This window comes from Petromyzon marinus, chromosome 2 (assembly GCF_048934315.1).
Source record: "Petromyzon marinus isolate PM22_M1 ecotype Great Lakes invasive population chromosome 2, UKy_Petmar_22M1.pri1.0, whole genome shotgun sequence".
NCBI classification, from domain to species: domain Eukaryota; kingdom Metazoa; phylum Chordata; class Hyperoartia; order Petromyzontiformes; family Petromyzontidae; genus Petromyzon; species Petromyzon marinus.
Window position 1 is genome coordinate 11804507 of NC_133668.1, and position 61448 is coordinate 11865954.

At 45.3% G+C, this 61448-nt stretch overlaps 1 protein-coding gene across 1 annotated transcript; it reads left to right on the forward strand.

Annotated features, from left to right (window-relative positions):
* Nucleotides 1–3180: 3180 nt before the first annotated feature.
* LOC116947375 (unconventional myosin-X-like) lies at nt 3181–56350 on the forward strand. The gene is made up of 22 exons (XM_032963034.2): nt 3181–3512; nt 25636–25760; nt 26237–26351; nt 30693–30799; nt 32567–34715; nt 34881–35007; nt 36038–36287; nt 37162–37257; nt 39573–39666; nt 39816–39874; nt 45698–45840; nt 47121–47357; nt 49115–49272; nt 49881–50004; nt 50731–51055; nt 51234–51441; nt 51569–51705; nt 53000–53123; nt 53897–54200; nt 54756–55054; nt 55300–55533; nt 55631–56350. The coding sequence occupies exons 1-22, from the start codon at nt 3507–3509 to the stop codon at nt 55724–55726; spliced, it is 5517 nt and encodes a 1838-aa protein (XP_032818925.2). The 5' UTR covers nt 3181–3506; the 3' UTR covers nt 55727–56350.
* The last annotated feature ends 5098 nt before the right edge of the window (nt 56351–61448 follow it).

Consider the following 61448-nt stretch of genomic DNA (forward strand, 5'->3'; position numbering starts at 1 on the left):
TTTTAAAAAAGAATTTCGCAATGTATGTGCAGTCAAACTGTTTTGAATGTGGCCATTACCCAGTGCGCCTAAGTGGCCATTGTGCTTGCTAGATGCGAGGCGTTTCTGTTGCTTTGCTAAATTTAGGATGAAGATGCAGCCATGCCAGAAATAGTATTTTGTAATTATGAAACTTAGTCTAACCGCAGTCATAAAAGTAAATATATGAACAGATACCACAATGGTTTTTTTTAAATAACCCTTTGAGATTACTTACACTCACTGCTTTTGTTAAAATATCACAGGACAGTATGTATGTTTTACTAATCAAGTAATGTTCTCACGTAAAACGGTTTTTTTTACATTTTTTGATTTAAAGCTTTCGTGACTGCAGTTATTCATTTTCTTAGCTCTTTCGGTAAAGTCACGTTGAAGGGAAACAATAAAATAATGAAATATATTTATAAAACAATAAAAATTCTCACGACGTTTCGACCATAACACAAACGGTCATCATCAGGTGTTTATAATGTACATGTATGTTATCCTCAAAGTCTATTTACCCCATAGTGTACTCTAATAGCTGACAGCCTCCATGTATGTTCACAACAGTTGAGGTACTGATTAAAAAAAAAATACATATCGTAGGTTCTACAACTGTAAGCGCTGCTGCTGCCTTACATGGTCAGTGCACTTGCAAAAGTTGGATGGCTTACGATGTCTAGACCGTAACGTTTTTGCAAGAGAAATCTAATAAGTGCCTTGGTCCAGTGTTCTTGGTCCAAATCCAAAATAGTGAATTACTTATACTGTATTGAAATTATGACAGTGTATTCACAATGGTCGCTCTCCCTTGTGTGCCCAATTGAAAACCCCTGTAACTGCACTCGCGAGATTGTCCTATTTCCCCTATAGCCATAAAATAATATTTGGCTCACAGAGTATAAAATTATAATTCAAGATTTTTGCAATATGCGCACATTTTCTTCATCTTTTTTTTGTTTGCCTGTGTGATAATCAATGTGAGTACTGGTTGCTGTCAGCATTGACGCTATATACTTGTAGAAGCAATGCCAACAATGGAGTTAATCACAACATCTTGAGTGGCGGGTTTTGGAACCTGGTGGTAAAATCCTGAACCCACATCACCTTTCACCTCCCCAGTCTTTCTTACCCCAAGACAACGCCCCCAGCACCCTTCCTCCCCCCTCTACCACTCCTTTTGTCAGTCCACCACCCAATCCATATACAGTACTTCAACTTAGAGCTGAAGGGGGTATGCCTTAATGCGATTTTAAATGGGTCTAATTATATAGTGTGACGGTTTTTTGTTTCCGAGAGTGTAAACTGTCCTGAATGGAATAGTATTGAGTCCACTTTACCAACTTGTGCATGTTAAAACCATTGCCAACACATGAATGTGTCACTGCACACCGTCTCAAAGCTTTGCTAGTACTTTATCAAGGCCGTAGCCATGGAGTCAACATTGGGGGGGACCAAATCTTCCAGGTTGGTCTGGGGGTCCCCCCCCAGAAAAAAAATATCTAAATTTGAAAACAAATTTCCTGCCTAAAATATTAAAAAATTCACTAACACATAGGATTGACTTTTTTTACAATAATGACTAATAGTGAATTGTATTACATTGCTGTTTTTCTTTTTTACATTTTCTTATTTAATTGTATGTAATGGCAGAGATTAGGGATTAATAAAGTACAACCATAACCACACAATAATATAAACAGAAATATATTTTATAGCAATATATGGGGGGGGGGGCATTTTGAGCATATTTGAATATTGGGGGGATGTGTAATTATATTTAGTATTATAATTACGGCCTTGTACTGTATTGTTACACGTTTTAAAACATAACAGGAAACACGCATTTTGCATGAAAACTGAGGTTATGTGTGGAACGCTCGGAGACGTTTCAAGGTAACTTCATCAATACTGTTATGCATTGTTTGTTATTTATCGTGCGGTTTCTTTGTCTTCCTGCTGTGAGCAGTTGAGTACTACACAATTACAGTCACTGCACACAGTCCCGACAAAAAAAAAACAACGCCGTACCGACGCACTCAGCCATCTCCAAATATTTAAAAGGCAAAGTTGTGATTGTGTCCAAAATGTTCATTTCCACACTGTACACCATGCTAAAATGATAAAAATACACTTTGTGGGGGGGGGGGGAGCTCAATGCATTTATTTTTTTGCACGGCAAGTGAGCTGTGACGTCAAATCTGTCACGTGACCCGCGCACGTGGAAGTGTAACACATTGTAGTGTAGTGGTTAGCGCGTTGTGTCTGTGTGTCTGTGTATGTCTGTGTCTGAGTGTGTGTCTGTGTGTGTGTCTGTCTGTGTCTGTCTGTGTGTATGTGTCTGTATTTGTGTGTGTGTCTGTCTGTGTCTGTCCGTCTGTGTCTGTCTGTGTGTGTGTGTGGAAGTGTAACGCATTGTAGTGTAGTGGTTAGCGCGCTGTGTCTGTGTGTGTGTCTGTGTGTGTCTGTGTGTCTGTCTGTGTGTGTGTCTGTGTGTGTCTATCTGTGTCTGTGTGTGTGTGTGGAAGTGTAACGCATTGTAGAGTAGTGGTTAGCGCGCTGTGTGTGTCTGTGTATGTGTCTGTGTGTGTCTATCTGTGTCTGTGTGTGTCTGTCTGTGTCTGTATGTGTGTCTGTGTGTGTGGAAGTGTAACGCATTGTAGTGTAGTGGTTAGCGCGCTGTGTCTGTCTGTGTGTATGTGTGTGTCTGTGTATGTGTCTCTGTGTGTGTGTCTATCTGTGTCTGTGTGTGTGTCTGTCTGTGTCTGTCTGTGTGTCTGTGTGTGTGGAAGTGTAACGCATTGTAGTGTAGTGGTTAGCGCGCCGCGCTACAATCCGGCAACCCGAGTTCGATTCCCGCTCACGGCCACCACCGGTGACGATTATTTTTTACCGCTCCTGGGCCTCCCCTAGGTCGACTCAGCATCAAACGACTAACTGCTCTGCTGTGTGAACATCGCCACTCGGGGGGACAAAGGGGGCCAGGCGTGGTGCTGGGCATCCCCCCCCCCCCCTCGTTCATCATAAACTCGGCTCTGCCTTGACCTGGGATGGTCGGGGACTTTTCATGTGAAGCCACACCTCCCTCCCCCCCCACGAGTGTAGGAGTGAAGGATCATATTTCATTGTGGGGGTTGGGGGCAGGCGCTGGCTCCCAGGGGGCTTGGTTGTGGAGGGAGGCGGTGGCGGTGGACGAGGGTGACTGGCTTGCCTGTTGGGGGAGGAGGAGGAGTCTCGTTGAAGCTTCGCGTCTCTCTCTCTCGTGTCTCTCTCTAGTCGAGTCGAGAGAGAGAGACAGGAAGGGGGCTAGAGACGATCCGCCGTCCGCATCTTTTTGTCCATGAGACACGAGAAGTAAACCGCGACTCGTGCAAACAATTCATCAGCCGTGCGTGTGGTGGCTATGTCACGCTGAGTCCGTCCCAAGATGCGTCCCCTACCACCACCACCGTCCGCATTCTCCCGAGTGCCACTTCGCAGTGGCCATGAAGGTACGGAGCCGTAATAATGTTCACGGGGATGGTCAATAAGCTCGTTAGGTGGCGTGGCTTGTTACAGCAGCGGGGTCGTATGGGCCCACAGCGTGTGTTGCCCGATTCACATGGGTCGAAGACTGACCGAATCGTTATGAGTACAAGGCTGTGATGGGTGGGTTGTGTGTGTGTGTTTGTGGGTGTAGTTCGAATCGAGATGTGTTGGGAGAGAGAGAGAGAGAGGGAAAAAAAGAGTAGCTTTTCCAGTTTTGTAACTCGCTCAGACTTTAGGGGACAACTGTATTGTTCTAACATTGGCGTCATCGATCACTAACCCCAGAAACCTTCAAGTGTAAAGTTTCAGCTCGATCTCAGCTTGTTTTATTATACTGTATACGTGTGGTGATGCTAAGAAATGCTGCTGCAAGCCTTAGTGAATTTTTTTTATGTATCGTGCACAAATAATATTACTAAAATGTGGGGAATACTTCAAAGACAAGTTTAAGTTTATAAACTGTTATTCACTTATAGCCTAAAACAGATAACCTAACCCTTATGATATGGCTTGCAGTGCCCTAAATGGTAAACATTTTGTTATGCTTTCGCCAATTTAATATATCAATGGTCTGCTGCTGTCTGGATGAATGTGCATTTCCTGGGTCCTCAAACTCGGATTTTTTTTGTAAAGTTTAGACAATGCTGCTAAGTCCGTCCACTGTATTGGGACTGCATGAGCATGCTTGTGATTTATCCGAACCCTTCAGGCGAGTGATCCCTTCAACTTCGTAACGTTACGCCATCAAGTTTTGGAGCAACATGTGCTCCCAAAGTGGAGTTGAAGGCTGCCCCCATCACCTCCAATATGGGCCATTCCAGCGTGGTCAATGTAAATAATAAGTAGGAAAAGGGGGGAAACGTATCGATGTGCCCGTGGCACAAAAGAAACCGTGCCACCGAAAGGCTGACAAATTGCTTTAGACTCTTTAGTGATTGCTCTTGGTTCGTACTAAAAGTAAATGACAAACAGACTGACGAGGAAAACTAGAACGGCAAATTTAAGTGTATTGTGTAAATGTTTTGTATTTTGTGGTGTGGGTTTTTTTTCTTTACCACGGCTATGCGTTGGAGACATTATTATTTGTAGGCCGCAAGAGCTCTTTGGTGGGCCTCTCCTGCCACGTCTAGACAGGAAGGGCTCTTTCTCACACCATGTAATTTGACCACATTCAATGCCAGATGTGCCATGCTGCTGCTGCACTGTTGTGATTGTGGGCAGAGTTTCTCTGTTTGAGCCATCACTGTGGGCCAGTGCTACACTGTTGTGATTGTGGGCAGCGTTTCTCTGTCTGAGCCATCACTGTGGGCCAGTGCTGAACTGTTGTGATTGTGGGCAGCGTTTCTCTGTCTGAGCCATCACTGTGGGCCAGTGCTGAACTGTTGTGATTGTGGGTAGCGTTTCTCTGTTTGAGCCATCACTGTGGGCCAGTGCTACACTGTTGTGATTGTGGGCAGTGTTTCTCTGTCTGAGCCATCACTGTGGACCAGTGCTGCACTGTTGTGATTGTGGGCAGCGTTTCTCTGTCTGAGCCATCACTGTGGGCCAGTGCTGAACTGTTGTGATTGTGGGTAGCGTTTCTCTGTTTGAGCCATCACTGTGGGCCAGTGCTGAACTGTTGTGATTGTGGGCAGCGTTTCTCTGTCTGAGCCATCACTGTGGGCCAGTGCTGAACTGTTGTGATTGTGGGCAGCGTTTCTCTGTCTGAGCCATCACTGTGGGCCAGTGCTGAACTGTTGTGATTGTGGGCAGCGTTTCTCTGTCTGAGCCATCACTGTGGGCCAGTGCTACACTGTTGTGATTGTGGGCAGCGTTTCTCTGTCTGAGCCATCACTGTGGGCCAGTGCTGAACTGTTGTGATTGTGGGCAGTGTTTCTCTGTCTGAGCAATCACTGTGGGCCAGTGCTACACTGTTGTGATTGTGGGCAGCGTTTCTCTGTCTGAGCCATCACTGTGGGCCAGTGCTGAACTGTTGTGATTGTGGGCAGCGTTTCTCTGTCTGAGCCATCACGGGAGAGTTTTAGAGCAGCTGAAAGTGAAGAAGCCCGTCTTCTAAACAGTACACTGTGCCATACTCCCGAATGTCTTTTTTTTCCTCTCTCCCTGTCTCTCATGCCACTACTGAGACCAATGCTCATCGTGTTTCATAAATCCTGTTACAAAGGACACATTCACATGCGAGTAGTGTACTGTGATTGAAATGGCACCAAGTTGCTGAGGCTTTTTGTTGTGTGTGTCTGGTGGTGGTGGTGCGGCGGGGTGGTTTTCTCTTCGTCAGATTGAAACTTTCGCCCTGTGTCGGTTGGATTTTCACCGAAGCCTTTTCTTGTTCACGCCTAGTTTAATTGCATTGCGTTTGTTGCAAAGCCGATGGAGTTGTGTTTACTTTGGCACCACCACCCGTCGCCCAACCAATTCCCCACCCAGAGTGATGTGCTGCACCACCTGCCACTGTAACCCCCCACCCCCTTCTCTACAGAATTGCTAATGGATGGAGCACAGGTCTTTTTGTTGTTGATGTTGTTGTTGTTGATGTTGTGCCCTTTCTCACTGCCGGTGCCACCGCCTGTCCTCCGGAAGGTGGCTGAGGACGTCTGCCACCTTTGCTGTCTGTCCGGCCGCAGTTAAAAATGGTGACGAGAAAGACGTGGCTCGTCTCTTGTTCTCCCATAACCAAACTTACTGGGGTGTGTGAGCAAGGCACAGGCAGAGAGAGAGAGGGGGGGCCCCCCTTTGGCTGTAACATCAGTCGGGACAGGTTTGAACACGCTGGCTCGCAGCGTGCGTGCCAGCGCATCTCTCCACATGGTGAATGGTTTTTTTTAATTCCCATAACCGAAATAGACGAACGTTGACAACCCGCCTTCACGGGCTGCCTGGCCAAAGACAAAGGTTTTAAAGGCCTCGAGTTTCTGCGTAGCTTGGCAGAATAGTCGTGTAAGTTTGTGGTGGGTGTCCGCACAAACATTTTTAAAAGTCGTCACTTGAAAAGTTTAAAACATGATGCATTAAAAAAAAACTAAATCAGAATTCACAGATTTACCGGCATACACGCCGTGACACAGCAATGCACAATGCATTTTATGAATGTGACTACTGCAATGTAAGTTGTGTCAAATATATTACGGTGTTTAGTGTTACATAAAAGCACTATACACGCCCGTTTTGGGGCACAGACTGCGAACAGTGCACAATAAGATACAAGCATCACAGTTGTAAAAAAATCAACGTGCAGTCCTTCACGCGGTGTTTAACGTATACACACGTTTAGACATAGATTGAAGTTGTGTAACTTTCAAGCCGGCATTTATAGCAGGAGAATAAATAGGACTGTTCCCACTGTAAAATGGGGCAACCATTGCTACATCCGTTTGCCTTGTGGAAGGGATGATAAGTTTCGGCATTGTTAAACTTTGTGCTACAACACGACTGTGGATGGCAATGGATCCATGCTTTTATCTTCAATAATGAATGCTTTCATTCCTGTCAATCCCTTATCAGTGCCCTACCTTATTACAGACCGATTCGGACATTATTGGTCACCCCGTGCCCGTATAAATCTCAACGTTCATCCTACAAAGTCCCATCGCAAAGAAGGACAAACAAAATAGACGAGAAAAATGCCCCTATTGAAACGACTGTATGCCGTATGGGCCTGAATAAAACATTTCCCTGTACAACAATACGGATACACCGTATGGGCTGACAGGTATGTTAAACTTGTGCTACAAAACGACTGTGGATGGCTGGTTCTGTGCTATTATCTTCAATCATCAATACCGCAACCTTCTTTCGCTCGCATTGTTTAATCTGAATAAGTTAATGAAATGAGGCTCAAAGAGCCGTCCAATGGTGGTTCAATGGGAGCAGACGTGACCCTGTGGCCAGACACTCGTGGAGGGCGGACTTAGGGGATACGATTGGAACTAATGAGGGGCCTCTCCCAGTTTCTAATTTTGTCCTACTTCCTGTATACAGATCCACGTTAAATAAACAGCAGGAGACGGCAACATTCAAGCGTTGTGCAATAATGTAAAATGAAACAAGTTCGCGTTTTTTGGCTGACATGCCTTTGGGCAGCATTAAAGGCCATTGTTGAAACTCAAGCAAGCACTGATTAACTTGAACCCTGAGTAATTTGAGCAGAGTGAACAACAGTGAAGTCACCGTGGTTTAGACCATATTCACATCTCTGGACGCTCTCAAGTTATTTGGGATTTTGTAAAAAAAAAAATACTTTTTGAATGAACATACACCTACTGTATGCAGCTCTTTCAATGATTAATCCTTTTTAACTTTGGTGTAGGGTCAGTTTACCCTTCAGATAACACGCGCTCACTGCTGCTCACTGCTGCACATTTCTCCAGTTATGCTGATAAATATTTGTGACTCATGGGGGTGTGATAATGAATCTCTCAAGATTTAGATTGTGATAGCACTCATCAAAGCTGCATGTTAATTGTTTATGCATATACAGTGATCTTAAAAACAAAGGAGAGACCCCTTCCCCCCCCAGTGATGCAGGGTTTTATGTAAAGAGGGAAGGCCGTGCATATGAACGACCTCTAATGAGGCACAAGATCATGAAAATAAAATGTTGCCGATGCGCAGGGAAATAGAAGCCAGCCGGAACATTGTCCTAACTGGTGGATATAATTCCTTACACAATATTCATTCCAGTACAGTCATATGGTAAAACCACTCAAAATTTGAGATTAAGGATTTACGTTTAGAGGGAAATACGCAATGGTGTGCGGAGTATATTATTAAGGAATATTGTATTGTAGAGCATGTTAACTTTAAAGTCAATGCCAATGTCACATGGTTCCCATAACCTTCGATTACACGGTTTTTTGTTCCTTGTGCATAGCCATTATTGTGTAATTTAACTACAGTACTGTATTCATGATGAAACATTCTTGTTTGTCATCATGAGCCATGTTCCATCCTCTGCTGGATAAAGGCCTCCCACGTCATTGCCACTCTCCACGATACAACAGACCATGTCGCTCCCACGTACGAGATAATCTCATCGCTATGTTTCCGCGGTGGTTAACACCTCGGGCAGGATTTCTCCCAGAGCTGCCACCCCCCCCCCCCCCCAGTCTGATCAGCCAGAAACCCTTTCGCCCCAAGAAGTTTCAATGCTTCCTGCTCAAGCACATTTTTCTTAACAGCCACTGTTGCGTATCCGATTTGTGTTCTCTGACCCCATGGCTCAGTGTGATTTGTGGAATGTAAATCCAAATGTTTCTTCGTGTAATTTTTTTTATCTTTTGTTTCATATTTTTTTTGGTCAATGTCCTTGTTTACAAAACTGTGCGTAAGTTGTAGGTAATGCAGTTTGCACTGACTGCAAACTTAACCTATTGACCCATTGCTATGTTGCTATGGTACATACGTTTTGACAACATTTCCTGCATTTTCCTCTTATGAATGTGTACAAAGCATATGAAGTTCTAGTGGTGGTGCAGTGGTTCAAGCACTGTGTTGTGAACCCAGGTCACCGCAGTTTTGGCGAGTAATATCAAAACCAGCCTTGAGCCCCAATTTCACCAAGCTCTTATTGGCCACTACGATGAAGTTACTGTACATTATAGTCAAACAACCCCCATGACTGGCAGGGCATGATGCCTTCATCTCGTAGTAGATTGAAAAAGGGCTCTACATTCTATTCCATCAAAGAGTAGAACCCCTTTTAACGATCACCCCTGTTAATGAATAATCACTTAACGACAGGTCTCTAAAGAGGCAAATGTATAGTAGTGTAATAGTGTAATATATAGTAGGGTAGTGTATAGTACTGTTGTATAGTAGTGTAGTATATAGTGTATAGTAGTGTAGTGCTTCCATAGAGCCCAAAGTGTTGACTTACCAAACCCCCTGTTAACGACGGGCTGTTTGGTACAGTAAATATTAATAAATGCATTTATTAATCATGTTTCTTTTATTCTGTTTTATAATGTTGTTAGTATCTTTATGTATTAATACATCCATTGTTTACGTGTTATAAAGTACGTTTTTTGGGGGTGAAAAAAGGTAACTTTTGATGTTATCAGAAATAATTAAGCCTTTTAATGTGTATTTCCTTTACTCGCTTAGCGACCAAATCACTTAACGATCGGTTTCGTGGAACCAACGACCGTCATTAAGAGGGGTTCAACATTTTACCATAAATATACTCCCATCTCTTTTTTTGTGCTCTCCGAACAATCTGAGCAAACCTTGGAGCAAAAACCCCAGTGCCACCGACCGTGGCACGGCTCTCTTTGGGTGAAAGATGAAGGAGCAGTGTCAGCACGTTCCTAAGAATGCTACTGGGCTGGCAAGAGGGGGGGCTATCCAAGGTGGACCAGTGTTATACAATTACAGTATGCAATCTACTACTTGCAGTGCTATTGGATTTGAACATATGTAGCGTGTGCTTGATGCACATATAGGAGGGGCTCTTTTTAAGAAGAGGAAGACCGTTGAGAATGATGTGTTGTGGCCGAAACGTCGTGAGAATTTTATTGTGTTATTTTATTCTCATTCTATGTGACTTTACCGAAAGAACCAAAGAAGATGAATCCTTGCAGTCACGAAAGCTTTAAATCAAAAAATGATGAGTCTCTTAAAGGTGACATGCGTCAACGTAGAAATACAGTGTACTTAAGGATTTGACATTTTCCAAAAAAATGCCAAAAAGACAACCACCATGTGTGATCACAATATTAAATATTAATGCAGTCCCTTAAATTACTACAAAACGTTAACGGCAGTGCAAGTTTTGCGTGTAAATATAGCATTTCATGTAAGATGCGTTACAGGGTGAGCTATGAATTGTGATTCGGTAACATTTAACGTTCCTGTTTAAGCAACACATCCTAGTGGCCCTCAAAAACTGATTGGGAAGCAATACGCTTTTAAATGTAAGTGAAATCTACTATTTTTTCCCATGTTTGATGAAAAGTGTCAAATCGACCCCCATAAATGTTTTCAGCCGCTTAAGTACTGGACATTCACCGCTTGATGATTAATGTGCATACATTCCCTTTCGCCAATACACTGCTGGGTAAAGGGACTCACACACAGCATGTGGGTTATGGCGGTTATTCGATATGCAGTGATACGATAAATATTTAAATGTTTAAAGAGTAATTTGAGGAAATGTTTTTTTCTCTCCCTTTAATCCCCGCACACTACAGACCACAGACCTAACTGCAAGCCTACTTAAGGAGTTAAACAAAAATATGATACTCTCCTATATTGACAAGTGGGGCCACATCCCCATATAACAAGTCTCAACAGGTTTGTCAATAACACTACCTTAAAAGAGGGAAACCAATATATAATCTGTCATTTTTGGAGCAATGGCCCTTAGTAGCAGAGAGAGATAGGGTCAGAGAGATAGTGGCCAGACTTTAGACTGCATAACAGTTCTCGGAGGTAATTCATGTCTCCAGAAGAATTGTGCGATTGTTGGTGTGCAGTTCACACCATATTTTTTCTGTAAGGTTGTAACCCACCCAACTCCAAATGTCTTTTTTTATTACTTACGCGAACGTTATATTGTAAGGTTTTTAAAAATAACAATATTGTATCAGTACATGTTATATTGTATATATGTATGGCATTGCTTTTTCAAAGAATTTTGACTACACGTATGTTGCTTGTGCATGACGTCACCCTTGTTGGAGTCGGCTAACGAGTAAGGCTCTAATAAAAAAAGAGTTAATTCCCCTTTCAAAGGGAAATTGCCAACACGCGGGCAGCTCGATGGGCAGATGGCAGCAATTGATAAGAGAAATAGGATTGTTCTGTTGACCTTTTACCTTGCCACCCCTGGGAGAGTGCTTTGCAGAGGGAAACGTTCACCCTGTGCTGCTTCTTTTGAGAGGTTCTTGCACATTGGATGTCCACCGATTGAATTTCGAATTTTTATTGGAGAATTAACCCTATGCAGGTCGTAGCAGATTATCCCATATGACACGCTGATGCTTGCCAGGAGAACCCTCTTTGTGCGCTTGAAAACACTCGTCACGGGCCCCTCCAGGTTTTGTGATCAGGTCACCAGAACTGCCGTCCATTTCGATCGGTATTTGATCATTGCCTGGATCCCATTTACAAACCCCGAGATAAAGCCTCTGCTCTTAACCTCTGGAAAAAAATAAAGTGAATGAATATTTGGCACTGTCTGACATGAACGCGCTATTTCTGGAATTACACACTTGTGGCATATATAATGTGGTATACTGTATGTCAAGAAGGCTTAATCTCCTAGCGTCCCATTGGGTTTAAAAAAGGGTTGTTATTGCTAATGACCCAAAAGAATAGGATTAGGAGACAAAGCTTCAAATCAAGATTGAGAAAAAGCTTGTAGAGCACTCATTGCTGTGCAGGGTTTTGTGTCGCCTATGCTTGAGATTTGGGCAGCTGCTGTTTTTGTGCCATCATGAACGAACACACAGCATGTTGGCACTTACCCACACTACCAACAGTTACTACACATTTAGCATTTCCAAACACCCAACATAGAGGCACATTTGTAGTGACTGGGAATGTCACTGTGTGGTGCCGGGCTTGCAAGGCCACGGCGGGATGTATACTGTTGTGTGTACACCCCGGACACGGGGTGTAGTACCAGCCCTAGTGGGGGCTTGGGTGAGCATGGTTAAGCGCAGTAGCACCACGCACAGCGTGCGGTGCGGGCTCCAGTTGAGAGCGAGAGAACGTCAGCCAGCTAGGGTGACGTTGGGAGCATGATATTCTGGCTAACCTGGGGACATGTAACCGGTCCGCTGTGGCCAGTCCCTACTGTGGTAGTGCCCCTAGGCGTCTAAATCTTTTGTAGTAATTTTTGTACTACTTTAGTTTAAATAAATGTAAATTTTGATTAATATGTTGGGTTTTTTTCTGACTTTATGTGAACGAAAAGACACAAATTCGCCTGTTTTTTCATTGAAAATAGGTACATTTCAAAATATCACTGTCCTGGTCACAAAATAAATGTTTGTGGGGAATAATAGCCATTTTCTGTACTTTTGAGGCATAAGCAATTATGAAATAACACTTACTACCCAGGAACAAAAAAAATCAACAGAGGCAGGCTTGCTTTAACGAATGCTGATGAACTGCCAAATGTTATCAGTCAGGACCCTCTTTTTTATACTTAATTGGTGGCACGTTGGCTAGCGCACTCTGCTCGTAAGTTTAACCTCTAGCCATGGATAACATAAGTGGGCGAGATATGTCAAGCGTTACTGGGTCTCCAACCCCCTTTCACCAAACCGCACTGACCAGAATATTGGAAATATGATCAAACTGCTTCCACTAGTTGTTCGGGGGCACCTATGGCCCCCCCTCACAAAAGCATTTCCGGCCTTCGGCTAGGAAAGTCGCAAAATGTGCACACGAACGACGCTTTCTCGCAAGCACCCGATGCTCCGTTTTTAAGTTTTAAAATGAAAGATCTCTGAATGTTATGTTTTGAAGTAGAAAATTATATTTCTTCATTAAAAGCTTATATCATTTTACATCTGGAAGACTTCATTGAAAACGACATTTCGTGATAATTTTCTCTCATCGTTAAGTAGATGTCCTTGCTGGGGGTTCGATTCGATGCGGACTTTTACCTGTTTGGGATTGCGGGATCGAGATAAGGCGACATAGAGCTGGCCGTGCGAGAAGACTGCCGTCTGCAGATCGATTCCAACGTAATCGAAAGTCTGTCCCTGCGACTTATTGATTGTGATAGCGTATGCGGGGATAATGGGAAATTGTCGTCATCGCAAAACAAATGGCAAAGTCGTGTCGGTGGGGGCCAAATCAATTCTGGGAATGAACACCAAATCGCCTGGGTTACACTCGGAGATGATCCGCTCCTTGATGAAAGATCTCGTGAGCTCCTCGACAATCAGTCACGTGCCGTTGCAAAGTCCTTTCTTTGGGTGGAGATTCCGCAGAAGCATGATGATGACGCCCTTCTTAAGCAGCAGGACGTGTGGTGGCATTCCCGATGGCGTCTGGTCGTTGAGAAACTCTACTGGGAAATGTATTGTGTCACTGAGATCTTCGCTCACATAATCGGCGCTGTAGTAGATGGCGGGCTCGCCAGGCGTCTGTCTGATGATCTTACGGTTCATTTCGAGTGTCTGTGCGTTGGTCGGTGCTACAATGACTTGCTTTGAAAGGTCGTCAGTAGACATGTCTGCAATGTTGCCGAAGATGGATTTGATGAGATCCTCCGTTGCCACCATCTGCTCGGGAATTTGAATTGTACCCTCTTCGAAGATTCCCAGCACTGGGGGGCAAGGTGCCTGTTCCAACTTTAAGCAGCCATTCGTTGTGCTCATTTTGTCCCTCACTGCGCATATTTGTCATAAGCATGAGCTGCGTGAAGTTCTTCCACAACCGGCTTGCCTTGATGCAGCGCTCAACGATGTCTGTTCGCGTTCCTCGCTGCACAATGGGAAGAGTCTGTCGGAAGTCGCCGCCAACAACGAAGACTTTGCCGCCGAATGGTTTATCGTTGCCCATCGCCTCGCGCAAGAGCTTGTCGATGCAGTGAAGTCCGTTCTTCAGCAGCGTAGTAATTTTGTCGATGATTTGCGAAGCTTTGCGCAGAACTTCGGCTTGTGTTGATGCAGGCCGCATGGAATAGACTGAAGTGTCGAGCAAGGGAACTGGAAGCTTTAATCTGCTGTGAACAGTACGTCCTCCTTTGAGCATTGTGCCGGCGATGCCTGTCGTTGCAAATGACAGTGCAATTTGTCCTCGACCCCGGATGTACGCCATGAGAGTTGTGTAGAGGAAGGTCTTGCCCGAACCTCCGGGACTGTCGAGATAGAAGCATTGGTTCGTCACATTCTCGTCATCGACAGCCATGATGATCTTGTTGAACGCGTCGAGCTGCTTCTCGTTGAGCATCGCGAGACGTCGTGCACCCTCATTTGCTTCCTCAACTTGGTCATACACATCTTCTTCTGCTGGGTTTCCCTTTGGTTTTGGTAATCCAATTGCTGTGTAAGAGAATCCGTGCTGCAGCAGTACGCTGTTGATCCCGTGAAGTGTTTTGTTGATGGCGGTGTCGTCGGCATCTCTTCGCATATAGTCGAGAGTTAAATCCAATTTGTGGTCCTCCCACAGCTTGAGAGGTGATGCGGGCAGAGAGAAGCAGCAGATGAAAGCAAACATCTCGCACAACTGCTTCGGCATCATGTAGGTGCCGGCATCTGTCAAGCAGCGATCCCACTCATCGTTGGAATCAAGAAGACCTCGCGCTGAAGCTGCTGCCTTGAAGCTCTCGCACACCATTCCGTCGACGGTCCGTAGCGACTCTAACATGCAACAGCAGCATTCGAATATAGAAGCGTTGTTCGTCTTTGATGCTGACCGTGTAATGCGGGACACAATCTTGTCGGCTTCTCTCTGCCTCTTCTGCCAGTTGCCTCGAACGTAGACGTAGTGCTGCGGGATGTCCGTGTAGAGCCACTGACGTGCGTCTTGGTCGATTCCGTTCACCGTGTGCGAGCGATCGTGCATCTTCGACTCGAGGAGCCGCCACATTGCCTCTGGAGCGCTCACGTACCAGCAATCGATGAAATTTTCGATTTCATCGTAGCGCAGTTCCGGCTGTCCATTCGAAGTGAGAGCAATGTTGGCACAAATCGAATCCCTTGATGTATTTATAGATGCACTTGATGGCTTGAAAGGAAGTGCACACTTCCACGTTGATGTGCGCATTGTACTTGAGCGTCAAGTAGGGATTGTACGGCACGACGTATCGATTGTCCATCGAAACGCCTCTGACTTCTGCCTGCTCAGCGTATCGACGACGGTAGAATGGGTAGCCGCTCACATTGGGGATTGTGGTGTTATTGAAAACTTTTGGGAACTCCTTGGTGCGTGTAGGTTTGCAGCGCCGTACGGACCGTGCATCATGTATCTTGTGACAATCTCACGCAGTCGTGGATGGTCCCGCGTCGGAATTTCGGCGCACACCAACTGGTAAATCTGCTCGGCAGTTGTGAACTTGTCCTGAGCTCGCAGAGTCACCAAGTCAGGTCGAGCTGATGGCTGCTCGCCCGGTTGAAGGTTGTCGGTGATATCTGGTCAGCTTGGATTTGCGGTAAATGTTATGAAGAGGTCGGGTGCACCCCATCTCGCAAAGATCGACACTGCATCGCTCGCGCATGTTTCTCGGTGATCCCTGGAAGCTGGAAGGGAGGATGACTGCAACGCCAGCTGCAATGTTTGCGTTTTGGGCTAAGTTTGCGACATGGTCTGCGAGACCCTGTTACTGCTGTGCTCGCAGTCGCTGCTGATTTTGGCGGTTGTAGTTGGAATTGCTTGCCTCGACTTTCAGGTACGAATCCACCAACCATTGTTGAGTCAGCTTTTCCGGCACTCATGACTGGATTGAAGTTGCCTCGAATCGCTGTTTGAGCCGCTTTCCACTGAAGCATGCTGACGTTCCGAACTCTATTCAGTTGTGATCCTTCGTAAGACTCGCACTGCCAGTTCGGTTGCCACCCGGGCTCGCCATATGGATACAGAATCGCGTACATCATGGGATCCATGTTGGGACTCAAAATATTGAGGTTGATGAACTGCTGATTGGGATTCTGTGGATTCCTCGGGTAGATGCGAATGTCACGTTCGAACGGCGGCTTGCCATCCTCATTGATGAAGACCATCGCGACTTCGTTTGATGTTGGTGCATTGTATCGTCGGTGATCTGACTGACGATCACGTCTCAGCACCATGCTGACCAACAGAATTTCTTCTCCCACTTGAAGTGCATGGTCAACTTCTCGGGCTTCGACTTCGCGCATCAACTGGTAGCTGTTGGCGAATCTGTTGTGTCGGCGAAAAAAGCGTTCAATTTTGTCCAGGATAGGTTGACGACACTGAGCATTTGCGGTGGGCTGTTGACGGATCTCCGTTGCTTACATGCTGTAAAGCACGTACAGCTGCGTGTACTTTGGTGCTTGATTGTCAAGCGGCTGCAGGTGAGATGTGCGGTGATATGTCTGAACGTGGACCTTGAAGACATATGGGCCTCGTCCTGGCAAATCGACGCGAAGGAGACCGCGCTGTTGTAGGATCATATGTGATCGTGGAAGTGAGCGTGATTCGGATTAGTTGGGTCAGTCAGCAATGCATAGAGAAACTCAGGATATTCCATCTCTACTCCGTTGATGTCCTTTTGCTTTGGCAACTTTAATTTGCCCTTACGGCAGCACGAAGTGAATTTCCGATCAACGGGGCGTTCTGAGATGAAGTTCCTCGAGCCACAGAACTGGCAGATGATGTTCATTGGACTGCAATTGTGTGCCTCTACTCGAGTGTCGTCGAAATTTATGGCTTCATTGTGGAACGCTTGTCTCTCACGCTCTGTAACGAATGTTGACTCTGAACGACCGCTGCACGCCGCAACTGCGATTGTTCATGAGTTTCAGCCGCGATTCGAAGTCGATGGGCTGCGGCATCTGCTTCATGCCGCGACTGGGATTGCTCAGCAGTTTGTCGATTAATGTAACATTGTTGAGATTCACAATGTGCTGCACGAATTATCCCGAGCGACTCGTGACTTTGCTTGGCCAACCATCTTTGCTTTCGTTTGTTAGCCTTTCGACGCTTTTTTGCGAGGGGATCTTCGTCCTCGTCCATAATTTGTTACTGGAAGTGAAAAAATATTTAAGGAACATTATGAAGGCAAATAGAGAGAGAAGAGTTGGCTGCCTCTCCTTGGCCTCTCCTCACTCCTCTCTCTCTCTCGCAAGCGTTCATATGCATCATACAAAGATAAAGTAATGCGCTTACCAACGTAATAGAACGTCTGTCCCTGCGACTTGTTGATTGTGATAGCATATGCGGGGAGAATGGGAAATTGTCGCCAAGCAAATGGCAAAGTCGTGTTGGTGGGGGCCAAGTCGATTCTGGGAATCAACACAGAATCGCCTGGTTCTGCAGATCGATTCCAACATAATTGAACGTCTGTCCGTGCGCGTATTGGGAAATTGTCACCAAACAAATGGCAAAGTCGTTTCTGGTAGGGGCCAAGTCGATTCTGGGAATCAACACAGAATCGCCTCGTTCTGCAGATCGATTCCAACGTAATCGAGCATCTGTCCGTGCACCTCCGTCGTTCAAACCTACGCGCCCCATGCATGAAAACGACGGGAAGTGCAGCGTTCATCACAGATAAAGAAAGCTAGGCGTTTATATGTATATAAGATAAGATGACTGACACGCAACTGGAAGGCCTAAGTCTAGCAGTGGGTTTACAAAGGGTTGTACATTAATTGTATATCTCGTGTTAGTTATCATTTCTTAAGGCACAACAAATGATCCTTATGGCGGTACCCCGGGGTACCAAATAATACAAAATGGCCGAGGCAATTACATATTTCATTTCTGGGACTTTTTTCCAGGGGTGCACTTAACTCCGCGACTGGGGGCACCAATCAATCCTAAATCAGTGCTACTCCACGATGTCGATACGCAGCGAGGACGGTTTGCGCTGAAACCCTGAACGCTCGTATGCACCATACTGCATCGTGTACAGCTCGTCGAGATGAGTCGATTGCCACATCGCCGACCATCATCAGACTAAAAATGACTGCATCACGGACATTGTGCGAGAGTCGGGGTGCAATGGTACTCCGGAGTACCGCCATAAGGTTCATATAGTTGTGGCCTCAACCAAGTTAGTTACCAAGCTTTTAGCCCTATATGTTTAGGTTTGAGGTGCACTTGTAATGCTTGTCACATGTGAATCCAGGTTTCTCTTGTCTGCATTCTCACCAAATTAAATAATGTAAAATAGCATTATACACATTTATCAGCAGAGGAGTTGTAAAACATTCAATGCCAAAGGTTAACTTAAAAGCCGTATCTTTACGTTACAGTCATATAAGAAGTCAATGTACAAAAGCTAAAACCACTGCTTGACACATTCCACATTCCAGTGGCAGAGGTAATTCTATCCATCGGACATAAATGCATGATTGTCATGGGTGGTTGCTATGCCTTTGGGCTGTCGATATCTGTCCTACTTTACACTAGTTGTCTCTGTGACCCCACCTCCGATGTATTTACAGTGAGGGGAAAAAGTATTTGATCCCCTGCTGATTTTGTACGTTTGCCCACTGACAAAGAAATGATCAGTCTATAATTTTAATGGTAGGTTTATTTGAACAGTGAGAGACAGAATATCAACAACAAAATCCAGAAAAACTCATGTCAAAAATGTTATAAATTAATTTGCATTTTAATGAGAGAAATAAGTATTTGACCCCTCTGCAAAACATGACTCAGTACTTGGTGGCAAAACCCTTGTTGGCAATCACAGAGGTCAGACGTTTCTTGTAGTTGGCCACCAGGTTTGCATAAATCTCAGGAGGGATTTTGTCCCACTCCTCTTTGCAGATCTTCTCCAAGTCATTAAGGTTTCGAGGCTGATGTTTAGCAACTCGAACCTTCAGCTCCTTCCACAGATTTTCTATGGGATTAAGGTCTGGAGACTGGCTAGGCCACTCTAGGACCTCAATGTGCTTTTTCTACTTGAGCCACTCCTTTGTTGCCTTGGCCGTGTGTTTTGGGTCATTGTCGTGCTGGAATACCCATCCACGACCCATTTTCAATGCCCTGGCTGAGGGAAGGAGGTTCTCACCCAAGATTTGATGGTACATGGCCCCGTCCATCGTCCCTTTGATGCGGTGAAGTTGTCCTGTCCCCTTAGCAGAAAAACACCCCCAAAGCATAATGTTTCCACCTCCATGTTTGACGGTGGGGATGGTGTTCTTGGGGTCATAGGCAGCATTCCTCCTCCTCCAAACACGGCGAGTTGAGTTGATACCAAAGAGCTCCATTTTGGTCTCATCTGACCACAACACTTTCACCCAGTTGTCCTCTGAATCATTCAGATGTTCATTGGCAAACTTCAGACGGGCATGTATATGTGCTTTCTTGAGCAGGGGGACCTTGCGGGCACTGCAGGATTTCAGTCCTTCACGGCGTAGTGTGTTACCAATTGTTTTCTTGGTTACTATGGTCCCAGCTGCCTTGAGATCATTGACAAGATCCTCCCTTGTAGTTCTAGGCTGATTCCTCACCGTTCTCATGATCATTGCAACTCCACGAGGTGAGATCTTGTATGGAGCCCCAGGCCGAGGGAGATTGACAGTTCTTTTGTGTTTCTTCCATTTGCGAATAATCGCACCAACTGTTGTCACCTTCTCACCAAGCTGCTTGGCAATGGTCTTGTAGCCCATTCCAGCCTTGTGTAGGTCTACAATCTTGTCCCTGACATCCTTGGAGAGCTCTTTGGTCTTGGCCATGGTGGAGAGTTTGGAATCTGATTGATTGATTGCTTCTGTGGACAGGTGTCTTTTATACAGGTAACAAGCTGAGATTAGGAGCAGTCCCTTTAAGAGTGTGCTCCTAATCTCAGCTCGTTACCTGTATAAAAGACACCTGGGAGCCAGAAAGCGTTCTGATTGAGAGGGGGTCAAATACTTTTTCCCTCATTAAAATGCATATCAATTTATAACATTTTTGACATGCGTTTTTCTGGATTTTGTTGTTGTTATTCTGTCTCTTACTGTTCAAATAAACCTACCATTAAAAATATAGACTGATAATTTCTTTGTCAGTGGGCAAACGTACAAAATCAGCAGGGGATCAAATACTTTTTTCCCTCACTGTATACATACATGTCAGTACCTACCATCTGACGTGGCATGACTTTAGTGGTTTAAGTTTATTAATGTGGCAAATAACACCTAATTTTGGTAACCATTTGAAGTGAGTGGAATATCAAGTAATTCAGTCTTATTGGCTATATAAATAAATCGGTTCGACTGCCAATTGCTGCCCTGGCCCATGGATTAAAGTGGTTTGGGCTGAACAGGTGTTGGGCAGTAAAGTTTGAGGTGGCTAATGAGGGACAATATGAGAGATGACTTTTACAAATTAAACTGGGTCAAGGACTTTTTTGCACTTCTGCTTTGAACATATTGAATATTTTGCCGTTTTTTTCACAGTATAGTAGCATGATAAATATCAGTGAAATGTTATTGGATTAAGTACCGTAATTATTTGTGTATGTTGAAGTTTTGTGTTTCCATGCTACTTTACAGACCACGTGCAAGTTTAAGAGCATAGGAGTCGATAGAGACGGAATGATCGCTTTGTATATTACAGTCGAGTAACCTGTCGGAGGAAAAGCTAAAAGCTCTACATACATGGATAGACCTGTCTTGTGGGTGTTAATGTGATGCATGTTTTGATATCTGCAGAAGCAAGCATTTCAAATTAACTTCCTCACCATCGCTTCAAACAGCCACAATTTTAGCGGAGTCTCAATTAAACACTTAAATATCACAATTGGGTGCTAAACTGTCAATACCTATAACTCCATACTCTTTGGTTCTATTCGGTAAAGTCACGTAGGTAAAAAAATAAAACCTACGTGACTTTACCGGATAGAACCAAAGAGTATGGATCCTTGCAGTCACGAAAGCTTCAAATCTAGAACCTATAACTCCACTTACAATTTAATTTGACAGACATCTTTGCCTTATTGCATTCTTGTACAATAATCGCCGTAAATACATTTGAATGTTTCTATAACTTTATTTTTCAACACGTGGTTTTAATGGTAATTTCCCATGCCCTCTTGGGTTGCACAATGTATTTCGTTTAAAATTTATTTATATATAAAATATATCATATCCTTGCAAATGTGTGACACTGGGTTCGTGCAGCTTTTGCTCAGATTGTTTTGGAGAGTACAATAGATACCTTTTGCTTTTGTCGATTTTGGTGACCTCTGTCATTCTTGAAAATAATGAGACTTATCCTGGTCTCTGAGTTCTCAGCTGACTTGAAATACTGTATAACCATTCACTAATTCGAACACATGTTTGCTTTCTCTTGACTGAATCGGTGTCGATTATGGTGAGTGGGAGGTTGCATTCTCATGTGACAATTGCTAAAGATCTCTCAAGTCGCAGATTATTGGATGTGTCAAATGTTGTGCTGATAGTTGTATGAGGTACTGCAGAGTTGAGATATATGGGAAGAGAAAGAGAGCATGCAATCAGTGAAGTTTTTACTGGAATAATATGCTGTAAAATTTGTGCCATTAACATAACAGTCATTTCTGTTTGTTAACTTTGACTCGGTAATAAGTATTTTGTGGAAGTTGATAATTTTTCAAAAATTCTTAATTTGCTCCAACAAGCGTTTCAGTCCATGTTAACATAAACTTTTTCACAATCGTGCTGTTTGTTCCTTTCATACTCGTAAAAAAAAAATTTGAAACGGTCACATCTGCAAAAACGACTTGCAAATGTTTCCCATCTGTACATACTATTTTTAAGTCTAATTCTCTGTTGTGCATTGCCATGTCAACTTTCAATCCATTCGCTCGCATTTCATCCAGATGTCATGCCTTTGAAGATTCGTCTAGTTTTGTATACAGTAATAGTATTTATGTTTACTGTTTGTCATTGTGGAAATGTGCTTTGCATCAGGCTTTGGAATATGTTCCCGTGTGCCATGCAGTTTGGATTGTGTCCAAATCCCATCACACCTACTGATATACAGCACCAATATTCATACTCATCTCCCAGAATTTGTCTGAAGCCGAGTCCCATCACTCAGACTGTACACGCCACATGCCTCAAGTATTAATGTGAAGTCACGTTTCTAGTGAGCCCAAGCGTGATGGGACTTAAAGAGATGTCCAAGTAAAAATAAATGCAGTGCAGTAGATACGTGTTAGTAATTTATGAAAATTGCACCTTTGAGAAAAAAAAACCTCATTTAAATCCATGACTGCCCTTTTTGCTATTTTTTAGAGTTCAGTTTAGTCTGCTTCTGGCTTGGTAGAAGCAAAACATCACAAGGCAATGCTTCATTTATAGTGGTTTTAGAAGTTCTGCTCGAACCGATTACTTGGCCCTCCTCACTTACACCCTGGCCACAATCGTCCTTCCCACTCTAGCCTTTTGTTTGAAAAAAACCCAACTAAGCTCTGAATAACAGCAGCAGATGCTTGCTGTGAGCCCAGCTATCTGTTTAAGCTTGGTGAATATTTACTGAGTATTTCAATTGGGTGCCTGCAGATAAATGTCCTTTTATCTCCATGGGTTTCTTAAAGAATCACTATAACCCTTGCATCTGGCATTCAAACATGGCAAATTCAGCGATTTTATGATGCGCATACTAAATAAGAAGGGTGTAACGAAGTTCAACAGGCCTGCATTTTTTTCAAAGTTAACTAACTGTAAATATCATAAAAAGCAACTAAGTTAAAATTATGAAGGGTGCCCCACACACAGGGATAAGTGTGAATTAGAGCCACCTCTGGAACTAATATCCAGGAGTAGCCACCCAGCTGTGATGACGTTGATCTCCCATGTATAGACAAGGCAAGTGTTTAATCAATAAAAGCAACATTGCAATTGATTACTCATACTAATGTTTAAAACAAAACCATTTCGAGGTACAGCGGTATGCTTGGCGTTTAGACAACCTTCAGAATTTTAGAGGTGTGGAAAAATAAACAAATCTGGCAGCATAAGAGGAGTGCTGAAATACTGCAGCTGCTTAGAGGTCCTGTCATCACAGGTACCATGAATATCTGACCAGTGGGTAGGGCACTAGGGCACAGGATGGTGGCCAAAGAGAGCTGGTGGCTTCCACGGACGTATCTAGTTTCATTTTCCATGAGAAAACATGCCCCTCTAATTTTTATTTCCTGCAGGTTACATGCAAATCATCTATGATTTAACACACTTTACATATTGTTGGCTGAGTTTTTAAGTACTAACTGGCTACCTATACCTAGTAAATAATGAGTACATACAGTATATATTCAACTTCCATTACAACTATGCTGTTGGAAACATTAAATAAACACTTGCAATGATAAAATCAGTTTTAAATTACAAAAAGTGCAAATGAAGAATTCCTATACATTTCGAATTGGGATTAACGATGCAGGGAAGAAAATTCGGCCAAACACTGTTGAACATACTGGTGAGTTCAATCTAGATTTGAAGTTTTCGTGACTGCAGGGATCCATACTCTTTGGTTCTTTTGGTAAAGTCATGTAGTTATAAAATAAATTAAATCACGACGTTTCGATTGCAACACAAGCAATCATCAGGTGGGAAAACCACAGCAAGAATTTGTTTTTTTGCTGAAGTGAGAGAGTTGCCGTGGTTAGAGGTTATATAGGTAAGAAAGATCGGTGAGGTTATTTTAGAGTGTACGGCTGACCACCGGTCTGCAGCAATCCAAACATGCCCACGTCTTTTGGCGTGACTTGATAAACGTGCTTACCGGCTGGCCTGGCCTTTTACTCTGCAGCCATAAAACATGTGGACCGACTGGACAGGAATGCCCCCCTCCCACCCCAGCACCAGTGCCCAGCCAGTGACCAGCCACTCAGGAAGTGCTGTTCCTAGAGTAAATTTGGAGTGGGACATGGAGCGGACAGGGGGAGGGTTGAAGGCCGAGGGGATTGATGGAAGCTCTTTGTGGATTGCGTTTCACAGGCTGCATGCAACTGCTTGCAACCCAGGTACCGATCTCAATCAACAGCGGTAGCCCTCGATCGCTTTCCTGTACTTGATTGCTTTAACATTAGCGGTTAACTTCTAATGTTCTAACATTGAAGTGGGACTGTTTGCTTTGTTGGAAGTTTGACTGTGGTTTCCTTCCAACTGATAAGCAATAAAAAAAAACCTTGACTTGCAAATTTACTCTCGTAAGTCTGCATGCCATTTGTTGAATGGCATGCATTGAGTTGTAAACCTTTACCACCCACTGAAGAGGTGAATATCGTTTGCTTAATACGTGTTTGGGGAATCGCTTGGTAAAATTGAACAAGAGTTTTGTGAGTTATATTGTGGAATTGCTTGAGTCAAAATCATTCAGGATTTTTAACCTGCTCATTTTGGTTTTTAACAGCTCATTGAAAATAATTATATACTATGCATCATATAAGATATTGTAATATTATTACTGTTACAATACAAATATCATAATCATATACAACCCTTTATCATCTTCTTTGGTTCTTTCGGTAAAGTCACGTAGAATGAGAATAAAATAATAAATTGATAAAATAAAATAACACAATAATAATATTTTATCAATTTATTATTTTATTCTCATTCTACGTGACTTTACCGAAAGAACCAAAGAAGATGAATCATTGCAGTCACGAAAGCTTTAAATCGAAACCCTTTATCAATCTACTGCTGGATGAAAGCTCCTCTCTATGCCACTTAGGTAATGGGGATTGTTTAACCATACTTCACCACGATGGTTGGTGTGGATTGATCAAGTGGAGGGACCAAGTTTCACTCGCCACTTATGTTGGTTGTGGCTGGGAATCGAACCCCGGGTCGCCAGATTCATAGGGCATTGTGCCAGTCGCTTGTACTATTGTTTCCCCTCAATACTAATGTCGCCATTTCTGAATCATAATGATGTATATTGTATGCATTTATTTATTTATTGAGACGAATAATTAATATGTTAAACACTTCAACCATTTTTTTTTATTTCGGTTCAAATCCTAACACTGCTCAGATGACATTTTGTCCAACCTTGAAACGTGTGTATGCTACATGTGTGTGTATTGCTGTGTGTGGGCATATGTGTGGCCGTGTGTGGCTGCATGTATATGGTGTGGTATTGCGGGCGGGGGGGGGGGTATATGGTTATGGTACTGTGTGTACTTGTTTTTGTGTGTCATGCTTATTTTTATGTGTCATGCCTCTGCTCTGTGCTATGTGCTGTGGGTGTGTAGTAATAGTGGCCTTCACTGTAGTCTTTCGTTTGCTAGCCATGGACATCTGCAGTGTTATGTGATGTAGTACCTAGCCTGGACCTTGCTTGGTTTGACTCGTCCTAAAATGAGCTTTTTACATCCGGTGGTGTTGGTCAACATCAGCCCTGGGCAGACAAAGGCAACCACGTGTGGTTCTGGCCACCCAGCCTGCATGGTTCACAGAGGGTCTTTGTCTCCTTCTGAAAGTTGTGTGTGTGTGTTCTCCCCATCGGTGTCTTTCTTGGCAGATGCCAGAGCAGTTTGACCAGGCGAGCGTGCTGGGCCAGCTGCGCTTTTCTGGCGTGCTGGGCATGGTGCATCTGCGCCAGGCCGGCTTCCCAGCTCGAAGAGACGTCCACGAATTTCACAACAGGTACGCATGCAGATAGCCTGGACAGCACACACCTGTAGGACCGACCTCCAGCTTTGTTTAGCAAAACACAAAAACCATTTAAAAAATCAAGCATTATAAAATGTATCTGTTACCTTAACAAAATATAGATTCATGTATGTTTCTTCTTCTAAGGATAAAATTGTGTTTGGTTGCAATGGTGGAAGCAACAGTTGTAATGGTTTCTGCATTTTGTGCATTTCACTTGTGTAAGTTAGGCAAAAACACGGCTAATTTTCTGATTCCCATTCTGATGTGTGATTTGCTAATGTCTTCTTGCAATATCGGTTTAGCCGTTCCATTATTGATGGAGTACTTCTTGTTCAAACCTGAAATATCTGAGTATTATGTCTCTTTGAGAAACATTGTTGTGAGTTGCTTATAAAATCGTGATTATGTCACTCGCATTTATATCACAGTAGAAATTGTGTGCATGTGTGGTGCGATGTCGAGCACAGATATCGCGTGCTGATGAGGAAGCTAGCGCTGCCGGAGGACACGAGGAGCCGCTGTGTCTCGTTCCTGCGCGTTTATGACAGTTCGGAAACACAGTGGCAGCTTGGCAAGAGCAGGGTAAGGTAGCATTGCAAATGTGGACACGCACACACATGTAGTGACTGTGAATTTCACTGTGTGGTGCCGGGCTGTCGAGGCCACGGCAGATAATATGTTGTCATTATGTGCAGCCCGGTTACTGGGCGGAGTACCAGCCCTAGCGGGGCTTGGGTGAGCGCTGATCAGCGCGGAGGCACCAAGTACAGTGTGTGCGGTGCGGGCTCCCGGTGAGGAAGCGAGAGAGAGTATCAGCCAGCCAGGGTTACGTTGGGGCATGATTCGCTAGTTGACCTGCTGACACATGACCGGATAATATTGGAGGGGGGCCACCGGTGGATGGGGGCCGCTGGGTGGTCACGTGGTATAGAGGAGCTCTCGGGAGCCTTCGGGAAAGAGCTTGAGAGATCTAGAAGGTGGGCGGGGCGAGGGGCGGAACCAGCCCCAGCCCGGGCCGATATAACGGGGGCCCCGTAAGGGGCTCGGGGTTCTTCGGGTTGTTGGTGAAGAAGATCCACGTCGGGTTGAAGAAGCCTCTAGCCATGCGGTCCGGGACCCAGCTCGTGATCCGGACTGGGATAGCGGGACCGTGTCTAGTTCTGCCGTAGCGTGGTTAGATGGGCGTTCAACACCCGAGTGTAGGTTACGTTATGTTGTGTTAAGTTGATGTAATAAATAGTGTTGCTCCCAAGACAACGTCTGCGACTCAGTTGGACTCACTACACACACATACGGAGACGCATACATGGGGACACACATACATAGGGACATACAAAGATCCCCATATAGCCTTAACAGATTGTTTGTGCAAGTGATGTTAGCGAGCACCTGTGAAGCCCGGCACGGTACGCATGGGGTTGGGCGGCCAACACCACACGCGCACATACAGGGATGCAAAGGATTGCATGTTCGCAAAGGAGAACACACACCCACTTACAGTGAGGGAAAAAAGTATTTGATCCCCTGCTGATTTTCTACGTTTACCCACTGACAAAGAATGATCAGTCTATAATTTTAATGGTAGGTTTATTTGGACAGTGAGAGACAGAATAACAACAACAAAATCCAGAAAAACGCATGCCAAAAATGTTATAAATTGATTTGCATTTTAATGAGGGAAATAAGTATTTGACCTCCTCTCAATCAGAAAGATTTCTGGATCCCAGAGATTAGGAGCACTCAAAGGGAGTGCTCCTAATCTCAGCTTGTTACCTGTATAAAAGACACCTGTCCACAGAAGCAATCAATCAATCAGATTCCAAACTCTCCACCATGGCCAAGACCAAAGAGCTCTCCAAGGATGTCAGGGACAAGATTGTAGACCTACACAAGGCTGGAATGGGCTACAAGACCATTGCCAAACAGCTTGGTGAGAAGGTGACAACAGTTGGTGCAATTATTCGCAAATGGAAGAAACACAAAAGAACTGTCAATCTCCCTCGGCCTGGGGCTCCATGCAAGATCTCACCTCGTGGAGTTGCAATGATCATGAGAACGGTGAGGAATCAGCCCAGAACTACACGGGAGGATCTTAGTCACCAAGAAAACAATTGGTAACACACTACGCCGTGAAGGTCTGAAATCCTGCAGCGCCCGCAAGGTCCCCCTGCTCAAGAAAAATACTTATTTCCCTCATTAAAATGCAAATCAATTTATAACATTTTTGACATGCGGTTTTCTGGATTTTTGTTGTTGTTATTCTGTCTCTCACTGTTCAAGTAAACCTACCATTAAAATTATAGACTGATCATTTATTTGTCAGTGGGCAAACGTACAAAATCAGCAGGGGATCAAATACTTTTTTCCCTCACTGTATGTGATGTAAGATTGGTCATGTACACTCCTGTGCATCTGCACAACTGTGTTTCCCAGACAGGGGAATATGCTTTTAACCATGACCACCACTTAAATATCCCAATTTTCAGGAGAGTCCACATTTGTGGTGAATTTGTACATGCTTAATCTCAACATAATACAATTAAATGTTGTGTAAGCCAGGGTTCTCGAGGAAATGCTATAAATGTGTCTTCTGCTGCAGGAAGATTTTTTTTTCAAATTGTTAAACCTCTTGGCAGAAGAAGCCCAGCAGCCTTTGCGAGACAGGAAATGAGGGGATGGCAGCAAAGGCATGACAGGTCATGCCTGAGGTGTGAAAAAATCACATTGGTACCTACACTGAGTTGCAAAGCCAGCTGGCATCATGTGACAATATTCCAGCCTTTGGAAAGCATCCCTATCATGTTACATTGCCACTCTGTGTGGTCTAAAGGAAATAGGTTCAGAAGCTAAATTGTAATAAGTGCATTTGATGGAAACATTTTTGTATGTTTTTTCACCTATGTTTCTTCTATTTTCTGTGTTTTGTGCTGTGCCCTGGGTTGTCAGTGTGGTTAATAAAGGCTTACTCAGCCTGTGTGATTTCCCATAAGTGCCTCAATTTCCAATGAGAGGGCACACATTGCCAGTACATTTTTATTGTGTGTTTGGCAAAACATGGTCTGTCATCACCGGAATTGTGACCCTAAAAGGGAAGCCAGTTCCCATTGTGTGCTACACAGTAAAGTACTTTGTGCTGAATGCGTGTGTAGGAGGGGGGAGATGGCAAGGATTGCGAGGGAGTGGTAGTATAGCGGTTAGGGTGCTGCGCTATAAACCCAGCGACCCAAGTCAATTTCTGCTCGTAGCCAATACCAGTGACGATTATCTGAACGCGTCCTGGGCCTCCCCTAGGTCGATTCGGCCTCAAATTAGTGCTGGCAATCCCACCCCCTCGTGTTTTGTATCGGCCTTCATAGATGCTCGCTAACTTGCCCCAACAGAACAGTCTGTTAAGGCTATGTGGGGAGGGGGGGGTGGTCTTTGTCTTTGATGCCAAGGATTGATTACAAGCATGTTTGTGCACAGATTTTACTTCAGAGAGCTTTGAGCATATCACTGGAGATCATATAAAGAGTTTTTGGCATTTGTGTCCAGTATGTTTTTTGTCATTAATTTTAACTCCTACAGAAGCACCGGCTGGCAGGTTTTTAGAGCCGGTATGCATGAGGAGCGGATGCGGCGGCCCTCCTAGGCACCGCTCGTCATTAGTAATGATCGTGTTTCACTCCAATTAGGCTACAGCATTCCCCAGGCCAGGATGACTTCATCTGGGGTGGCCTCAGACTATTAAATGAACTTGTGGCCTCTGTTATTTGTCTTTAAGACTCGGATTTTCTATTTTAAAACTATTGATGTAGTTCTACAAACACAAAATAATGCATACATGAAGGTTTTATGTAATTGGTCATTATTGTTTTGTAATTGCGCTTTGTATACTGGTGCCTGAAAACTTGTGTGTGTACATGCGTTTGTATATGCGTACATGTTTGTTTGCATGTGTGCATATGTAAAGACGACTTGACACACTTTTCTTGAGATGGCTCTTTATTGAAGACACGTTCACTTGACACAGGCGGAGACCCCACTGCAACAGCCCCGAGTCTCCTGCGCTTTTTTCTTGCATACGGACCGAGGTCATGCCCCCTTTCCCGAACCTTCTCGCTGACTCTGGACGCTCGCTCCACCAGCAGATTCTACCGTCCTCTTCCGTCACCTGACCGCGCTCCCTTCTCGATCATTCCCATAGCCACCAGTCCCTTCACACTCACAGCTGACACTCCTGTCATTACCTCCCATGGTCACTAGTGCATTCGCACTGTAGGTTGACTCCCCTGTAATTACCTCCCGCGGCCCTCCCCACTCCAGTATCATCCGGTCACATGTCCCCAGGTCAGCCAGAGTATAATGGCCCCAACGTAACCCTAGCTGGCTGTGACACTCTCTCAACGGGAGCCCGCACCGCACGCTGTGCGTGGTGCCGCCGTGCTTAACCAGCACTCACCCAAGCCCCCACTAGGGCTGGTACTACACCCCGTGTCCCTGGGGTGTACACACAACAGTACACATCCCGCCGTGGCCTCGCAGGCCCGGCACCACAGAGTGACATTCCCACTCACTACACATATATGGGTGCATACATATGCATGCGTGTGTGCACATGCATGTAGTGTGTATTGGTTAGCTCGCTGCACTTTGAACTCAACGACCTGAATTTGTTCCCGCTCATGGCTAACATCAATCGCTGAACCTATCCTGGGCCTCCCTTTGGTCGAATCAGCCTTAAAAGAGTATTTGGCGGGGTGTGTAAATATCAACAATGGGGAGACAAAGGTGGCGAGGCACCGTGCTGGCCACACCACCCCCTCATTCGCTGTGTCAGCTTTCACATATTCCTGCTAACAGCAGTTGCTGCAGCAGTCTATTCAAATTCAAAGCTTAATAGACGGGGGATCGTTGTTGCTGTGCGTGCTGTTGCTGGAGCAGGTGTTTATGCATGAGGGTTTGGAGCGGGATCTGGAGCGACAACGCAACGAGGAGCGGCACAGGGCGGCCACAGTCATCCGTGCCCACGCGCTCGGCTACGCCACACGGTGAGGGCCCCGCACTGTTTGGCGGCGCTCATGCCCACGTGTCCAGACCAACAGATGGGCACCCGCCGCAGTTATAGTTTCACAGCCCCACCCACATTGGTTTTCTGCTGGGAGTTTATTTCACAGGTCCCCACGTATTTCATTTGGTGGGAATTCTGCTTTACTCGATGCCACAATGTGTTTGGTTTTAGGAAATGTGCCCTGTGTATCAACTACTTCACCGGAAGGATTATTAAAACAAGTATATTAACCTTTGATTTAAAGCTTTCGTGACTGCAGGGATTCATATTCATATTCTTGGTTCTTTCGGTAAAGTCACAACACAAGCAATCATCATTACACCTGATGTAGATTTTTAATATTTTTATTATTTTATTATTTCCCTTCTACGTGACTTTACTGAAAGAACCAAGAATATGTATGTTAATATGTATGTTAACCATTGCACCACTGCAGCTCCCCGTTTGGACTAAAAATGTTGTGCCTGCCAAGTGTTGTAGGTTAACCCCATAACACTTTGCGACCTGAATATAAGTTTTAATACGAACAATCCACTGCCAAAAAAACCTTTGTTACTCATATACTGTCTGTATTTTCGAACAACATTACCTGCAACCAAATGGAAATATATCTCCTCACCACAAGGGCTTTTAAATAATTGGCACCATTATGACAACGTAGCATTTGAGTTGTTGCAGTTGTTGCAGACATGCACTCATTCTGAACAAAATAGAAGCGTCAACACAGCCTGAAAATGTGCACAGGTGTTTGTTGGATTGTTTTGCCCTGGGCAAAGGCAAGCAGTTGTGTTGGTGGGGCCGGAGCCCTCAGCTGCCTGGTTATCCCAAAGAAGACGCCGTGGTCGTGTCATAGCTTGCACAGCAATTATATCGGTCTACTGTTCGCGGGATGTGTATTGCCATATACGCCTGTGGGAGTTGTTAAGTATATATTTAAAGACGTTTTAATTAAGGGCTAATATAAAGAAGAGTATTTGCCGCAGTTATATTGAAGAGCCAATGTTTAAAATGTACGTAGAAAATAAAATCAAATAATAGAATACGACGTTTCGATTGCAACACAAGCAACCATCAGGAAAGAATGAATGATAGAACACAGACACGGAAACAACATAAGGCAGACACACATGCAGAGAGAGGCACACACCAAGACAAACAGAAGGACAACGAATCTGTGCCCAGGCCTTAAATAGAGAGGGGGGGAGGGGCCGGGGTAGAGAGAGGACTGTGGAGGCGGACAAATACGGGGACCAGCAGACTAAACGAGGGGACAAGGAGGGAGCAGTGTGGAATTCCGGACCACAGCGGCCGGAGGAGAGACAGTGGTTTAGAGCAAGAAAATCTAAAGTTTGAGAAAGCAAATTTAGTAAAATTAAGAAGTCTTGGTGTGTGTCTTGCTCGGTGTGTCTTTGTGTGTCTCTCACTGCATGTGTGTTCGCCTATGTTGTTTCTGTGTCTGTGTTTTATCATTCATTCTTACCTGATGATGGTTGCTTGTGTTGCAATCGAAAACGTCGTATTCTATTATTATCTTATTTTATTTTCTACGTGACTTTGCCGAAAGAATCAGAGTAATTCCTGCAGTCACAAAAGCTTCGAATCTAGTTTAAAATGTAATCAATGTGTTTTTTGGGTGTCATTTAGTCACGTGAAAAAAAACTCCTATTTTAAGGCTATTCATTTATACAATACAGTTGATTTAGTGTTTTGCTATTGTTTGGGTTGCTTGTGATTCCCTGCGATGCAGGAAGTGGTACAGGACGGTGCTGCAGAGTGTGCTGACCATTCAGAGGAGCTACCGCACCCACCGTTGGCGGAGGCGCTACTTGCTGCTCACAGCCACCAGCGCCTTCCCAGGGACAAGCGCCATCCCTCCCTGCTGCTTGACTCCATGTGTCGCCTCCATACCGGGCGTGGAGTTTGCGTGTCCGCCAAGCCCAGCCAGGCTGGATTATCCAGGCACAGCAGAGATTACAACGCCATCCGTCCTGACGGATGAGAACATTCCTATTGAACTCAATGACAACACCAAAACCTCTCACACAGGTACAGAGTCGCTCGCCATTGAAGGCGTGGAGGAAGCCACGGTGTTAAGAATGGAGGAAAGTCCTGTCCCAGAAGTATTGACTACTGACCATGAATCCGTGTACTTGAGAAGTCATAAAAACCACTTGGTGTTGCCTGCAAGAGAAATGGCCACTGACACTTTTCAAACAGACATTGGTGGGTCAGGGCAATCTGATGAGTTGGCAGAGTTTGGTATCTTTATTGGCTCTGCAAATGACCTAAACCTGAATGTGGTGCAGAAGGATGATACTGTGATTACAAGGGTTTCTGACAGTTGTCATGAGGATGGTACCTTAGCTTTTCCAGATATGCTGCACATGAAACAAGCTGAAGAGTTCCACTTGTTAGAGTTGCCTCTTGACAAGGAACCGATGGCCCAGCCACTTACAGGCACAATTTCGGAAGTGCAATGTAATCAAACAGGTTTAGATGTTGACGTTACCAAAGCATTTGATGAACTTTTGCAGGTCAATGTGGCACTGCCGCATTGCACTGAATGTTTTCCTGACATTCAACCCATCGCCACTGGATCGCAGAACATATCCGAGACTTGCGGCGAGCAGGAGCAATGCTCTGCTGGTGGGCAGACTGAAGTGGTCTCACCATACAGTTCAGAGGAGCATGGCCCCCCACTGCTGGGTGCAGAGGAGGCCATGTGGCTTGACGCCGAGGCCACCAGGGCAGGCCACGAGTTTTTGGAGTCTCTGCGCTTTGACGACATCCTCCACAGCATTGAAGAGTCCCTTGAAGGAAACGTAGCACAGGCTGTGTGTCCACCTTTGCCTGTTCGACAGGGCAGCAAGTCCATTTTCGCCACAGAAGTCACCGGAAATGACCAGGGCTTGCATCAGGAAAACGAGGGACCGCTGGAGAACGAGTATGCTGAAATCCCAGAGCTTGAGCTGACAACACCTGCCGCACGTGGAGCATCCACCGCTGTTAATGAAACTGGCAGAAATGAGGATGAGGACGAGGGTTTTGGAGCTGAGGAGGAGGTGCTGTACCGTGATGCCGCCTTGCTGTCGAAGCCCACGGCTATCAGATTGGATGTGGTCGAGCAGCTGAGCGATCAACGAACGAGCGGCGCTCACACTTGTAGCGAGGTGGACTTTTCTTCTGAAGAGCAGCTTTACGCAAACGAAACGATGGATGTCGGCATTGCCAAAGCGGCAGCGTCTCCAGCCTCCTCGCCCCGAGCCTGTGACGCTGCAGTTGTGCCCAGCGCCCCGTACTGGTATGAGCTGGCATCCGAACTAGAGTCCCAAACCCACGTGTACGAGATGGTGCCACCACTGACCGCAGTGACCCCCGCCACATGCAACCCCCTCGTCCAGTATGCCATGGTGGACAACAAGCGAGTGAGCGACTCTGGATTCTTCAGCAATCGCCCCGCCGACCCGGCAGACAAGAGCAGCGAAGCTTCCACCGAGCCGGGCTCCCCCCACACGAACCCGGACGAGGAGAACGTTTACTCTACGGTGGAGAACCACGATACAGTGTTCACTTGCAGCACCACGTTTCAGGTGCCGCAGAGCAGTCGGCCGGTGACGCTGGACTGCACCTATCGCTTCTCCTTCGGCTCTGGCACCAAGTCCGCCAGAGCCAGGGGAAGCTCCGAAGGAACGGCGAAGGGAAACGTTTCGGCTTTTGAGAGGGAAGGCATTAAGGACGCCTTAATCTCACCCAGTGTAACGGATACCCAAAACAGGAGCTGCAAAGGGGAACTGTACCGTAACAGCATGTGCACGGACCAGGAGAGCTTCAGAGAGGATTTCTCCCGAAATAACTCGGCCACAGGATGGGGCAACCCAGGGGAACAGTTGTCATCGGTGAGTCTTAAAAAGCTCTCTAAAATATGGTGCTTGCATAAGTGTAAATTAAAGCGCCATTTATACCACGGCACTGCAAGCGAGTGCCCTGGCTTATATAAATCATGCACTAACACCTGTCATGAATGCAGCAATGTTGTGGACATTGTGCGTGCATTTACCCAGTTTGAGAGTGAGGGGGAGTGCGTGGCGCGAGGCAGCGGCGTGTCGGACGAAGAGTCCACACTGCAGGACGAGTCTGTCTACAGCAGCATCGGTGCCCCCTTCCACCAGGGTTTCCTCTCTCTCCAGGGTGAACACGCACAAGCAGGCACACACGCAACAAACACCACACGAGGTACACATTTTAGGCTGAGTCAACCTACGGGAGGCCCAGCACCAGTCCAGATATCTGTCACCAATGTTGGCTGTGAGCAGAAATCGCACTCGGGCTGCTGGCAACCACTTTACTACCACTCCCCAGTACACACACACACACCCACATACACCAATGTGTGTGTGTTCCCTGGCACTGCTATGCCTGCACACATGCACACACGCAAATCGTGTGTTTCCTGGCACAGTTCGTCTTGCACATACACACCCGTATGTATGTGCTGCCTGACACTGTTAGGCTTGCATGCGCAAATCGCACGCACATACACGTGCATGAGCGTGCAAGCATAGCAGTCCCAGGGAACACCTGTCAGTGTCACCAACTGAAATGTACTCGAGAAGAAAACAATCAACTTTCATGCAGTAAATGTCAAGGTATGATTGTTATCTCACGTTGAGAAAGAATGTTGGCAAATGGGTGTGTTGACCCATCCCTTCAGATCAGAATGGCTTTGTAGTTGTAGTGTAAATGTGTTTATTTGTGTGGGTGCAACGTACACGTATGTCTGTGCACATATCGATGAGTGGTGTAGTTATCATCTTGTGCTATAGTGAATCCAGTTTATTTCACTGAATTTTGTTTGTTTACGTCCTCTTACTAACATGTCTGATGAAGAGTAAAAATATGAAATGGGCCAAATAAGCCAAACATAACAATTAGATAATAATAATAAGAGGAAGTACTGGAAAAAATGTTTCTGGAGCAAACGGAATAAATAATGGACATCATTAAATAAGTACTTCGAAATGTTATTTTGGAGGATCACAGAATAAGACAATTGTAAAATTGGCCAGCTGATGCAAGATAGAAACTTGTCAGTATGAAACAACATTTCACCTGCTGAACGTTTATCTGAAAACGATTAACTAACCCTGAATGCTAGCAGATGAATCGTAGCGAAATCGCGTGAGTTTGACACCTGGTGCCGGCCGATGCCCCTGAGCAGAGAGCCTGGCGGCTGCGTGGAAGCGGCGATGGTGCGTGCTGAGCGAGGGCACCTTCACGTGGTTCCGCACGCGCCAGGAGGCCACGCTGTCCGGGTGGCTGGACAAGCAGGGACAGGGGCGGCCACCACTGCGCCTTGCTCGCCGCAGCTGGAAGCGCCGCTGGTTCGTGCTGCGGCCCTCCGGCCTGGCATACTACGACAGTGATCGTGAGGAGAGGCAGCGCGGTACCATCGATCTCGCGTCTGTGAGGTCAGGTCCCCTGAGTCCGCCCGCACTCCCACGCACTCCCACGCACTCCCCCACGCCATTTCAGGCAGCCCTGGTAGGTCACGTGGCTTCACATGGACGCACTCTGTGTTCCCAGGGCCTCCTGTGAGTTATTATTCCACATTGGGCTGTGCTGGTGGCATCTAACATACATTTCTGCTTTCACTTCTGTCTTTTTAACATGCAATGTGTGTAGTCAAAATTAGAGAGGTTCTTTATTTTGAGTTTTAAACCAACAAAGGGTTTGAAGGCGAAAAGTTCCATGTGATTAAGGTCGATTGAATGAATTTAGGAGAAAAATTCTGAATCAATTAATGTTTTGTTAAGTGTACTTATATTTCACTTGTTCTGAATTTAATGTTTCTTACATAATAACACTGAAGTGTACACTTTTGTGTGCACTTCGGTGTTTGCCTACAATGGGATCAACCTTAAAATGCCTGATCTGATCAGATCTTGAAAACGAAGCATAGTTGAATCTGGTTAGTAATTGCATTGGCCGACTGCCTGGGAATACCACGTGTTGTAGGCTTGGGCTGCAGGATAAACAGGAGATGGCAGTACAACCGTAGAATCAGTCCATCTCGTATGATGAGTGTTCGTTTCCTCCTTTTTAACAAACTATCACCTTGAAAAAGGAACTTGACTTCCAGTAAGGGCTTACACAGATAATTGGATAAAATCATAAGTCATTATTTCATAGAGTGAATACAAGAATGAAGTACACCGTCAGATAATTTTAAAGCCAGACATTAATATTCGATTACAGTGTTTAATGGGTCACAAGTGAGATGAACGTGCGCTGCCGATGGCTTCTGCCTGTTCCACGCAACTCACTCTTGGTCTGTGTCTGCAGGGAGGTGTCTGGTGACGAGCACAGGGAGAACTGCTTCGACGTCATAACGGAGGATCGCACCTACCGCCTGCGCGCTCCATCCCAAGAGGATGCCAGGTGCAGTTGCAACCGACGGACACGCTGACGGGCTGCCAATAGTTTTGGTTGTTGCTGCTTTCATGAGATGCCTCCTGCAGCTGGGCATTGCTGCTCAAGTATATAAATTTTGCCATCGGAGAAAAATGCTTTGAAGCTTATTCTGGGCCACAAAGATTGCCAAGACTCTTTGCTGACACACAAGTGTTTTCAACACAGCATGGTGTTCCATGCAGAGTTTTGAACAAACTATCACTTCAGGCACAGGGCATCTTGAGAATAGGCTTTCCTGCCTATGCTGTTTCGGTGTCTGTGTTTTATCACACTTGACTTCTAATTTAGCAATTTTTGGAAGAACGTTAATCAACCAGGCTATGCGTTAACTCTGTGTTAACTGACCCTCTGTGTTGCATTGCATTACACTTCTTAATTTTACTTAAAATTGCTTTCTCAAACTTTCGGTTTTCTTGCTGTAAACCAGGGGTGGGGAATGTCCGGCCCGCGGGCCGTATAAGGCTCGCGAAATCATTTGGTGTGGCCCTGCCAAGGCAACCGCAGGCAGGACTCGAAATTCAATAAATCTAGGAGCAAACCTGGAAAAGCAGTTGCGAGTAGCAACATCATCAATACCCGCTAACATCATCACACGCCTCACCAAAGAGAAGCAGTTCCAGTCATCACATTAGGGGTGAGTTAATTAAATGTTTGACCAAATATAACGGGCTAATTTTTAAGTTGATAATTTTGTATGGCCCGCGAATGATGTTATAAATATCCAAATGGCCCTTGGCAGAAAAAAGGTTCCCCACCCCTGCTTTAAACCATTCTCTCCTCTGGCCACTGTGGTCCGGAATTCCACACTGCTCCCTCTTTGTCCCCTTGTTTGTCGGCTGGTCCCGCCTCCCCAGTCCTCTCCCTGTTTAAGGCCTCGGCACAGAATCGTTGTGTGTCTTTGTGTGTGTCTCTCTCTCTCTGCATATGTGTCTGCCTATGCTGTTCCCGTGTCTGTGTTTTATCATTCATTCTTACCTGATGATGGTTGCTTGTGTTGCAACCGAAACGTCGTATTCTATTATTGTTTTATTTTCTACGTGACTTTATCGAAAGAAGCAAAGAGTTGTAACATAATGTTTACTGTTTTTAATTAGAAAAATTGGATTCATGTCCCGTAGGTCAAAGCGCCATTAGTGAATCTGGTTAAGTCAAAATCTAATTCTTAAAAAACGCTTATGATTTGCTTCTTTCCTGACAAATTGCATGTTAGTGCAATCTGTGCTGATGGTTTTCATGATGCGTTTGCTTGACGGTGTTTGACACACAGGGAACCAGTTGTACTGGCCTGTGTGTCTGGCTTTTCAGTGGTCCCTACTACACAGTGGTGTACCACATGCCAGAACAGGAAAGGCACATTATGATGTCCTACCCACACCTCCATGTTTCTGTGACTGATTACCCCCTGCTGAGCCAGGAACACAAAGTACACACCATTCTTTGACCACAGCCTTCTCGGAGATTTATTATATAAACAAAACCGCTTGCATTTTGTGTCTTTGTCAGTTGAAATTTCTAACGTTGCAATTTCCACTTCTCTTCAGTGTCAAGAAGTCTAGACTTTTGAAGTGTAAAACTATACATAACAAATCTGGGTTAGCCAACTGGAAGTCCAAAAAACTTTAATTAAAATAAAATATATTTACTATTGAGTGCATACTATTTAAACAAACGCAATGTATTTGTTGTCTATTATAGGAACTTTTATTTAGGTGAGATGATGAAAAAGATAGTCTTTGAGAAAGGATGCTGAAAGCCCTTAACTAGACTAATGCTGGTCTAGTTCCATTTAATAAGCCTTCTGACTTTTTTTTCAATGACTATATAACAAAAATTAAATGTATAAAATAAAAACTTTTGCAAGTTGGAGTAGCGAAGCAAATTTAATTGTGCTTTCACTTGCTGCGGTGTGATCCAGTCACACTCCAGTTGTTTCAGTGCCAAAGATTTAGAAAATGAAATAACTATCACTTTGTACTTTGTGCATTCAGGGACTGCAGGATTGGTCTCTGCCCCCGCAGTACTCTGTGTTACTCCACTCCATGTGGTGGACGTACGGTGCATCCTGGCCATCTGTGTACCATTCACAGCCTCATTCCAGGGATTAGCCAAGAACAGTCCCTTCCTCTGCTCCCTTTGCTTATAAACACCTCATATTGGATTATCCACACAAAAAAACATTCCTGCTCTCTTTTTTTACTTTGCTTAATTTCTCCCTCTCCCCCACTCTCTCAAGTTCCCTCTCTCGTAATCTCTTTCCTCAACCTTTTTTTGTCTCGACGCAGTCGGTGGCTCGGCCTCCTGGAACGAGTGCGAGGCGCCACGGAAGATCAACTCCAGAAAATGTTCCAGGAGTCGTCTGACCCCAACTCAGCCCTGGTACCAGTTCACTCACAAGTGTCTTTGTGTTTTTTAAAGCCGGCATCACTTGACACACCCTTCCAATGGTACAAGCCGACATAACCTGAAAGTCGCTTATTGGGTTATTTGTAATTGTGTGTTGAAGGGTTCTGTTGTGCTGTCTGCAGGGCTCGCTGGAGGCTGGCATACTCGATGAGGCTTACGCAGATGCAGACCATCCTGACAGGTGAGGCCACACCTAACCCGCACTCGTCTTTACTTTCAGCCTTCCATATTCAAATTCTTTCTTACACCGACGTTGACGCACATTTTTCGCCAACGTTGAATATACCGTTTGTTATTTAGGTTTGGTTTTGTTTACAACTATTGTTTGATAAAGAATTAAAGCTTTCGTGACTGCATACATTACTCATTGTTTTTTTTCGGTAAAGTCATGTATGTAGGAATACCATAAAATTATATTAAAACAAATCAATCACGACGTTTCGACCGCAACACAAGCGATCTTCATCAGGTGTAAAAAACAAATCACGGAGGTAAATACAACAAGAAGATGAGAATTCAATAAACCTAAGAAAAAATATGTGATGCACAACCAGTCAGGTCAACAACACAGTTAGACACTTACCTGGCAGACCACGAATTTCACAAGAGTGTTACATTTCGTGTTCAACCTCTGGATTGAACATACCAGCATAGACAGAGTGAACAAATTCGAGGTACAAGTCAGAAATACATATACAGAGACACCAAGAGGCAAGGACGGACAGAGAAGCAAGGAAAAAAGAGTGATGAACAGAAGCCTTAAATAAGAAGTGAAGGTGGGGGGAGGGGCCAGAGAGAAAGGGCACAGCCGTAGAAGTGGGGGGAGGAGCAGGAGAAAGTACGGGCTGCAACGCAGCAGAGGTGGGGGGGAGGGGGCAGGAGCAAGTAAGGGGCACACCACGTTTAGGACAATTGCAAAGGGAAGTCACCTTTGGCCCCTTCCCCCACCTTCACTTCTTATTTAAGGCTTCTGTTCATCCGACTCTTTTTTCCTTGCTTCTCTGTCCATCCTTGCCTCTTGGTGTCCCTGTATATGTATTTCTGACTTGTACCTCATATTTGTTCACTCTGTCTATGCTGGTATGTTCAATCCAGAGGTTGAACACGAAATTTAGCACTCTTCTGAAATTCGTGGTCTGCCAGGTAAGTGTCTAACTGTGTTGTTGACCTGACTGGTTGTGCATCACATATTTTTTCTTAGGTTTGTTGAATTCTCGTCTCTCATCTTCTTGTTGTATTTACCTCCGTGATTTGTTTTTTACACCTGATGAAGATCGCTTGTGTTGCGGTCGAAATGTCGTGATTGATTTGTTTTAATATAATTTTATGGTATTCCTACATATGTGACTTTATCGAAAAAAACAATGAGTAACTATTGTTTGGTTATTTCTCGATGTGTTTTTTTATGCAAGTCGTCGTGCTTTGCAGAATTAAATGAACGTGGGCTTTACTGCGTGGGTGACTGACGTGACGTCATGACACCCCGTGTGTGCGTGTCATGCCGAGGTCTTGCTGGTTAGACTATGCAATGCTGATTTTTCTCGGTGGGGACCAGGGCCTTGTGGTGTGGGGGTTGAAGTCATGCTTATGTTGTGAGGTAATGACAGCATTGGAATTCCGTTGATGTGGCAATAAATATACATCTTTGCAAATTACAGAATCATTTTACCAATTGTGAAACTTGTTAAATGTCCAAGGGCTTAAAAAGGAAGTCAATACTGTAGCCATCCTCAGCCTAAATGTTGATATGAATGATTAAGTTGATGCTTTAGCAAACTTTAGAATACTAACCGCTTCATAAAAAAACATAGCAGGTTTTAAATCGTGTCACTATCAGGAAAGTGCCAAATGACCTCCTTTAGGAGTATTAACTTGTACACAGTCTTAAATAGGTGAGGTAGGGTAAGTGTATCATGTCAGATAATGAGCTAATGATAGTGTAAGAAGCATTTGCTTGTTTTTGTGCATTACGGATCACCAGAACTGAAGTGAAATAACTTTTTTCATTGGGTGAACATTGACTTTCAGTGGGTTTAGCACTTTTGGCCAAATGTGACAGTTTCATATTAAATCGCAGGATTGAGATTGTGGTGGTTTTGAGAGGCCTTCATTTGGCAGCGGGATTGACCATGTCTGGTGACGCTACTTGGTTAAACTTGCGTAGTGAGTTCAACCGAGTCGCAGACGTACTCTTTGGAGGCAACACATTTATTAACACCAACACACGGGGTAACTGCCTCTTAACAGAATAACAACCTATGGTGGTGACCACCAGGCTAACTACGCTCATCACACCGTAACTAGCTACTACGTACCGGGACCACAGCTCCGGTCCAGGTCCACATGTTGGCGACTCTGTAGGACGTAGAATGTCGACGAAGGTTTCTTCAGGATGAACAACAACGCTCATCCCTCTGGGGGACCCGGCTTATATTATCTGCGGCGTGGCTGGCTCCGCCCTTGGCCACGACCACCTTCCAGAATCCTCGAGCAGGATCTGGACTCTGACCACGTGACCACCCCTAGCCCCCAATTGGGGCCCCTTTGTAGACTTAAACAGTCACGTGTCCTCTCGGGTCAACCAGAGTGCCATGGCCTTTAGTAACCTCATTCCTACAGTCGGCACTCCCACATCCTATCCTGTAGGGCTGGCACTGCACGCCAAGCGCGGTGCCATCCAGTGCTATCAATCAGCGCTCACCGAGCCCCTCTAGGACCGGTACTACACCCACACCATAGTGGTAACCGCAATGTCAATGCACCGCACACCATGACTCTCTAGGGCCGGCACTACACAGTGACATCCCGCGATGTCACTAGTAATAATCAGGGTGAATGTGATTCAGCCTTTATAAATCTAAAGACCTGCACAGTAAAGTGTATCCTCCGAATCGGTAACTGTTTAAAAAAAAAGATTCAAAATGGGCAGACTGTGGACACATACATGGTGCAGTAATTGACAGTTGAAGCATGTTTAAACTCCACAATTTTTATGAGCAACACACATTTATGTGTCGTGAAGATGTAACATTACATGACACTCCACACTCCATTTTTTTCTGCACAGTATTTATCAGCACTTGGGATAAAACTCAGCGTTTCATCGCGTGCGCTTGCGCCCCAAGCCACCAGATCATGAGGCCCAGGCGGGAGATGCCGGGGAGGGCGGCTTCTGGGTTTATTTCCTGGCCATGAGCCCAGTGCGGTCACCACCCCCGCCCCCCACCCGTGCCGAGACGCCTCCACGAATCGCCCTCAGACGGCGGCGAGTCACGCTGGGCGTGACTCTGCAACCACGTGGTCACTCGGCGAGGTGGAGGGTGTTGGGGGGGGTTGTTGGGGGTGGAGGATGTTGGGGGGGGTTGGGGGGGTGGGGGGGGTTGGAGGGCGGGGGGGGGGCTTGCACGCCCACATCCTGGCTTCCTGCTCACGCCGCAGCGTAGCGACACGTGCAGCCAAACGCTGCTCGCTCACTCGCGGCTGCCCTTCGATGCTGCTGCCCGTCAGCTCCCGCCGCCAAGCCCTGCTCAGAGGATTCGCAGCTGCGCCTGCTGATGAAGCTGCCTTTTTACCTCGGCGAATTATCTGACAGAGAATTTGGCGTGGGTGAAATTCAAGCAGCCTTCATCTGTGGCGAACGCACAGCCAAAACCTCCCTTTGGTGTAATATATATATGCAAGGTATATATGCGAAGTCTACATTGTGTGGCCTGTTCTGCTCCTAAACACATAAAAGTAAGTTGTTTTAGTTATAAGCTATTTATAAACTTCATAAGTAGGGGTTGGGGGCTTTTGATATATAAAAACTCGAGGTAATTGTTATTACTTATTTTCTGGTTGTATTTGAGTTTGTTATATATTTCTGAATTGTACTTTGATCATGAGTCTGTTAATATTGAGTTCTTTGTTTGCTCGCAAGGTGTGGTGAGAAGGTGCTCATTTCTGGGTAGTTTACTTTCCATGACAACCGCAGCAGCTGCCATTTTTTTTATAAACGTGGAAACAAAAAACGTTCCTATTCTTGGGTCTTTCGGTAAAGTCACGTAGATAGGTTAAACAAAAACTCAGACGTTTTGATCGCAACACAAGCGTTCGTCTTCAGGAAAAGGGAGATTATCTGCCAAGGCGAACTGTTTATAAGGGGTTTGAAATGAGCGTAGCCCAAATGTCAGCAGCCAATGATAATGTAACTGGTGGGCAGCCAACCTGGCGGTGGTTGGTTTTCCACCAATCAAAGGGCTGCCAGGTGAAAATTTGCATGTTAAAGAGAGATTAGCATGTTAATGGAATATCGCAGACCCACAACCAAGGGGTTGGCGCGCGAAGTGACTGTGAAAGCGCAAGGTTTGAAATGGGCGTAAAGTACAACTAACATCGGAAGGTGGTAGGATGGGAACATCATAGCCAGTTATGACTTAAACTGGTTGATAACGTCCTTCCAATGATTGCTCAGTTTATACCCATCTTCTTGGTTGAAATTGTGTCTGTGTCTATATATATGGATGGCTTCATGAACGAATTTTTGTTGATAGCCAGTGGGCTTGCAAAGTACCTTCGTCTTAGAGAAATGAATTTCGTGTGAGCCCACCGCAATAAAAACAATGATCAGCCACGGCTGAGGTATTGGTCCTACCGTGTTTCAGATCTGCCTTATGTTCACGAACACGGTCCGAGACATGTCGGTTAGTTTCCGCAATGTAACAACTGCTGCAGACACAGCTTAGTTTGTAGACGCCGGGGTATTGCATGTCAGAGATCACATCCTTCACAGATGGGATCAGATCACAAATTTTATGTACTGTGTTAAATCGAACCTGGATCTTGTGTTTGCTCATGATTTTGGAATATTTTTAGTGACCCCTGCTATGTATGGCAAGGTGATGGTTTTGATTGGGTCCTCAGATGGTTTACGGATTGTGTAGTCTGAATATCCATTCATCTTGAGAGCTTGATGTACGTGTTCCAGTTCACTGGCTAGGTGATGACAGTCAGAAATACAACGAGCTCTATGGTGTACAGTTTTGATGATGGAATTCTTCTGGGATGGATAGTGGTGGGAGTCAGGTTTTAGGTTGGTATTCGTATGGGTGGCTTTCCTGTAGACAGTGTCCCATTGAGCCATCTGGTCTCTTTTCGATTAAAACATCCAAGAATGGTAACTTGCCATCCTTTTCCACCTCCATGGTGAATCTGATGGCTGGGTGTATGGAATTGATGTGGTTGAGGAATTGGTTCAGAGCTGGTCGGCCATGTGGCTAGATGACCAACGTGTCATCTACGTACCTTTTCCACAAGGACGGACGTAGAATGGATGCCTGGATGGCATTTGTCTCAAATTTTTCCATGAAAACATTGGCTACAACTGGAGATAAGGGAGAACCCATTGGGGTACCTTCAACTTGTTTGTAGAATGTTCCATTCCAGGTGAAGTCAGTGTTGGTGAGGCAGTGTCTCACCAGGGCCGGTACATCAGCATTCAGTCCTTGTTGGACCAAAACTTCAATGATTGCAATGGTGTGAAGCACAGGAACTTTGGTAAACAAAGAGACCACATCGAAACTAACGAGCAAATAACCTGGAGATAGTGAGATGTCCTTAATTAACGATACCAAGTGAGCCGAGTTAAGTACAGCTGAGGTGGTCTTACCAGTGAATGGTTGTAAGGTCTCAGACAGAAATCGGGCCACTTTGTAGGTGGGTGAGTCAATGGTGGAAACGATGGGACGAAGGGGTGTCCCTTCTTTATGGATTTTTGTTTAACCTATCTACATGACTTTACCGAAAGACCCAAGAATATGAATTCCTGCAGTCACGGAAGCTTTCAATAAAAAAAATCAATTAAGTTGGTTATTATTTTGCTTGAAACGGAGTAGTGATAACATTTTTAATATTTCCCAATGATTTCCAATCCCAGGAACATTTCAACTCGCGGGGAGGAGAAAAGGAGCGGTCGAGTAGGCGTGAGGAGTGTTGAAGTTCCACACCGTGCGTTACTGTATTTCAGACCACACACGTTTGCGCTGGTGTCTGGCTCACGCACGCTCTTCTGTAATGCGGACACTGCGGACGATGTGCAGCGCTGGCTGATGCTTCTGCAGCGAAGCAAAAGGGACGTTCCTGGCGATGGCGGCAACATCATTCTGCGAGGTGAGACCCTGGCTATTGCTGAGCGCAAGAGTTTAAGCGGGTTTTATTCAGACATTCATATTGCAAAGTACCTCAACAGCAAATAAAGCTTGCTTTGATTCCTGATGCAGGGTGTGCCTTTGTGAGGAGTTCTCCGTGGGTTTACTCTGGGTTCTCTGTTTCCTCCGATAGCTATTCCTCTTCTAGCTAGCTGGCTTTGGCCAAACATACCAATGCTGAAAAATTAGTTGCTTCCATAAAGAGGTTTTTTTTTTTGGGTCAGATTGTGTAAATATATAAATGTGTCGTTAAAACCTGCCACAACCCGAAACAGCCAATTAGTAAGGGTTGTCATGTAAGCAGAACATGCCAATTCGTCACTAGTCCAGCACACCGGTGTGTTAGAGAGCCAAGCCACAACATTTACAATCTGAGTACGACGTTTTGCCAGTAATTACAACTAGCTTCATCAGGCGACAGCCAGATTTGTGGAGAAGTCTAACTGTTTAGTTCCTTATATAGAGGCGTAGATGTGGTGACCACACATTTATATATTTACACGATGTAACCCAAAAAAAACTCTTATGGATGATATTGGTTGCGAAAGCCTACGTGTTAAACCAAATTACCTGCTCATTACTCAATTGTAATTACACACAGCAGCAACATTTTGCCCCCTTCTGTAAAAACTTTGCAAGACCCTCCTAAAAAGTGTCTTGATACTCAGTGAGGCTTTGCTAGGTATACCAGAATAATAACAATGCAAATATTTACTTTGAAAAACATTTATCAATTCATAAACAAAATATATTTTGTATTCCAAGTCAGTGTTTTTGAAATTGTCAGGATTCCACATTTTTCAGTGAAGCTTTTGCAGTGTTCGTGACATTTGTTTCACACACGTAACACCAATTCTGGGATTCTCTACCACTGTCCTGTACATCAATAACATCTTAAAAAATAAAATTACGGTTCTTAAAGTTCACTGATTAAAAATGTACTGTATATGGTCAGGAATGAAATACTATTAATTCGTTTTTGAGTAACTTTTTTCTTTATTTAATGAATAAAAGCGTTGCTTTTATTTGTTTTTCACGGCTATTTCTGTAATTGATCATTAACTTTGGCAAATTTTACTTGGAGAATTAACTCTTTCTTGATGATTATTATCATATAAACCATATTTTCGAGAGATTAAAAAAACAATCTAGATACAGCGGTTATAATTAAACTATTTTCCGAGTTGAAGTGTTTTTTTCCGTGTTTTTATCTGACGATGTTTTTTCCCCTTCCCTCCGCAGGCTGGTTGTACAAGGCCTCGGCCTCGGATGCGAGTTCCCTCGTCCCCACGGGGAGGGGTCCCCAGGGGCCCCTGTGGGCCTCGTGTCCTCGGCTGCGGCGGCGCTGGTTCGTGCTCACGGCGGGCGCGCTCGAGTACTACCGTGGCAGCGAGGCGAACACTCCGCGTGCCGGCTGCCTCGTGCTGACCCCGATGTGCTCCGTCTCCCCGCTTGACGGCACCCATCAGGGCCGCACCGGTGAGGGCTGCTCGCGACCGACGGCAGGATTGGAGCCAAAAGGGGGTGGTGGAGGGCGTGTGTATGCACGTATGTTGAACTTCTTTCGTACCGTACGTAGCCACCCGTGCTAATCGGATGTGTGGGGGAAGGACGGCAAACTAAAGACAAAAGCAATTCTAAACAAATTAGTTTTCAATCGAGATTTAAAAGCGCATAGCACTAGTGGCTTCCTAATATCAGAAGGAAGAGCATTCCAGACGGCCGCAGAAGTGCATCTGAAAGCGCGTGATGCAGTAACCGTCTTTAGTGTGACTGCCTTCCCCCCATCCCCAAACTCTTGAGACCCAACAAATTGTACTTTTTTGATATCTACTCGAGAAAACACATTGAGTGTTTTTAGTTAAGGTAAGGTCCTATTTCTGGACCCCCCCCCTCTCTCCCCAGTCCCCTTGGGAAGTATCTAGATCCTCATCTGAGCAGTGGTAACCAAACTTAAGTGTTTATTTCTCTTGCAGACAAGCAGCCAGCAATACAGCAATAACAAAAATGGCTCAAATAAGGAGTGATGCTTGTATTGAATTAAGTAAGGTAATAGGAACTTAGGAAATTAGATGATGGGAAGGCATTCCAAACCGTGTGAGGACAGATTAAAACGAGAAATGTTACCTCCTACCTTAGCGTGGTTAAACACCGTATGGATCAGTTGAAACAATCTGCCTGGTAAAGCGAGGCTGTTACATGGATGAAAATATCAAGAGGTGAAGTTAATGGGAACAATGACTGGTTATAACGATAAAAAAATAGTTTTAAGGAAATTGTATGAGAGTGTTTACATTATGAGACCTCCTTTGCCAGTAACAAGATACTGACACCTTTATTCAAGGCATCATGTTTGCAATAACCACAACACAAGCAGTCAAAATGCAAACAAAAGAGACAACTCTGATAAAAATATGCACTGTCCTTGAATTTGATTGGTCCACACCTGAGACGGCTTTTCTTAGAGCCTAGTCTCCACTGGTGTTGGACCAGAAGACGCCAAAAGGCGCCAGTTTTTGTGCCAGTTAAAAGGGTAAAACCTATTACTATACTGTGTGAGAGTGGTTTAGGCGAATCAGTGAGTGTCGGAGTATCAACCCAACGCAGAATATTGTTCACTAGAGAAAGGCAAGTAGCAAGAACTCCACAGCCACTCAAAATCAAAATGTTCATCTTCTGGGTTGGGCCGCTTATTGAGCATTTCTTCTCTCGAATCATTAAAACTCGTGAACTTTCACGAAGGTTCCCGCGGGTCGTGCTTGGTGGAGAAAGCTTGAGAGAAGAAAAATACTCAACACGCGGCGGCCTGACCCCTGAAGATCACGCTTGCGGTGCTACGCGCTCTGTGCCCCTCACACCAGCCAGAGCGGGTGATTGCTAACAGCACAGAGACGTTTGGAAGGCCATGAGTCTAAAAACTCAACTATTTTGTATTTTACCAGATAAGGCCCACTGAGCTATATAGCTCTTTTTCAGAATCGACCTGGCCACAAATGATAGCTCAACGAAGTGGCTCATCACGTGTAAATTTACAGTAGCTAAATACTCTAAATGCATATTTGTAAATGTGGAGGTAAAAAACGGAGGACCTGGAGAAAAAATTCACGCAACCATGGGGAGAACGTGCACACTCCAAATATACAGCAGGCGTCAGGGTAGACATCGAACCCACGACCTCCTGTATGCCAGGTGAGGTAATTAACATCTCGCCTGACTTATGCCTGTACACCCCGCAGGGAACTGGAGCTTCACGGTGTACGGGCGAAGGGACTCGTACACGCTGTATAGCCGGCAGCAAGGAGAGGCGACCCGCTGGGCCCATGCCATCCAGAGGGCCATTGACAGCAAGGGGTGCGCAGATACGCCAACCTCACTGCTCATCCAAGACATCGCTGTAAGTGTTTGTCCTTTGGAAAGCATTATAGATGTATGTTTTCAAATACGTATAATATATAGTGCCTGGAATGTGCCTATTTGTCTGTGTTTGGATAAGGTGACAAAGCATTTGTAATTATTGGAAGAATGTTTTATTAATTTATTTCAAAGGCTCTCACGAACAGAACTTACCCCAACAGTCTGTTCAAGGCTATACTTGGGTGTTTTTTTATTTGGTCTGTGTATGTATGACATCTGGGTTGTGTGTGTGTGTGGGGATCAGTGCTAGCCACTGCACTACAAATCTGGCAACCTGGGTTCGATTCCCGCTCGTGTTCAACACCAGTGATGATTATTTGAACCGATCTTGGGCCTCCCCTAGGTCGACCCAGCCTCGTATGAGTACCTGGTGCAGTGTGTAAATATTGCCACTCGGGAGACGAAGGCAGCCGGGCATGGTGCTGGCCACCCACCCCCTCGTGTGCCGTGCCAGCTTTTATAGGTGCTCGCTAAAAGCACTTGCCCCAGCAGTCTTATTAAGAAGGATATATGGGGGGGGGGTCTTTGTGTGCATGCACGTGTATGTATTAATGCGTGTCTTTGTCCTGCGACCCTGTGCCTCACCAGGAGAGTGGTGACGACCCCGACCTGGTGGATCGCACGTGCACGCGAAACCCGATACTGCGCTACTCTCCCCGCGCACTGCTCTCCCCTCTCCTGCCGCTCCCCTATGGTGACAACCACTCCAATCGTGAGCAATGGCACGCACACACGAGGCCTCAACTTGTTACCCACACCAGGGGTCAGAGTGCACACCTAGGGGAGCACCAAAGCCTTTTCTGGCTCGTCTGATACAGAAAAAAATCTCTTAAGTGCTGTAAACATGAGTTACGGTAATAATGAGTCATGGTATATTTGTTAAATAATTTGTGTCAATGCAAATTAAAAATACTTGATTATGTGCTTAAAAAGTAAACTACATTTCTCATCCAAGGTTGAATAACTTTCAATTTCTGGTTGGCCACATTGCTAAATAGCTGTATAATAATGATATTTTATGTTTATGGTTTCGTTTTTAAGAGGCTGTGTCTGATTCCTACAATCTAACTACTGGATTGGCTGATAAATGCCACTTATGGAGTTCTGACGGAGTTGTGGTTAAAAGTGCTGTTCATGTTACCATGTTGTGGTATTGTGTTCTAGCCGTGAACCACCAATTCCCATTCACCATGAGTGGGTTGAAAGAACGTCTGAATAAAACTTTTTCCTGCTTTGTTTTTCGATTGCTGTTTTAGTTTTACACAAACGGTTTCTCACCACCCCAAGTTTAACTGCTATGCCTGGTTTAAATGCATTTACTCCAGGCACTCAACCTTCCAAAACATCCCATGCAGAACTCTGCTGAAAATTATTCTTGACACTCTTGAGTCTCCCGGGTAAACAAAGAGCTGTTTGTCCTGTCCGTATGTTGGCACAGCATATGGGTACAGCTCTCTCCCGGAGGAGGCCGTGCGTCTGTCGCTGTGTCTCCTGGAACTGGAGGGAGTGCGGGATCCCACGCCCATGGTCCAGGGCATCCTGCAGACGTGCTGGGACCTGCTCCCTCTCCGGGATGAACTCTACTGCCAATTGGTCAAGCAGACAATGACTTGGGAGGGGGTGGATGGGCCCACAATGGGTGCGTGGGAGGGCAAGGGGGACGGCAGCCTCAACCTCCGAGTATGGCACCTCCTGGCGTGTACCAGCTGCACCTTCGCGCCCAGTCACGCTGTGCTGCGGTACCTCCACTTGCACCTGCGGCGGTGAGCTCGGTGACGTGTGCTGTCAGGCATGTGCATTCGCTGCGTAGCGCCAGTACTTCTCTATAAGAGAATAGTGTTACTCTTGCCGTTCAATCATGGTTCTTCAACATTCATTTTAATAGAGGGTTCTCTGCGCACACTTTTCATCGTGTGCTCGTTTTCTTACGATGACGATCAGAGCACTTGAGCGGAGCCGAGACCAGGAGCTCTGCCGGTACGTGGCCTTCACGTGGACTGCGCTGCAGTGCAAGCTGTGCCGGCAAAGCGTCCCCTCCCGCGACGAAATCCGAGCCCTGGCCGAAGGCCAAGAGATCAGCACCACCATCTTCTGCCACGGAGGGGGCTCCTGCCCAATCTCCATCACCTCGCACGTCACTGCAGGCGAGGTGAGCAGCTTCCCGGTATTCCGTCGCTTGTGTGTCGCTTGTGCGTTGTAGTGCGAGGTTGATTTGCATGGCGTGAGGAGGCAGCAGAGAAAATGTCATCCCTGCCCCTTCCATGCGGGGTGAGCAGGTGGTTGCTCGGCTGCTGCGAGGACTCAGGATGGAGGGCAGCTGTAGCAAGTTTGCGCTGTTCGAATGTGGCCCGGATGGGGAGCGAGCCATCGAGGAGAACGCCCTTCTCGTGGACAGTCTGGCCAGGTTTGAGAGGTTCGTGACGCCTTTGCGGGACTACTGTCTTGGAATGTGAGCATGTCTTGACTTAAAGCTTTCGTGACTGCAGGAATTCACATTCTTTGGGTCTTTCGGTAAAGTCACGTAGATAGGTTCAAAGAAAATAAGAAAAAACTACGACGTTTCGATCGCAATCAATTTCGTGTGAGCCCACCGCATTAAAACATGGCCACCTTGGCGCACTCGCTGTGAAGGATGCTCGGCGATCTTGCATTGACATGCAAATTTTTGCTTGCGGCCCTTTGATTGGTGGAAAGCCAATCCACCGTGACGGTCGCGGCCCGCCACTTGCATTGGCATTGACTGCTGACATTTGGGCTACGCCAATTTCAAACCTTTATAAGCAGTTGTCTTTAGAAGCTATAACCCCCCTTTTCCTGATGACGACCGCTTGTGTTGCGATCGAAACGTCGTCGTTTTTTGTTGTTTTCTTTCAACCTATATACGTGACTTTACCGAAAGACCCAAAGAAAATGTGAACATGGATTGTGTTTTACAGCAAGGTATGTTAAGTACATCAAAAGCTCTGTTATCCGGCACCTTACTATCCGGAATGCTCTATTAACCGGCATCTGCCAATGACGGCAATACAAATCTTTCTTGACGTATCTGGAAAAATTCCAATAGCCATCTGTTATTTTTCCGTGCCCTTCTCATATATGTTGTTTACGGAAGCTTCAGGATGCTGCCGAGCGGTGGTGCCAGCGGCCTCAATTGGAAGCATCCGCCATTGTGATTGCGTTGTGCGGTATCATGACTTTATCACTGAATGTTATTTTGGACCATACATAGCCAACCGTGCAATTGGAGGTTTAATTGTAGGTTTAGATTTATTACTTTAAAAGTTTTATGTATTTGTGAAATTTGGTGAACCATAAGTGTAACTCAGATAATTATCGACATTTAATTAACCGGCACTCTCCATTCCCCATGGATGCCAGATAGCGGAGCTTTTGCTGTAAATTGTGCGGAACTAAAAGTGTATTATACTCTTTGGTTCTTTCGGTGAAGTCACGTAGGTAGAAAAATAAATAATAAATCACGACCCTTCTTTTTTCAGCAGCTCTACTGCTGTATCTTTCCACCTGATGACGATTGCTTGTGTTGCGATCAAAACGTCGTTTTTTTTTTCCTCCCTACGTGACTTTGGCAAAAGAACCAAACCTTATGGATTCCTGCAGTCACGAAAACTTCAAATCAAGATTAAAAGTGTATTGTTTCTCATGATGTTAAGATGTGTGTGTGTTTATCTTTACTGCATGTGCTGCAGGCTGGCAGCAACCAGGGAGGGTGTGGATAAGAACCAGTGGAAAATTTTCTTCAAGCTCTACCTTGTTTTGGACACTGCTGTGGCTCCGGAAGACAGCATTGAAATGGCATTCATGTTTGAGCAGGTTAGTTAATAAATAATGAGCGTTTTTTTACAGTGTAATTCATGCAAACAGCATCTCACAATACTCCACACTTCACAAATATGGAGCTGTATATATTGTAAGATGTTCTCGAACGATTTCCTGAGTATGGAAGAAAATCCACTCGAATGGGGCAACGCTATCCCATACAGCAGGGGTGGGGAACCTTTTTTCTGCCAAGGGCCATTTGGATATTTATAACATCATTCGCGGGCCATACAAAATTATCAACTTAAAAATTAGCCTGTTATATTTGATCAAACATTTAATTAACTCACCCCTAATGTGATGGCTGGAACTGCTTCTCTTTGGTGAGGCGTGTGATGTTAGCTGGTATTGATGATGTTGCTGCTACTCGCAACTTCTTTTCCAGGTTTGCTCCTAGATTTATTGAATTTCGAGTCCCACCTGCGGTTGCCTTGGCAGGGCCAGACCAAATTATTTTGCGGGCCTTATACGGCCCGCGGGCCGGACGTTCCCCACCCCTGCCATACAGGAAGAACAGACGATAGATAGTTTGCGCTTTACTCTACCACCTTCTGGCTAGCCAGGGTATGACACTTCAGCACCAAAGGGAAGGGAGTTACAGAACAAATGTGCGATCCACCAACCCTCACCTCCAGTGCTGGATTACAGGGGTACACCACCTGCGCAGTTCCCTTAGCCTGTCCTGCCACACTTGTTTCATTATTACATGTTATATGCAGCGTATGTTCCATGTGTGAATGTTTCTTGGCTGCGCTGTGTTACCCCAGGCCCATGACAGCATGGCCCGGGGACGATTCCCAGTGAGTGGCGAGACCCTGCAGTGGATGGCGGCGCTCAGGCTGCAGTTTGTTCACGGCAACTGCGCCGCCGTGGAGACCAAAGCGTCGAGTTGCGCCACCAACTCCCCGCTTGAGATGCACCTGGAGGACTTCTACCCCACGGGCCATTCACAGATGCTCCTCTCCAGCTCCATTAGCACCCTCGCTACCTCCACCTGCACGCCCACTACCCCAGCATCACCAGTCACACCTGGCAGTGGGAGCCGGCCGTTCACATTCTCCCAGGACATGGGTGAGTTTATAGCGTCACTTTATTTAATTTTACAACATACTTTACCCTAACATGGCGAGAATCTAGTTGTATTCATTGTTTTTATTGCATGGAGGGGTGGGGGAGTAAACAACTTCGTTTCAAGCAATTTCAAGTTTTGGGATTTAGGCCAGGAACTTGAAACACACCGACCTCCCTTGTGAATTGTCATGGAGGTCGTAATGTTTGCTTTTGTCGCTGACATTGCTTCAGCGTTTATTCTCCGCAGCTCAACTGGCTGGTTGTGAGAAACAAGTGTTGCACTCGCTCTTCAAACTGGTTCACCTTTGAGTGCACCAACCCCTGGGGCTAGCCAGACTCCCAAACAGCGCGGTGGTGTTTTCTTATTGTCTCCACTCCACATTATGGAGTAGGATTCTCATTCAATGAATTCAGTAGCAGTGAGTATGCTACATCAGACAAAAAGTAGACATCACAGGACTAGTATCTTAATGATTTTTTTGTATGACATTGACATTTCAAAGACAGAACTGAACACAAACGTTTAATCGTTAAGTTTTTATTTTATTCCTACAGTTCCAGCACCTCCCGACTCTACTGCTGTACGGGTTGTGGAGAGGAGCACACGGGGTGAAGGGTTGCTTAGGAGAAGCTTGCGCGAGGCTGCCGGATCCTTCTTGCGCTTGAGGAGGTCCCGTCGCGACCGGCAGGAGCGGGCAGAGGATGATGCCAGGGGGCAGCTGCTGACACTGCGAGCCGAAATTCTGGCCAAGTGGCGACTCCTGCACGACACGGACCCTGAGCAGGCCGTTGCCAAGTACATGCAGCTGGTGCAGCAGTGGTCGGGTTACGGTGCCACTCTCTTTGATGTGCAGGTGGGTGGAATCCCAGCTGGCACAGCATCTTGCCCAGGCTGAGGCTGCATTGCTTGCATATGCAATGAACCCAAATAGTTTATAAAATATTGCCACAGATTGAGCTACATTCACATTTTAAAGATTAAAAACGCTAAAAGTCAGTTAAAGATTGTCTTCCTTTCCACATTGTTGGAAAATTCTGAATTAAAGTTTTAGACGTTTTTGGGTTAAAAATGAGACCATTTTTATTCCCTTTGCCGCAGTGCACGGATGGGCAGTTCCCGCGTGAGCTGTGGCTGGCCGTCAGCTTGAAGTCCTTGTCGGTGTACGTGCGCGGCCAGGCCGAGCCAATTGTTTCCTTCCCGTACGAACGAATTCTCTCCTTTGGGGCGGCGCCCCCAGCTGATGATGCACACCAGAGCCTGATCTCCACCCCCCTCCTACCCACCTTCCAGCTAATCATTGATGGACGAGAGATTATCTTCCAAACCACTGAGGTGGGTATGATGACTTGGCAATTGACACTTGTATTGTGCATTTCTGACATTTCCATAAATATCATATATGTGACTATTTTGCTGTTGTTCTTTGCAGGTGGCAGAAATCTCCAAGTTAATGGAGGCTTATATCAATGTCATCATGCGTAAAAGGGAAAGTGTGCACTCGAAGAGCCAACTCTGTAAAAGTTAACCTCGGGAACGCATTGAGTAATTTAATTTCATAAGGTGTATTGAGGTTGCTTCGCCTAGCACCCACGTGTGGGTCTTTCAGGTGGCGAGCCCATTGACACAAGTCTCTTTTTGCAAGGGAGATCTGGGATGCAAATCAAAGAATGTACAAATATGCTGCAGTAGAATGAGTAAAACAATCGTGCCAAATAAGACGCATGTCTCTGTGGTACCAATCTATGAGATATACTCCTGCCTTGTTACTGCTCAGCCTCCTTCCAACTCGTGATAGACCAATGTCTTTGCGGTTGTTAAAGAAATATATTTTATTTGGTTCAATTAAGTTTTAATCAGTTCATACCTCTACCCAATCCGCTGGAAAGGAAAACTCAACACAAACTACTGTAGAAAGCCTCATGTTTTAAATACTGGGAACAGTGCACCTTGGTAAGTGCCTTATCCACATGGTTTACAAGTATGTGTAAATTCCTGAAATGAAAGAGGTTCCACAAAGCAACACGATGGAAGGAACTTGAAATTGAGCCCAAAGTCACTATTTGATGTACTTGAGTATGTAGTCGACACCGCTGTACTGTAGGATTGATAGTGCTGTATATGTTGGGCAATAAATCGAGAATTAAGTGTTGTTGGATTATTCATTGAAAACTATGTTTTCATTAGAGAAAGCACTTGCTACTGACATTAACAAGGCATTACCAATTATATTAAAATGTAGCCTTTGAATTGAACTTTGTCCAAAAAAATACGAAATGCAGACAATTCAAAACCATACACATATAAACTGAACCTGTGAAATTCTCGTCATATTAATAAAACTGCAAAAGTCATGCTAGATGTAACAGCTCCATACCCAAACAGGTGGTAACTGACAAGCCTGATATGGCTCCCTCAAGTTGGCCAGCTTATATTACCTAATCATCTCTCCTTTTTTATGCCTGGCAAACAGAGTTGTACATGTAAAACGAACCAGCATAGACTACTTAAAAGCACTTTCCATCGTTCCCACTGCCAAATGCAGTGTCGCTTTTCACCAATGTTGACTGCTATAGCCCAAATGTTGAGAGGTTTAAAAACATTGCACTAGTATATCCTCATGCGAAGTGCCAGAAATGAACTAGTGCCTTGCAGCAATCCCACCAGTCCTTTTATCGCACAAGGGTCTTTGTCCCAAAATAGCGCCAGCTGACAATTGGTTGTTTTAACAGCACCAGGTAGGCTTTATATGGTTTACACTGCCATAGCCTTACTCTTACTATTTGGGTTTATTCGGTAAAGTCACGTAGGTAAAATAAAATAAAACAATTAAATCACGATGTTTCGGAGGCAACACAAGTCTCCTTCAGGTGGAACAGACACAGCGGAACATCAGTGTCAAGTGGACAGCTCAGAGACCGGGTCTATATACAGGTCGGGGGGGGGGGGGAGGAGTCAGACCGGGATGTGGGTGGGGGGGAGGGCTGAGCCAAGCCGCCCCTTGTCACGACACAGGGGGCTCGGAGGAGCGGAGGAGCGGAGGTGCCTCATGTGCGAAAACGGGTAAAACCCCTTTGTTATTCTGCCGGGGGTTGGAGGAAAGGGATGGCGCGCTGCAAGGGTGCATGTACAGCTTCATTTTTTTAATAAAGCATTAGAAATGGCTGTATAATTATAAAGTAGCTGAAGTTTGACATACAACCACTGAGAGATGGAAATGGCTGTACAATTCAAAGGCAGCTAACGTTTGACTTGATTTATAACATCTTTCCAGTGGTTGCTCAATTTGAAACCATCCTCTCGGTTGAAGTTGTGTATGTGTTTGTATATCTGGGTGGCCTCGTGGACAAATCTCTGATAATAACCGGTAGGTTTGCAGAGTACCTTGGTATCGGAGAAAACAATATCATGATCACCCACAGCGTTGTAACAGTGATCAGCCACGGCAGATTAATTCGTTCTGCCGTGTTTCAAATCTGATTTCTGCTCACGAATTCGGTCATAGATGTGTCGCTTCGTCTCCCCGATATAGCAGTCACCGCAGGTACAACTCAATTTGTAAACACCCGGGGTACTGTAAGTCAGGGATAACATCCTTTACGGATGGGATCAGATCACGGATTTTATGTACTGTGTTGAACCGGACCTGGATCTTGTGTTTGTTTAGAATTTTGGAAATCTTTTTGGTAACGCCTGCTATGTATGGTAACATGATGATTTTGATCGGAGTGTCAAGTGGTTGTTTCTGTATGGTGGGAGAAACAGCTTGGCGGATGGTACGGTCAGAGTAACCGTTCATCTTGGTATGGTCAGAGTAACCGTTCATCTTGAAGTTACTCTGACCGTACCATCCGCCAAGCTGTTTCTCTCACCATACAGAAACAACCACTTGACACTCCGATCAAAATCATCACGTTACCATACATAGCATGCGTTACTAAAAATATTTCCAAAATTCTAAACAAACACAAGATACAGGTCCGGTTCAACACAGTACACAAAATCCGTGATCTGATCCAATCCGTAAAGGATGTTATCCCTGACTTACAGTACCCCGGTGTTTACAAATTAAGTTGTACCTGCGGTGACTGCTATATCGGGGAGACGAAGCGACATATCTCTGACCGAATTCGTGAGCACAAATCAGATTTGAAACACGGCAGAACGAATTATTCTGCCGTGGCTGATCACTGTTGCAATGCTGTGGGTGATCATATTGTTTTCTCTGATACCAAGGTACTCTGCAAACCTACCGGTTATTATCAGAGATTTGTCCACGAGGCCACCCAGATTTACAAACACACAACTTCAACCGAGAGGATGGTTTCAAATTGAGCAACCACTGGAAAGATGTTATAAATCAAGTCAAACATTAGCTGCCTTTTAATTGTACAGCCATTTCCATCTCTCAGTGGTTGTATGTCAAACTTTAACTACCTTATTATACAGCCATTTTTAATGCTTTCTAAAAAATGAAGCTGTACTTGCACCCTTGCAGCGCGCCATCCCTTTCCTCCAACCCCCGGCAGTATAACAAAGGGGTTTTACCCGTTGTTGCACATGAGGCACCTCCGCTCCTCCGAGCCCCCTGCGTCGTGACAAGGGGCGGCTTGGCTCAGCCCCCCCACCCACATCCCGGTCTGACTCCTCCCCCCCCCCCTTGACCTGTATATAAACCCGGTCTCTGAGCTGTCGACTTGACACTGATGTTCCGCTGTGTCTGTTCCACCTGAAGGAGACTTGTGTTGCCTCCGAAACGTCGTGATTTAATTGTTTTATTTTATTTTACCTACGTGACTTTACCGAATAAACCAAAGAGTATGAATGCTTGCAGTCACGAAAGCTTCAAATCTAGAAGCCTTACTCTTGTTTACAAAGCCAATACGTTCCTGGGACTCATCCAGGTTTGGACCGAGGTGTGAAATATGCTGCTGGCAGCATTTCTGCAAAATGGATTGCAGGGAGTTTACTTATTTATTCCCTGTTGTTTGATAATCACATTTTGTATAAAAAAAACTCGAATAAAGTAACTTTTTTTATTTAAGTATGTTTAAGAGATTTGTCAAGTACAATCATGTACAGGTGCATCGCTTGTCCTGGACTTTATATTTGGAATCACACACCGGAAAACTGGACACAAGTGAAGGAAACGAGAAAAAGCCCAAAAATCTGGCATTTTTAAATGCATTATTGCACTGTGGAAATAACATCCTGTGGAGTTTGGCATTTTATAATTCTTGACATTTTCCACAATGTAATATCTTGGCATAACTGGAATACTGTGCCTAGTTTTGAAATGGCATTGATAACTTTTTCATATTCCTGTTTTGCTTGCTTTGTCAAAAAAATTCTTCAACTGCAGCAAAATGCAGCCATATTTTATTTCAGATGTTTGCCTTAAATAAAATAAAAAGTATAAATGTTTATGTAAGCTTCCTTTCGTGTGTACACTAACGTGCCTTGTAGAGCTTCGAAGTCCAAGCTTACACAATACTGTTGTCATGTTTCCTGAAAACAAGTAAAATATTTATTTCAGACTTAAGCCTCAAATGTGTTACTTTTATTCTTCCCTTAACAACCTCCATCAAAGTGTTAAAGGTCCTGTCAAGTGTCGATTAGGGGGCAATTTTTTTGCTTCCCAATTAAGTAATTTTCAAGTATTTTTTCAAATATATAGCAGCATCACGTGGCCTATATTCGTTTTTGTACGTCATAAGATATTTAAGCTCAATTGAGAAGCAGACTGTTTGACCAGAAATACACCCACAGTAAGTTGGAGGCTTTCTGATCTATGCTTGGGAAAAAGGTCTCCCGACTCAATTGAGAGGTACCGGCTTGCCAAGAGGGCAGCAGCTGCAGCATTCACTGAAGCAAAAGCCTGGGCGTGGGAGTTTGGAGAGGCCATGGAGAGGGACTACCGGGCAGCCTCAAAGATGTTCTGGAGGACATGGCCGAGGCTGTTTTCAGTAAGGGTGGTGTAACATTGACCTAATCTAGGGAGATAGTCGAGAGGTGGAAGGAACACACTTGGGAGCAGCTCAACCTGGTGGACATGCCCTTTTAGAAGGCAGCCCTGGAAGCAGCTGAGGTGGTTGGATCCATCACGGTTGCTGAAGTCGCTGCGGTGGTTGAGGGCCTTTGTAGCAGCAAAGTTTCTGGGGTGGATGAAATTCGTCCAGAGTTGTTGAAAGCGCTGGACAGTGGAGTGTCGTGGTTAACACGCATCTTCAATGTTAGATGAAAGGTGGGTACAGTACTTCTGGACTGGAAAACCGGGGTCGTGGTTCTCTTTTTTTAAATAAGGGGACTCCAGAAATTGTGCTCCAACTACAGAGGAATCGCACTCAGCGTCCCAGGTAAAGCCTATGCCAGTGTGGGCGAGCCTCAGATTTAGGAGGAACAATGCATATTGGCTTTGTCGTGGAGCAATGGACCAACTCTTTTCCCTCTCACAGATATGAGGGGTCATAAGAGTGCTTCTCCAGTCTTCCTCTGCTTTGTAGACTTGGAGAAAGAATATGGCCATGTTCCCTGCAATGTATTGTTGGAGGTCCTGCGGGAGCACGATGTACCGGTGCCGCTTTTGTGCGCTATCCAGTCCCTCTATTCCCAGAGTGAGAGGTGTCTGTATTCTTGGTGTTAAATCAAAGTCGTTCACTGTGGGTGTTTGACTCTGCCAAGGGTGCGTCTTGTCTCCACTCCTGTTTGTGATTTTCATGGGCAGGATATCAACACGCAGCCAAGGTATGGAGGGGGCGTCGCTGCTTTTTGCAGATGACGTCCTGTTTGCCACATCAGTCTGATCTCCAGAATGCACTTGAACGGTTTGAAAGTGTGAAGTGGCTGGGATCAGCACCTCCAAATGTGAGGTCATGGTTCCCTCCAGGTAAGGGGGGGAACATTTGCCCTTGGTGGAGGAGTTTAAGTACCTCGGAGTCTGCTTTGCGAGTGATGGTAAGTGGGAGGTGCGGTGTCTGCGGTGTTGCGGGCACTAGTTCCGTGGTAGTGAAGCGGGAGCTGAGTTCTCGAACAAAGCTCTCGGTTTACAGGTCGATCTACATTCTTATTTTCACCTATGGTCAGGAGCTTTGGGCAATGACCGAAAGGATGAGATCACGCATACAAGGGGCCGAAATGAGGTTTCTCCGCAGGGTTGCTGGGCTCGCTCTCCGTGATCGAGTGAGGAGCTTAGTAATCCGGGTGAGCCTCAGTCGAGCTGCTGCACCTCTGGATCGAGAGGAGCCAGTTGA

What these genes read in the sequence shown, in the direction of transcription:
- LOC116947375 (XM_032963034.2), top strand. An exon ending in CCATCCCAAGAGGATGCCAG is followed by an intron (nt 37,258 to 39,572) that starts GTGCAGTTGCAA and finishes GTCTCGACGCAG; the next exon opens with TCGGTGGCTCGGCCTCCTGG. An exon ending in TGCTCATCCAAGACATCGCT is followed by an intron (nt 49,273 to 49,880) that starts GTAAGTGTTTGT and finishes GTGCCTCACCAG; the next exon opens with GAGAGTGGTGACGACCCCGA.